The sequence below is a fragment of the Rhipicephalus sanguineus genome, chromosome 1, assembly GCF_013339695.2.
Source record: "Rhipicephalus sanguineus isolate Rsan-2018 chromosome 1, BIME_Rsan_1.4, whole genome shotgun sequence".
Lineage (NCBI taxonomy): Eukaryota > Metazoa > Arthropoda > Arachnida > Ixodida > Ixodidae > Rhipicephalus > Rhipicephalus sanguineus.
In genome coordinates this window covers 270115267-270182906 of record NC_051176.1, presented here as the reverse complement: position 1 = coordinate 270182906, position 67640 = coordinate 270115267, and the positions used below count along the sequence as shown (strand labels likewise).

The window sequence follows — 67640 nt, the reverse complement described above, 5'->3', positions numbered from 1 at the left end:
ATATTCGTTCCGTGCGTCCTTTCTGCTTGAGGAGCGCGTTGCAAGTTTCGAGCTGCTGGCCGTTCTACGCTTGAAATTACAATCTGTTGCTGGAGCATTCATTCCTTCGCGCTTGGGGCGAAAGAATGCACAACAAACGCTCAACTACGTCTGTGAAGACACGTTTCACTTCAGCGTTATACCGATTGCTATGACAGAGGGATCACTCATGTATTTTTTTTTTTCGTTTTTCCCGCTCGTCAGTCATTTGTGCAGTTCTATTCAGCACGAGGTCACTGGGTCGATCCTCGCTAGAGAAGCCCAAGTTTGACGGACGAGAAATGCAAAAACACTTGCGCGTCTGCATTGATATGCGCACGTTAAGGTGCCCGTCGTGCTGATCAATATTATTCAAGATCCCTCAAATGCGGCATAATCAACAAAAATTAGAATTCAATTTTAATTTCTTTTCTCTCTTTCTTTTCTTTTCCGTCAGAATGGCGGCCCCGATTGAAATGAACAATGATACAACGAAAAGAGAGAAACGGTGGATCGGACGCTGTTGGCGTGGCGCCGATTGAGTAAAGATGCTCGCATCACCATTTTACAGAACCCGGGTTCGCTTCCTCGATTGAAAAAAAAAAAGAATAATCTTCTTAGGCGAAATGGCTCGTCCGAGGTCAGACAGACAGACAGCTGGTAGAAATAGCCCAGAAATGCTCTTCACTGAAACGAAGCGGAAAAGAAACAAAGTGCTGTCAGTATAATCTAATGCATAGCGAAGCACGGCGCCTCCCATCCTCTCGATCCTGAAACCCGTATTCTCTTGTTCTGCAGCACTTCGTGTGTGCGCACTGCGAGAAGCCGTTCCTTGGCCGCAAGCACTACGAGAAGACGGTCATGCCTACTGCGAGACTCACTTCGAGCAGCTCTTTGGATTCGTCTGTTTCGTGTGCAACCTGCCATCGGCACAAGGTATGCGCGCACCAAGCACGACTCGATGTCAACGCCCCGTGTATGCCTGTCTGGATGGGCGTCGCTCGACAGCGCTGGATACTCAGCCTATGCCGCCGCGTGTTTGTGTAAAATGAGATTCATTTCTCTTTTCTTTTGACATGTGTGTACCAAACTATACGAATCGTTCCAATTAACTTTTTAAAAAATGTTATATTGCGAGTATAAGGGGTGCTATAAGCATGAAGGGTGCCGATGGGGGAGGTTCGTCGCTATAGGCAACTGTGAACTTTGATCAAAAGGGCGAGGTCACGCGCGCTATCTCGACTGCGATCAGTAACGGCTCATACCTTTGTACGCGTTGTGCTCTCTCCGCTTTCTTCGCATTGAGGCGAACAGACAGCTCGAAAACCGCTTCGCTCTCTGAGTAGAGTAGCGGTATTCTCGTATAGGGCTGTCTTTGGTGGCTACATTGCGCCAAATTGGCTATATTACGACCGCCTGGCGGCGAAATTTTCAGGCTGGCGCCATGGCTATTTCTCTGGCTACCTTGAACTTCTATTTTGGCGCATTTAGTAGCCGTTTTTCTTATTATTTGCACATAAAAATACAGAGAAATCCTAACTACTTCCCTTTGTTTCCAAGCTTTTCTGTCGTTATAGTGTACGCTTGTAGTACACTGTACTGTCTTGTCAGCCGATGCATGCGCATGACCGCCAGTAGTCTGGTGCTCATCGAGGCACCTCAACGCGACGCGCGGCGCGCCTGCCAACACGGAGTGGCGAAGTTCTCGTTAGCCTATTGTCAGTGTGACTCACACCCACTCTAATGGGACTGACAAGAATTTGGTGGTTTTCATTAACTTCATACAAAAATTAGAATGGGGAGTTATATAGATTATAACTTGCAAATTAAAGATGAACTTTAATTGCGCCTTTTTGCTAGGATCAAACCGACGAAGCTTCGCGCATGTTGGTAAACGCGTGCCTAGCACGTTGTTCACAGTGCCAGCCATCGATACTGACGCTACAAGCCAGTTTCTAATGCTGATGTACAGCGCGTGTTCTCGTGTGAACTTGACAAAAACAGAGATCCAAAAATGAAGCTGCAGGACTGGTCATCTTCAACCAGATCCACTACTTGAAGCGGGGCTGGCATTATACGGTAACAACTAATAATCCTCGGTCCGCGACTTCAAGCACTGCCTGCTTCTAAGATTAATATTCGTATACTGACTGATTGGCTGGTGTGTTTCCAATCTTACTCCTTCTCTGGCAATTACTCTCTATTCTACATAGACCATAATGTGCAGGTGCACGGAACTTATAATTTGTTCATTTATGTGAAACTTGCTTATGGCTTGAAGACCAAGCGTGGGGAGAAAGAAACTGTGCTCTTATTTCTATTTCATTGGTGATTCTAAATGAAGTTACATATTGTTAAAGAATAAAAAAAACTCTTTTCATAATACTGCTTTTCTACGATTTGGCTATAACTTTGGCAATAAGATTATAACTTATACGGCTTGGCTACTTTGGATAGTTTTAGCTTGAATTCTGGCTCCTTTTCGAATCTACCCAACGGCAACCCTGTTGTAAAGTTATGCTATTGTATTGTAAAGTTACGCTAGATCGGACCCTAATGGAGTTATATTCTAGCCAGGCCTTACTTTGTATAACATTCCAATTTGTTGCTAACGCATCCATTGCTTCGCCCTTGCGTCGAAACTGTTGCTTTTTAAAAAATAATCACGATTAAAAAAAGAAGTATTGCTGGTACTTTCTTTCGGAAATAGTGAACCATTGCGACTAAAGACATAGCGGTAGCAATGCAGAGAACGCTATTGGACAATAAGAAGAACACGGCGCATGCGTATATACATGCATGAGTAACGAAACAAACAGACTTCAAGCGCGAGTTAAACACTGACCATGTCTTTTGTCCTCTGTCCAGTTACAAGTCTCTGAACAAATGTGGTGCCCGCCACATTTTTGCTGTTCCTATTGTGACCGGCCTCTCGCTACGAAGTAAGTTGCGCAGCATAATTCCATTCTCATTCACTCGCGCTGTTGCTCCTCTTCAGTTCAGTCCCGAATTTGTTCCCCTTAGTTTCTTGATGGCACTGATATTTACACAGTGCTTTATTCTAGCTTGCTTTTAGTGTATAATCGGATCGCTGAACGCTGCAGGCGTTACCATGAAGGAGCTTTGGTGAGCAAAAACAAACAAACAAACAAAAAGAGCGGTAAGGAAACAAACGGGTGCTGACGATTTCCCACAATACCGTATTGAGAGTCATGTCGTGGATATTGAGATCCATCTATACTCGGACCCATTTATTTGTTAATCGATAAGAGTCGTGTGCATTCAAAATGAGTTAAGACATTATAAAATGCAAGTAAATATTTCTGGCGCCAAAATGCCCATACTTAGAAAGTGTACTTTCATATCCGGGACATCCCCGCGTTCACAGAGTAAAACGCCACTGTAACGTGAGTTCTCTCTTTTTTTTTTTTTTTTTTTAGCTTTCAACGAGTGTGGATTATCGTTGTGTGTTTGAGCGGCTTTTCTACATTTGTCAGTCCGAGGAATTGAAGAAAAAAGAGGGAGGCTTCCACCGGAAAGCCACTTAGAGGGCCCTTAAACCACCTCCAATAGTTCGAGTGCCATTTTGTGTTCTGTATCCCATGGCAGAAAAAGATTTTCGGGTTGGGAGGAGGGCACGTGCCCGGCGTGCCACCCCCTGGCTACGCCGCTGGTCACGATCAACAATGCCAAACGCGCAGCCAAGCCACGCGGCCAACAATTCCAACAGATACCAGAGTCTTTTACCAAGTTAAGGAAATAGTACGCAAATAGCCGTTGAATACGGACAGTACGGTACCGCTCCTCCTTTCCGGTCGTTGATGCCAAAGCACAACCAGCGGGAAGGAGGAACGCTACCACTGCCTTACATTTGCGTACCGTATTTCCGACTTGCTAAAAGACCTCCTCCTGAAATCGAGAGTTCGACGGAAACCCGTCTGGTCGGGAAGAAACATGATGAAGGGAACGAAGTACACCGACCAAATAAAAACTTAAAATAATACGGCGTTTCGGCTTCCATACGGGAGCCTTGTTCACAATCAAGGCTTCCGTATGTGAAGAAGGCTTCCGTATGGAAGCCGAAACGTCGTTTTCTTTTAAGCGTTTACTTGGTCAGTGTACTTCGTTCCCTTCATCAGATACCTTCTCCTCTCCGGGATTTTCGATAACCCCCAGCGGTGGTGGCCGTGACGTCGACATTTGCGTCTCATCCACAAAAAAAGAGCCTGTCCTCTCGCAGGTACGCTCGCTCGCCGCTCTTCCTCCTCGCATGGTGAGGAGGAGCACTCAGCCAGGAGGAGAGACGAGCCGATGAACGGAGCGTAGCGTTGGAAAGAGCGAAACGAGCGAGGGCCTCTCCTGGAGCGTCAAACGCGTGTAACTCCGCTACTACGACACCGTTTCGAAAAAAAATTCTCGCGGCTACGTGTTTGCTGAAGATTCGTGCACAACTTCAACGCCACAACTAAATTTCGACCTCTGGGTGGTTTAGGGGCCCTTTAAGAAAGAGTAAAATTATGAAGATTTTTTTTTCTCTATAGTTAAATCTAACGGATGACATCATCGTTCGCTTTACGCAGGTCCAGGTTTCTCGACGTCGACCTAAGGCCCGTGTGCAAGAAATGCTTCGAGAAGCTTCCCAGCGAGCTCAGAAAGCGGCTTCTCAAGACGACGGAGAAAAGCCACTTTTCCAACAAGTAGACACACGCGTCGAGAAAAAGAAAACGGGTGTATTTTTTAGTTAGGAGAACAAAAGAGACTGTGAGGTGTCACGCTGGTATACAAGTGAGATTGAAAAAAGAACGGGCAGTTTCGTTCTCAAAAGCACCAGTAAAACGTCACAAATATACTGAAGACTATTGGTTAGGGCAGGGACTGTTATTAGTGCAATATAACTGAATATTCAGTTAGAAGTAATGAGCACTAAACGAACTGAACGCATTGTAAAGGTGATGCTGTTGGATCAGCAATAAAGATGAATACGTATGAGTCAGTCAAATCCTACGGCCGTAGCTACTTGTATCAAAGAAGAAAAAAACGGACGGATGTTACAAACAACTTTTGCTCTTGGTTAAGCCATACATCTCGCGAGTTTATCCAGTCCTATCAATACACTCGGTATTCAATGCGATTTCAACTAATCACTTGTCACTGTCACCATCAATGCGTCACTTTCAGTTATGTCAGCGCTGCATAATGACGAGTCTGTATAAGCGGCAGTCCAAGTGGCATTGAATATTCTCTCATCTGAAAATAAGGCCACGGTGCGTTAGTGCACAAAGGCTTTGCCACTAAAATTGATAATTTCGCTGCCGTCTCAACAAAGAACCAAAACCACTGTGGCCAAGGAGGAGGAAAAACATTTATTAACAGAAAGGGGTTTGTGATGCTTGGTCCGCAAGTACCATCTAGCAGTGCTGGCTGCCCTCAGTCCAGGACGCCACAGGCAGTTGCCGCCCTGCGTGCCCTGTCGATCAAACTGATCTGATCATCAAGGTTATCGCTGGCCAGCAACTCCTCCCGCCGCTCCACACTAGCTTGGTCAATGGGGGGCAGGCCGGGGATGGCCCGGCAAGTCCATGTAGTGTGTATTAATGTGAGTTTCTCAGAGCACCATGGGCAGCGCGCAGGGTATTCTGTTGGGTGCATTTTATTGAGAAAATGTAAGTTCGGATACGTTCCGGTCTGGATTAAGCGCCAGCTGGTAGCTTCCTCCTTTGTGAGCTTCTTATGGGGGAGGGAGTAGATACGTCTGAGTCCCTTGTAGTGATTTAGGATGGCCATCATCATACTTTATATGCTGAAAGTTGAGAGACCGCTAAGTTTGGGAAAACATAGAATTTCCCGGCAATTCGTGACTGTATTCCGTCGAAATGCACAGTACATGTTGTTAGCGCGTTTAAGAACATGCCGGAAACGTTAATTCAAGACTGACTGCGGAAGCAGCGGGAATATTCAGTTTTTTTCTTTTGTGTCGTGGTTCATAAACTTTTGACACTGACTGTACGCCCATGAGGCGCGAGGAATGCCAGAACACCGAGACTGCAGCACCCATATTCTCAAGAAACATCTCCTACGCAATAATTGTTCGTAAAATATAACTTGCGCCAATCCTGATGTTGAACATATCATTAGTGAATACAATTGGCCACCGACAAAGAAGAATCGCGAAAGCTTTTGTGAATTCGGCCCTTGGTTTCCCAAGAATTAACACCGCGACCACAGGCACCTTGTATATATGAGATCCGCTTTGTAGGCTTCCGAACGCGTTTATTGCTGACGTCAGCTGCCCTTAGATGCGACGCCGGTATTACGCGTTCGCTCTCTTGTCCCGATTCTGTCTGGAAATGGGAGCACATAATGAGGTCACGAACACGAGCGATAAAGCCCGTATGCGCGCGCGCGAAATGCAGAGGCATCAGAAAACAGACGCATATTACCACCTACCACTGCCCTTGGCAGAACCCTTGGCACAGTGTATACATCCTTGACGCATGCCATGTACCCTTGACACTGGCCGTGTTCCGGCAGCCCACATCGACGTTAGCATGGTTCACTTGTTGACGTAGAGCGGAATCGCGAGTTCATCGTGGAACGTTGACGTGGTCGGTATAAGCATAGTCCACTTTGAACACGACACATAAACGCGGAGGGGGGGGGGGGTGGAGGGACAGCGGCCACACAAATAAAGAAAGTAAATTAGTACTTATGCAGCTACATTTAGTAAGATAAGAAAATACAATCCAGAAACAACTTATTTTATGAGAAAATATAGCGACATTAAAAAATTACCGCAACTTGCGTCAAGTCACCCAAGGCTGGGTCACAGCAGAGCTGGTGGGCAGTTAGCTGGTCCTGGCTTAGCTATAGGCTTTTACCCTTTCCCCTCTCCCTTTCCCACTCGTTGCTCTTCAATACTATACATTGATATGCGTGCTGTCATTTCTTTCTATCTTTTTTGTATCTGTTTCTTTCTCTCTTTCTCTGTCTTTCTATCTTTTCTATCTTTCTTCCCTTTATTTCTATTTCTCGCTTTCTCTGTACTCGTTCTCCCCTCCTCCTTTCCCTCCTGACCCTCACTTCCCTTTTCCACCCCCTTGCTTTACTATACTATACTATGCTATACTATACTATACTATACTATACTACACTATACTATACTATGCTATGCTATACTATACAGGGGTATGCTATGCTCTGCTAGCGCGGTTTTGAATAGCTGGTCGGCTTAAACAGCTCCGCTGTTAAAATCGTAATACAGGAAACATGCGATCATATGTCAAAAGGAGCATGGAGCACCTATCAGCGTAAATGGCTTGACAGTTTAGAAACTGGCGGAATGCATTGCAAATTGGCCTGTGGCTGCGGTCAAGCTTCACAGCTTATCATTAATAACAGAGAACATAACTCATGCAGATAACCCCTTCACTGTGCATATATCTGATCATCTACATCATATCTACATTTCTTCACAGACGAGCATACACGATAAATCTCCTCAGCGCAATCATTGACTGCATGGGCACCGATGTCTGTGGAATTTTTTATTTCGTTTGGAGCACCTGGCAACGCAGCGAGTGTCCGGCTCCTTCCATACTCCAGCGTAAGGCACTAAATCGCGTCGAGGACAGGGCTCACTCTGAATGACTGCTAGTAAAGACTGCCGCCACACAGAAGAAACAGCCCTATGCCGTGCTAGGATGGAGGGGCTGATGCACCTCCTCTACAAACGGCGGGTTGGACGAAAAGACGCGGAAGAGCTACCAAAAGGAGCATCCCTTCGTCGGGTTCATCTCTGACCCTACGGGGCACTTGAATACCGTCGAAAACGGTTGAAACCGCGACAGGGCAACGTTCAGCCGAGTCCTGGGCGGCACCGATATCTTGAAATGAACGCGGTCTCTCGCCACGCCTTGCGGCTGCTCCGGCTCGCAGAACGTGGACGCCCAGTTGATGAAGAACAGCTTGTTGGGACTGAGGCCCTTGGCTTGACCAGGAATGGGACCGGTTGGGCCACTGTTCTTGGTCAACCACCGATGGACGTTGTACAAAGGGCGCAGCACAGCTCCGTCCTGAACGTTCTCTTCCATGAAGACGAACTTGTCACGCAGTTCCTCCTGGATGTACCGCCTCGTTTCGTCGGCGAAGCTGTCCTGGAGGCACTTCGCTCTCTCGACGAAACGGTCCTCCGTCGTGGAAGTCCACCAGTGGCGGAGGTCACCGTCAGCGTCGATGGTCGAGCCGCGAATGCTCATCGCCGAGAACATGCCGCGCAGCACCTCGCCCAGAAAGAACGGCACGGACACCGCGTCTGGGTGTCGCGATATTCCCACGATGAAGTCGACCGTCACCGGAGACACGGACAGTTCGTTTCGGTCCGGCTCGTAGACGAATCCGGGAACGAAGGCGCTGTCCGTCGCTGTCACCGGTTCGTGGAAGAGGCTGAGGTCGTCGCTGCGCCAGTACTTCTGGCGCAGGCTGCGTTGCGTGTTGTAGACAGCTTCGATGAAGCTCACGTTGTCAGAAGTTTGCAAGGCGACGTGAACTTGACGGAGGGCGTCGTCTTGGTTCCTTGGTGCCAGCACTAGCTTCATGCGTTCTATCTTTTGAACAGCCACAGACGCCTCTTCCTGCGTCAACCAGGAAGTGTGAGTGGCAGCCTGTTTCATTTCGTTGCGCGCCAGGTGCTCCATGTTTTGTAACTCATCGGCGAGTTCGCCGGATAAGAGAGAAGGGGCTTTCTTCAGAAGATGAGACCACACCAGAGCTCTGGTGGGGATGGGGTAGAGTCGCTCCAGGAGGAACATGCATGCCTCCAGTCGCTTCGAGACGCCAGTGGCAAGATGATGATGGTAGCTGAGAGGGACCATGAAGTCAGCTTTGTTGGAAGGAAGAAGTGGAGAGAGGAACACGACCAGTTTGTAACCCACGTAGTTTAGCAGGGTGCGAGCCGTCGCATGAGCTAGGATGCTAGACAGGTGGTTGAAATACACTGGATCGAGAAGGGCAATTTTGCTACTTGAATGCTGGCCCATGTTTCCGTCAAGGAAGTGTTGAAAGTATGATTGCCAGTTCCAGTGAGGGTATGATCTTATCGTGTCTATCGAGAGCGTCACGTGCAACACTGGAACACTACGAGCGGAGTGGGAGGCCGCAATGCTGATTCTTTCTTCCAAGTCCATGATTTCCAACACGCTTGGCAAAATGTCATGTCCGCCAGGGTTCCACAATGACAACACTTCGAAAACGAATTCGCCGTAAGCTTTAATGTCCTTGCCAGGAAAAGCATCTTTGTAAATTCTGAGCAGTATAGGTGGCGAGTTCACATGTAGCATGATTTCGTGAGTTGTTGGCCGCTCTCTGAGAGACATGCTCACCAAGGTTGAAAAACCAAGCATCTTCTCAGCTTTGGCTGCTAACTTGTGCGCCGCGGAATCCGGGAGGGGGTCACCGTAAGGCCACTCGGCTATTCCAACGTCGGACAGTATCCTACGAAATACCTTCCAGTCGGTGTCTTTCTTAGAACCGGGAACACAACGCTGCATGAACTGCGATGCGTCGCTTAAGAAAGATGTTTTTCTGGAGTGTGCCGGTTGCTGCTTCAACATATCCCACAGGCCAAGCATGGTAGAGGTGGAGGCCGAGTAACCGTATGGCTGCAAGCTGACGTCAGCATTCTGAAACCACTCGTTCGAGCAGACATGCGAGTAGAAATCATCACAGGGTGGGATGGAGTCGTTCAGTTTGTGATGCAGGTACCGGCTCTGCCATTGGCACGACTCAGAGTTGCACTCCGTGCCCGGCGACGAGACCGGCTGAGGACGGAGAGTGGGCTTTGTGGGAGTAGGTACACCGCGGCGGTTGACGATGGCTCCTCCTGGGGGAAACTCTTCGGATATGACCTTGAACAGCCTGCCCGCGGATCCGAAAATGACGACGATCACCAGGACTACTAGGACCGCCAAAGGAAGAAGGGAGCAGCTCTTCGGTGTTCGCTTGGCCGGGGGTGCCTCCTCGTAGGGCTCGCTGCTCTGTGACTCAACAGCCCACCGCGTCGACTGAGAGCTGTGACGGGCATTCTGGGATCTTTTGGGGCCGGAAGAAGCGGCGTTGCTGCTGCTTCCTTCGTCGTCCTGCGAAGCTTGTATAAGCTGCCCGGCTGATTCGCTCCTCTGGTTTCGGTTTCGGCGGCGTTTTTTTTGCTTGGAGTCAGGTTGCGGAGGCGAGGGAAGCTGCTCCACTGTGTGTAGAGTGTTCATGGGCCACTGCTCCGGGATGGCTTGATGTACGGGATGATCCTGAAAGAAGCGCGCCGAGGGTGCGCCGTATACTTGCTGGTTAGGGAAAGGCGGAGGCGTGAACGCCAAGTGGACGGGGTAGTGCGAGTAGGCATCCGGCATACCCTGCATATGGATGTGGGGTGAGGAGGGCGCACGAAACCAGGCTGTGCTGTGCGGCGAATACGGCGCCACCGGTGAAGCCGAGAGCGAAGAGAACGGTGCCATCGAGAACCCTCGCCGAGGACCCCCGAACTGCCGTCTGCGCTTGGGACGTGGCGAAGGATTCATAAAGGCTGTCTGACCGAAAGGATCCATGGTACAAGGCTTACGTGCAGGATATTTTGGGACGCGAAGCGCAGGCCACGGTTGGGCACGAGGGCAAGTCGGTCTTTATCCTCTTTGCCTCAAGCCTTGAGTCCTGAGCACGTGGGCCGATGTGGACACTTGCATCTACTGGCACAAACCCACTTTGTGGTGTTGGTCAGTAGGCCTATTAAAATGAAATAATTAACATAAAAACAAAGACACCTTATAGATTACTCTGGTTAGGGTAAACTCATAGATTATAAAGAAAGAAAGTCACAGTTTCACCGCAAGGGCGAAGCAATGAATGCGATAGCAACAAATTGTAGTGTTATACGAAGTGAGGCTGGCAGCTAACTGTTTTGTATCCGATCTCGCGTAGCTACAAAACGCTGGTGTAAGAGAATACGGCCGCTCCAGGGAGAGATGCTCTCCGAATAGTCACTTCGCGTTGAGAGCGCAGCACGTAAAAGGGTATACGAGCCGCCCACTGTGATGCACAGCGCCCGCGACCGCGCCCTTAGATTCAAAGTCCGAAGTTGCTGCTCGGGCGACCCCCCCCCCTCGCTTGTTTTCAAGCTCGTTAAAGACGGGCGGGGCGTTTCCTGTCTGCTTCGACGGCAGGCCTCCCGAGCGGGGTGATGTTATCGCATGCAACCTCCGAGCGACGGAAATGGGCCGGCTCCTTTGATCGTTGCTTCGGCCGCGTTCGTCGCCCCCGCTCGCGCGCTTTTACCTGCGGTAGAACATATGATGCGCGGGGGGGATCTTATCAATTCGGACTTCATACGGGGGAACATGACGGCGACGGCGGCGGCAAAACCCCGTCGAGACTGCCCATATAATTGCTATCGCAATAAAAAAGTGTCTTTCCACACTGCGCGAGTAATTGGTTATTGAATCGGACGTACTTCCGGTTCAACAAAAAATGCTGTTATCTTTATAGGTTACAACAGCAATCGTAACCAGAAATCGCAAAGAGCCACATTCGTTCAGCTAAACTTAAGACCTTGGAGCAGTTTCATCATTGACGCAACCACCGTTTATGGCAGCAGGATATTGAGCCAAGTTGTATGATGATGAACCTTGTTTTATTTTTTGTTTTTCATGGCGTGTAACGCAGCGTGCGATGGAAGGGAAAATGACAGACGTGACATTAAGAGATAAGAAGAAGACAGCATAATGGGTCAGGGAACAAACAGCGGTAGCCCATATCGTAGTTGAGAAAAAGCGAATAAACACTTAAACACTTGGAGAATGCTTGGACTTCGCTTTCTAGAGCGGAACGCGATAGCGTAATCGTGCTCCATTCGTTGGCCAGACATCGCTTCTTGGTGGGCACCTCAACCATGCCGCGAGGAAAGGAACCTCTGTGCGCGTAAGTGGCCGTTTTAAACTATCCTAGAGTGCCTACTGCAAGTAAAGTTGCGGAGCGCCCACTACGCCATAATTCATCATTCTGTGAATCAGCGAAATGCCCACTACGCGTCTGTAAGGCAATGCACGACCCTATGCAGCTACACGCCTTGTTGATGCTGTTGCTGCTGATGATGATAATAAATTGTGTTTTAGCGCTGTGTAATTGGTAGGCCTTTAAACCATCCACTCGTGGCGCAATTAACATGGTGTGACGCCTGGTGCAATTCTAAGCTTCTGTCACGCCTCCCAGTCCTTCCGGGTGGGGTGTAGTTTTGGGGCGAGGTTCGGGGTTGACTGGCATGCCCACACAATGTGGAAGACGTCCTAAGACTTTTCCGCACGGGACGGGCATTTTCCTGTACAGGCCGGATCAAAATGTTTTAAAACTGCAGGGCACAGCAGTGTTTTGTGTGCATTCCTCCACCTTTGCAAGGCCCTTACAGGGTTTAGGATAAACTGCGTGGCCGAATTGATAGAACTGAGCAATTTCTCGATACGTTAAGGCCGGATTAGGTTCGGGATCCATTTCGGAAGGCTCTGAAGGCGTTGCCCGGAGAGTGAGCGCGCGGGCAGCGGCGTCTGCCGTTTCGTTGCCTTCGAGGCCCATATGAGCTGGAGCCAGGCCCGTAGCCAGGGGGGGTCGGGGGGCCCGGGCCTTTCCCCACCCTCCCCCCGAAATTTTCATTATACATGGTGTTTTATCGAAAATAAATAATGAAACTAGGCGTTTTTCTCAAATAGTCAAGGCTTTCAGCAAGTGCCCCCCCCCCCCCCCCCCCCGAAAAAAATTCCTGGCTACGGGCCTGGCTGGAGCCCATATGATCATCCGGGACGCGGGGGCCCCGACGTAATTGCTATCTTGCAGAATGCGATACGCAAGGTGAGGAGCGTACCCCTGTTCAATATTTCTGCAGGCCCCTCTCGAGTCGGTAATGATGACGCGGGAGTCCTGGTCTGCGGCAGCCAGCGCGATGGCGACCTCCTCCGCATGTGTTATATTTTGTGCCCTGAATGTTAGGCCGTTCACCGCGACTTTTTGGTGGACGACTGCAGCCGTGTACCAACCCCCATGGTGAGGGCCGGAGGCGTCCACATAAAAGATACCATGTTTGTTCCCATAGTGGTGAGCCAGTGCCTCCGCCCGCGCAAGGCGCCTGCCACTGTGGTCGCCACGTGTCATGTTGGATACGTGCAGGGCGTATCTTCAGACTTCTGGGATGCGTACGCGCTCTTCCGTCAATGTTGGGTGGTGGATGTGTAGTCGGGCTAATATAATAGGCGGCGTCCCGACGTCGTTTTTGAAAGTCTTGTATATTGGTTGGTCAAGTGTGCCTCCCGGAGCTCTGCGAAAGTGTTTACCACTCCTAGGCCCATAAGGCGCTGGTTGGACGTGGTTATCGAGAGATCGAGGGCACGCTTGAAATCTTCCTGAGAATCGCCTCAAGGGCATTCTCGTTAAACTCGCCCGCGAGAGACAGCGCCGACGCAGGCAGCGTCTGCTAGCGAGTTTCTTGACAAAACCGACCGCTCGCGCTGCACAACCATTCACCGGCCACCCCGTATATATAGGCACTGGATCTTGACCTGCAATGTAGTGCCGATGGGAGATTTCTCTTATGTGTAGTTGAACAATAAATATTCGCAGCGCGCACGTTAAGTAAAAGCGGACTGCGGGTCTCTGTGTCTAATCTTTCTTCTGTCTCTCATTGCCATTAGCAGTGATTTTGCTGTGGGAAACACCGGCGCACACTGCATGCTTCGCCCCTCCACAGGTTTCACGTTAGTGGAGCTGTTTCATTATAGAGCCAACGGTCCGGAATGATTTTTTAAAGGTTTTTTCAAGACTCGTAAAGTAATGTATGCGCCCTTGTGTGACTTGCTGGCGTTTCTTCTTTAGTTCTTCCTCTTCCTCGCTCTTTTTATCTTTATTTCTCTTTCTTCCTTTTCTTTATCTCTCTTTCTCTTTATTTCTCCCTTTCTTTCTCTTTCTGTCTCGCCCTGTTTTTTCTACCTCTTTTTTCGTGTCTGTTTCTGTCTTTTTCTCTCTCCTTCCATGTCTCTGTCTCTCTGCTTCTCGCTCTATTTTCTCTTTCTTTCTCTCTCTCTCTCTCTATTTAACGTGTTTCACGTGCTCCACTTCGCCAAGCAGAGTTTTCGTTCAACGCTCGCACCTGCTGTACTCGGTACAATTCCTGCGGGGCACACCCGCCTGTAGAGTTTTGCACGACGGAGCACAAGTTAGCGATAGCTTAAAGAGCTTCGCGGTTAAAAAAAGACGTGGCTATGTGGTAGAACACCAGCTCGCCACGCAGAAGGACTGGGTTCGATTCTAGCTCGAAACCACGCTTTTTATTATTTGCATCCATGGCGATTTTTCGCTCACGGACAACGCCGATGTTTCGCTCACAACCAACGCGCCGACGCCGACGCCGGGATTTCTGCGAAACGAGCTCTTTGATGCCCTCGCGTTATAATATTCATCAAGTGCGTCGTGACACATTCACGAACTAAGGGACGAAATAAACAAGCTAAGACCAGGCGTAATGAATATAAATATAAAGGTTTACATACTTGACATTCTTGACAACTCCATAAGAGCAATTTGACGTGGAATCTTTGGTGACCTATTTACTGGTAAAAGTTAAAAAAAAACGAGATGGAGCCAATGTAAAACGGCAACTGAAAGTTAGCGTATGGAGGCCCTCAAGGACAGCGCATATGCAACGTTCTCAATTAAAAGCAAGACTGTGCTGACTGTGCCTTTGTTGCTAGCCTCGTGTGTCTGCTTCCCGAGTTCACTCGCACCCAGGCCGCGCTTTCGCTGTCGTGCCATTCTTTGAGCGAAAGCGGAAGGAAGCCGGTCCGCTTCAGTTGACGAAACAGGAACTCCTGTCACAAAGCTCTTCCTACTGCGCCAGTTTCACAGACTTCTACTTTACTAACTCCGAGCCCCTCGATCGCGTCACCCGTCTGGCGGCAACCTCCACAACGTGGGCAAAAATAGACGAAAATATATCCTATTCTTCGGAGTGAACACAGCGTTGCCGTTGTACATACAGTAGTACACACATAATTCCCATTTTTACAGGCTTACGTATGCTTGTGTGCCCAACGGTTTGGGAAAGGAGGATATAGCGTAAGAAACCATGTAGCTAAAGCCAACGTTTCGACATTTGTCACCTTGTCGAAACATTGGCTCCAGTGACACTCCTTGTTCTAAGACTTCTCTTAATCGTGTGTTGTAACCTATAGGCGCCCTGTGAAAAACAGGAACGAGATTAGGAGACTCATTTAAGAACATGTTCATTATTCAGCAATTAGTATTCATGGTTAACCGACTCAACCGCAGTTAGTCATGGCGCCGTGAAATCACAAGGTGCTTTTGTAACAGAGAGTCATCAATTAGGTTACAAGACAAGGACACTGAAATGGGGAAATGTTTCCAACTTCTTTATTGTAAAAGGTGCGCAAAGAGCGAAAGATGATGGAGAGCTTGAGGGAAATGAGAAAGAGAGGGGGCTCATTTGGGGTCATAGTAAGGGCATTGGGCTCACAGGCCGCGGCAAAGAAGGAAGGTTCGCTGGTCGACTGGAAGTTTTTGTTACGCCGATCCTGCCCATGAAATCGTCGAGTCCCATAGGCAGCCGCATAGGATTAGGCATGTACGGCAGGTTTGGATACCGTGACGAAGGCCTCTGAGTTGGGAATGATGTAGGCGTCTGAGTTGAGGGTAACGGAGGACTCTGAGTTGTTGGTGTACTGGGTCGCTGAGTTGGCGGTGTCGTGGGGCTCTGGGTCGTTAGTGTAGGGGGACTTTGGGTCGGTGGTATCGTGGGGCTCGTAGTAGGTGGCGTCGTGGTGAGTGCAGGTGGTGGTGTCGTGGGTACTTGAACTGGCGGTGTCGTGGGGACCTGAACCGGTGGTGTCGTGAGTACTAGAACTGGCGGTGTCGTGGGGACCTGAACCGGTGGTGTCGTGGGGACTGGAACTGGTGGAGTCGTGGAAACCTCGACCGGTGGCGTCGTGGAGACCTGAACTGGAGGCGTTGTGGGGACTTGAATTGGTGGCGTGGTGGGGACCATAACCGGTGGCGTTGTGGGAACCTGAACAGGCGTCGTCGTGGGGACTTCAGTCGGTGGTGTAGTGGGGACCTCAGTAAGCGGAGATGATGAACTGACAGGCAATCCTGGAGTAGTGTCCGCGTGGGTAGTCTGAGTAACCGTCTCAGTCATGAATGGAGTTTTAGTTTCTGGCTTTGCTGTTGTCGGCATACTGGTTGTGAAATTAGCTCCCTGCACTATCGTCGGTGTGGGCGTACCTCCCGGAGTTTCTGCCGCTTGCGTTGTCGAATTCTCGTCGATCGACGTGACTGCCGGAGGCGCCTCTGTGGTTACTATCGTTGGTCCTGACGTTTCTGGGGCCTCGGAAGGCATTTCTGAAGTACTCGATGACATTTGTGGGACGCCCGTCGCACCTGGGGGTGTTTGCGTTCCTTCTGGTCCCGTGCTTCCGATCGGTGTCGTGTCCTGCTCTTCCGATGAATTTGTGTTACCGTCCGTAGGACTCATGCTTGCAGATGTATCTGCTTCCGCCGTCACCATTACCGGGGATTCTTCCGCGTCCATTTGTGCCTCTGTTGCAGGTGTGATGGATACGTTTGACGCGGATGGCAACGGTACAGCTCGTTTCCTAACGTTGTGCCCAAATGGAGAGCTCACCGAAGGTCCGCCAGCAGCCAAGTTGTTACCTACGTAAACAAACAGCAGTGCAATTGAAGCAAATGCAAACGTCTTCGCACCTAAAAATTTTGTGTGCGCTGACCGCTAAATATCATGTTTTCAGGCATCCTGTGTCACGACTAAGAACTAAATTGATTGTATATATACGTACCTATGCAGTGCACAGTGTTGCGTATTAATTCAACTTGTGAACTGGGACATTAACCTAGGGTCTACGAGGCCACCCTTGATACCTTCATCAGTGTAAGCCAAACTTTCGGATGACATTGTTGGTGATCCTCTAGGATAGATAATTAAAGTGCCCCCAATTCCAACGTCCGTGAAGGGCGGTAGGCTCGGCGTGCTGCCTCCACGAGAAATCAGTTGGCCACCTATGCCTTCGTCAGTAAAAGGAATATTTCCCGAGGTTGGCGTTGATGTCAGGTTGCTCTCTGGGCCAACTGTAGTGGACGTCGTTCCGCTTGTTTCTTGACCTCCAGTAACCATTGTGCTGAAACTTTGTTCGTGCGTGGTAGTGCTCAACTCGTTCTGCGGTGTAGTGGGCGTATCCGCCCTGGCGGTTTTTGTTTCGGTATATTTTTCTGTCACATCATTTGTTCCAGTGAAATTACTTTCTGTTTGTCCTTCATGATTGGTGGTGGCTGTGAAATGCGAAAATGTTGTAAGATTTAAGGAATTTTCTGTTGACGACGACTCAGTCGCTGGAATTTCACTTGCGACGCTGGAAGTAAGGGTGGATGATTCGAAGGTTGTCGATGAGACGCTCGTGCTTTCATATCGTTCATTTTCTGTCGTGCTCTGCGTGTCGGCGCTTGTCAACGTAGACGAGTAAGGCGATGAAGATACTTGTGACCATGAATCTGTAACCTCGCTAACTGTGAGTGTGTTGCTGGTGCTTTCATCTCCCGTTGGCGAGCTCTCTTGTGTTGTGATCGCAGCGTCGCTCGTCATCCCACCGTCAGTGGCGTTCCATGTAACATGCCTCTCAGATGTAGGCCACGCACTAGACTGCGTGGATTCCATCGTACTTTCGTGTTGCTTGGAAGTTTCAGTCATATCCGTGTTAATGACGCTCACGGAGTAATCTGTCGTGACCTCTGATGACTCGGTTGAAACTTCTGATTTTGTCCAAGACGTTTCCGCGTTTGTGAAACTGGCGGTACTGGTCTCCGTCGGCTCTCCTTCGGTGGGTGTGGACTCCGTTATGAACGTTGTGAAATCTATGGTCATGCTGTACTGTCTCGTATAGGGTGGCGTGTATTCTGTGCTGGAACCTTCAGTAGTATATGTGGCAGTGTGACTTTCCGTAGTTATGTCGTAAGCATCTGTTTCACTATCATCGGTTGTCGAACCAGCTGTGACCTCTACGTTTAATTCGGTAGTTGCCTCGGTGACTGTAAAATCCGTCGTATATTCTGATCCCGTCTTTTCAGTCATAGAAGTAGTACCTGTTGTTCCCAGATGTGCTGTAGGGTCGGTGTCTGTATAGTCAGATACTTCAAGCGTGGACATAGTAGTTGACTCGGTATAATCAACGGTAGTGATCGATTCCAAAGTACTTACGTCACCAAGCGTCGTGCTGCTGTCAGTTGTATACGGTTCGTTCGAAAAAGTGTGCATCGTGGATTCCGTAGTCGGATATGTGTTGTCTGTGGTTACTGGCATCGTTTCCGTTGGGAAATCTGTACTGGAATCCGTAGTGGGCGTTTCATCGGGGTAACTTGTACTTGTCACTGTCTCATACGCTTCCGTTGTCGACTGAACCGTTTCTGTAAGCGGGTCGTCCGTATCGGTATCGGCAGTGGGAACGGTGACCGATGATGACGTTGTATCTGGCTCATTCGTACCAGTCGTGCTAAACAAATACTCTGTTGTGGTTTGTACTGATGTTTCTGTAAGTGGGCTGTCCGTGTCGGACTGTGTAGAAACAGTAGACAACGCGGACGTCGTCTCAGAGTCAGCCGTGCTCGCTAACTGTTCTGTGGTGGACTGCATCGCTTCTGTACGCGGGTCGTCCGAATTAGAATCTGTAGAAGGAATGGTGATCAACGCAGATGTTGTATCTGGTTCATTCGTACTAAACATGCTCCACGAATGTTCCGTTGTCGATTGAACCGATGTTTCCGTAAGTGGGGTTTCCGTATCGAACTCGGTAAAAGCGGCAGGCGACGACGGCGCTGCCGTCTGAGACTCAGTCGTGGTCCCCAACTGTTCTGCGGTTGACTGAGTCATCGTGTCAGTTTCAGTTGGCGTTACATCCGTCAACTGACTTGTTGCCGAGTAAATCGTCGACTCAGTAAGTGGGTCATCTGTCGGGGCCTCCGAAGTTGTGTCCGTATTTCCTGTTTCTGTGACCTCAGTCGTCTCCTCCGTATTTTGTGCTGTGTTCGAGGGTGACGTCTGGCCCGTGTCGGTAGTTATTTCGTTCCACGAAACTAATTCTGTCGTAATTGTGGATTGCGGTTCAGCAGAGTTTTCACGCGTGCTCATGGTGGTTGACTCGGTAATAAACACTTCTGAAGTGCTCTCAGTGAAAACCGTGCTTATATCTCTACTGGTTAGCGTTGTTCCTGCGCTAGGGTCTACTGTACGGGTCCATTCTAGGTCTGACTCGGTAGTGCGTGTTGACTCAGTTGCTAAGCTTTCCGTAACCGCAGGGTGAGTGCCTTCTCCAGCCGGTGTGGTCGACATAGACCAGTCTGCAGTCTCTTCGCTGGTAGACGTTTCCCTTCCGTTCGTTACAAAAGTAGTTCTCTCCGGGATTTCTGTTGAAGTGGCCATTACTGAAATATATGTGCTCGTCGCCTGCGATGCTGCGGGTGTCTGAGTTGTGGTCAACACAGCTGTTTCAGTGGTTGCGACAGTTGCTCCGGATTCCAGTGGCGTCGATTCCATTTCGCGAGTAGTAGTGGACGTACTAGAGCTGCCAACGACTTCGGACGAGCCCTCCGTTTCCGTTGACGCCGTTCCAGTCTCCTGTGACGCGTTCGTAATCATAGAAGGGGTCGTTGTCAACCTAGCGGTAGCTGTCGTCAGCGACGACGTTGGTGACGTTCTCGTTGTCGGTGTCATCATTGTCGATGTCGTCGCAGGCTTCGTGGGAGTTGTTGGCTGTTGCTGAAACACTGGTATGGACATGAGTGCGTACAGGCGCGCCACCTCCTGCACTGAGTTGGCACTTCCGTACACGAAGTTGTACACTTTCTCTGGGTTGCCCTGGGTATCGCTCACGACGCCGCCGAGGAAGCCAAACGGGTTGCCGGGGCCACGGCCATTGGTGGCGGTGCTGGCGGTGCCGCTCTGGCCGTCTTGGCGACCTACACAAGCGGACGGTGGGCAAGGCGCTGTTTAAACTCCTCGAAACGAAACTGACCATTTTCCAAGCGCAAGTGCGTGTGCAGGCGTAGCCGTGTAGGTGCGGGTTTTGCGTGAACTACAGGAGCAATGTTGCGGCGTCGTAATATGTCGCGGCGTGAGGTAGCGTTCCAGCATTGCGTGGTGCCATGTGTTGAAGCGTGCAGACGCTAAACAGGCCGCAAAGGTGTACCGAGGTTGCTTTTATTTTGTGCAGATCATCATATATAGGTTTTCATATTTCTAGTTCCATGAATCTTTCAGGGAAAAGAAGGGCGTTATACATGACAGGTTTCTTGAAAATAAAAATGCGAAAGAAGATTCGCAATCACCAGAGCATGCAGAAACGGCATATGAAGTATCCCGTGCGTAAAATGCTCCTTTTCTCGCGGGATCAGCTGATGAATCTGTCAGACAGTCAAGAAATCCTACAGCTTACATAATATATATCTGCCGAAGTGATGCTGCTCAAACACTTCGGTTGCATGCAAACATTCTAAGTCCTTTCTTTTTTCTTTTTCGTGTGATTCGTGTCAAAGGCGATGTCTGTCAGTCGCGCAGCCAGGGGTGGGGGGGGGGGGGCACACCGCCCCCCCCTCGAAATATTTTTCTTCCGTGTGTTACAGAGCACGAAATGACACTCGACCACACTTACCTGCCCGGACCCCCCCTCCCCCTCCCCCCCCCCCCGGAAAAAATGTCTGCCTACGCCACTGATGTCCGTAGGAAAAGTGAGCGTCCTCTCGCTCTTCAATTAACTGTCATTAAGTGATGATAGTAAAGAATGACTATATACGATTTATGCGTCATTATCTCAATGTTTTGCGGTCGTATTGACATCTTGAACTTGATAAGATAATGTGTTAACATTCGGCACTAAAGCAATACACCGCTGCACTTCCCTATACAGTTCTTGAGATCGGTGCATATATAAAGGTATAACTTTATGCGGTGCCTGCATACTTATAAAGCGTCAGGAACACTTAGGATATCACATTCCACTCAGTTCAGTAACGACTACTGCCTGAGGTATAATACACGTTGCAGCTCGTGAAGCACTGTTTATATGTCTGTTCAAAAACAATACTCAATGGAAGCCTTTGATGTGAAACGTGCAATGCGATAAAATAAGGCAGGTGCGCTGACACGGACACAAGAGAAGCACAGAACGACAGAAGGTTGAGCTAGTTGGTACGGATTCATGTAGGCGCGCAGACACGGATACTAGAGAAGAGGTCAAGACAACACAAACGCCGAATACGAATGCAACGCGAATATTTCGACTGCGAGAACATATTTGTGCAGACTTTAGTAAACAAGCAGTCAATAATAAACTGGTTTTGCATGACAGTTCAACTAACGTGTTCATTCGCAAGTATTCACACCATGAATTTGTTATTTCGAGCCCATGCTCCAAATAATAAAGTGTGCAGTAACCATGACAGTGGCTACGCACTTTTTATTATTTCGTATAGTGATTTTGTTTGACAGTTGAAGGCAAAATAAAAATAAAAATAGAGATAAAAACTTCAGATGGGTGAGATTAATCAGGTGCAACGTGTTAAATTCACAATAAAGCATACTTAAAGTGACACAGAAGAAAAACAATATTATAATGAGTTAAATCTATAGGTTATTTGTCTAGAACTCCGTCACTGTTTTCCACGTTCCGATACATGACTTTATTGCGTGCAAAGCGGTGCCTGTGCTGCTCATTAATTTGAACGACCCACCGCAAGACGGACGAGTTAACGCAATCCTGCGTCACGTGACTTTCCTCTGTGCCGATATCTGTGTGTAGGCCAGTTGTGACGTCACATGAGACACCACAGTGCGATATAATGTCGTCACTACGATTTGCCATTTGAGACATTTTTCGGCTTACGAAAGCTCTGTTCACGTTACGAATGAAAATTCGTGATATTCGTCAATTACGCTTCTGTGCAACAAACCATCACTCATCGTGAGAGGCGGCTTGGTAAAGAACTAAAGGGAAAATGCATGAAGTCGATGTTCGCGCACCATCCCGCATCGACGTCACGAAATTTTGACTGCTCGGGTCTAGATAATCATTTATCGGTAAAGAAAGCATACGTCGAATTCCAATCAGATTAGAGGCTCGACCTAGCGAGAGTCGGCTAATTCTTTCGGCGACAAAGCGTCTTAAATATGAGCAATTACTTCCAAGTCTGCAGTACCACACTTTACGTACGGGTGCTGCAATGTAGGCGCGAAATGCACTGCCGTAGGAAGGTTGGCCATCATTTTCAAGTTCACCATAAAAAAGCATTTTACGGTAAATTTAATGAACGTGAAGTTCTGAAACAGTAATTTATCAACCTACACTGGTTAATCGTTGTTCCCCTTTAAGTGAAGAAAAATGACGAAGAAAGAAAATGCTTAAGGGAGAGATGAAAAGGACAAATGTATGATCAATGTACAGTACACTGTACTGTGTAACTGATTGATTGAATAAACTTTGACATTAAACATAAAAAAATGAAAAAGGAGGTTAACCAAGTCTGAGCCCATTCTTACTATGCACGGATTAGAGTGGATTACACTGCTACAGGTCAGGATTGCGGATATTAAATATCAACGAGGAGCACATTGTGCATCCCGATACCGGTAACACCTCCAAGGTTATTATTCGGAGCAGTTCCTGTCATCAGAGAAGTTAGCTCATGGCTATAACTATATGGGATAACTTGCAGGATTTTGATTGATTGATTGATTGGTTGATTGATTGATTGATTGATTGATTGATTGATTGATTGATTGATTGATTGATTGATTGATTGATTGATTGATTGATTGATTGATTGATTGATCTGAAACATTTTATTTGGCATAAATATCTTGCTGGTCAAATAGGAGGGCAGTCTGGTCCGACTATCCTTTGGCCTCCTCCACTACCAGGGCCCGACATATGGAGGATCGATACACGGAATAAACATTTACTTTTACATAAAGGACCATACCCTTAACATAAAACACATTACACAGCGAGCTTATGTGACCCAGTGCATGAGTACTATTGCGTTTGAACAACAGACCACAAGGAATGGTTCCATCGTAGCTTTGCCTCTCATTATGATATAAAAATAAAGTGGACAGGCATAAGCGTCACTTTGCGACTGCCACGCGAAGGAAGTCAATGTAAATTACTCAATACTTTCGCATGAGTTCGAGGCATGAAGAGCCGCAGCGGCACAGCGATGAAGATCTGGAGCTTCGGTATAGAGTCTGAAATTCAATACAGCGTATAGAAAGATATTCATAACCAGTCATCCACTATGCATCCTATAGCCCAAGAGCGGGTACTCAGTAGGATTCCCACAGCGTCGACTCGGATTAAGAATCGTCACGAAATAAAGTTCATGCACCTCTCGCGCTATAGTGCACCTTTCACAAGACTGGCTCTTCATAATCCTTGCGCAAGTGTGTGGCAGTTAAGTTGCCAAATACTTTTATTTTTCTTGATTTTAGAAGGTTGGAGACCTGACGATATTTCAGCACAGCATGCTGCAAGCAAGAAAGAACAGCAAAGTGCGATGTCGTGCCAGTTGGTACATTGCTTTAAGATGTGGTTTTCGCGCAAGGTAACAAATAAGAAACAAATAAGTAAACCATGGAAAGGATTGAAGCCATTTCCATAAGAACTGCCGCATTCTCTCCGTCCCTCCTTCATTTACGCCTTATCTATACCTTTCACCAGAACCACATCCTTAAAGAAAGAACAGCATATAGCGGTACGAATAGGCAAATGCGAGGAACGAATGGAATATGCGAAGGGTGCAGAGATCAGAACTTGACGGCGAAAGGAAAAGAGCATATCTCAAAAAAAAAAAAGAAAAGGAAAATTAAATACTGCCTCGTGAGCTTTTCCCTTGGACATGCAACTGCGTTCCAAAGAGGTAACCGTGCTTAAGCACGATCAATGTCATATCAATGTCACTGTCATTACATATACCCACCTTGTTCATCCGGCATAGCAGCAGCTTCTGCGTAACTCCTCATTCCAGAAGCGACCAGGACCGTCAGAGCAATGGTCAGGTGTTCGAGAGAGCCCATGCTCGACGTCTGGCTCTCTGTTGTCAGCTCTGAGCCGACACTGGGTCGCAGTAACGCGTCAGTCCGGCCGAGGTCTCTGGGATCCTGTGAGAACGAAGCGCGCAAAACCAGCCTCTATAGCTAACTTTAACCAATTGCCTTTGTTGCAACCGGCGCCGGGCGACGCTTGCGGCAAGGGCTCCTCCGGGCTTGGAAAGCACGTGTTGCGGGGTGAGCGTGGCCTGCGTCGTACACACACGCGCGCACCAGTTTCCGGAGCAGTCAGTTGAAGCGTGAATCCGGGTAGTCACAGCGCGCTGATCGAGGCTCTATCGTTGTGTGCAACGCAGCAGAAGCGAGGACGGCTAATTCCGTGACTGCTGCGCGCAGCGCCAGCAGGAAGCCAAAAAAACAACTCTACCAGTACGCAAACGTTGCCCCCCTCGTTCGTGTAAGCGCCTCTAACAATTATGAACACTCACGCCATTAACCTCATCATCCACTTGAAACAGAATCAAATTCAGGTGGTGCCGCAGGACCCTGAGGCTTCACAGCCCGACAACAGGAACTTCCTATTTGCCCTTATCGAAAGTCCCAGTATACGTGCGCGATGAACGCAGCTTTTCGTGACACTGCGCGGTACTCCCAGCGCAAACGCCGATTAACGGGCATGCCGTTTTCACTGGGGAAAGCGCAGCCGCGTCGCTCAATGCGGGGACGGCTTTGTTTCCAGGAGATGGGAAACGCGCCTGCATGCCGTGTGACCCACGAGAGATGCGTGATAGATAAATCAAAGTCACGATCGAACCTTCCGCGTCGAATGCGTTGCGGGCGAACGTCATTCGGCGGTTAGGCAGTGGTCGCTGAAGTGACGAGGCATATCCTCTCCTCGTCCAGTTTTTGAACCGTTCCGCTTCTACACGGATGGGCGCGCACGGTACTGTGGCACTAACCTCCTTTTTTCGAGCCAGCCATTGTGGCGGGCGGTTAAAATGGATGTTTTGTCATCTGCCGGAAGGGTTGGAATTCCGCGGTCTAATAATGACGACTTCCAGTCGAGAGCGAAAAGAAAAAGTAATAAATGAACAAAACCTCAGAAAAGCGTCTATTGAATTGAGTGTTGCGTATAGTGCACAAAATGATAAATCGTAAATGCATAGCGATAAGGGACAAAGAATGGATGAGAAGATTCAGCCACTTTGGCCGATGCATAAAGAGAACCGCAGGTGGTCATACTGAAAGCATAGCGTTTTCATTACTGGAGTATAAGTCCGCAGCTTGTGCGACACAGTACGTCATTAGCAGTTAATCATCCTGGACAGCAGGATCGGCGAATGAGGGCTGTGTGACATAGCCAGGCCTTTGACCAAGAGAATGTTTCCTTGGCTTATTTTCCGCTGGGCTCGACAGGTTAGAAATTACTTTAGCGTCATATGAAAACTCATTAACATGCGTTCCGGAGTTTAATTATGGTCGAAACAGGGCCACTTATATACCCACTAAATATTGATAGGTAAAGTTATGGTTTTCGTTTCTATAAAATGACGCAGTATCGCATGAGTCATTGCTTTTTCTCTCTCTCATATTAAACACGAGTTTACATATTCCACCAAAAGATTTGTATGCGTTGTTTTGTCGATTTTTTTACAGCGGAAGCTGTTGTGAGGTCACAACAAGGGCCGTTTTTGGCGCCGTAGTTGTCCGCCGCCGCCGCCGCCGGTGTCCGTAACCACTATCGCTCGAAATAAGCAAAAAAAAAAACCGAAATAAGAAAACATTTCTATATGATGAAACGAGGTTCGAACCTGGGCCCTCTGCGTGGGAGCCCAGTCTCCTACCTCAGAGCCATGCCGGTTTTTTTTTTCTTTATTACCGGTTTCACAACACGGCACAGGAATAACAGCAGACAATACAACAATAGACACAACTGAAGCAATGTCAAAGCAGTGCACACCTATGATTAGTTACATTCCTAAAATTCCTTTAGGTAAGCCAGGGGCTGAACCCTGGAAAGCCAGTCAGGAACAAAGTCTTGTTGTTTGAGTACATCAACATATTGACAAATGCTTTCGCGAAAAAGCACGCGTGCAGGTCTCCTGTCAGGGTCGCAGTGGAAACCGGCCATTCTAGCCCGCCATAGACAATGGAGGCCAAGCCATGCCGGTGCTTGAAACTGCTTTGCAAATAGACCCTATACAGGCTTCATGTCGGGAAGGACCCACATTAACATATGTAATGTAGCGTGGTAGAAGAGTAAAATAACAACCAAGCGCCACACAACGCGAATTCTGTAACCAGGCGTCACACAATGCAAATTGCGCAACGAGTGGGTTGTTGAATGCTTCACACCCATCACAATGGGCTCTGCCATAATTCTTCATCGTCATCAGCCACAGCATCAACAAAGTGCACATAATGCCTTTCAGGTGTTTAGCAGGCACCACGGTTCTCCGCAGAATGACAAAAAATTGCATAGTGGCTGCTTCTCTACTTCACAAAAATTATGATGATTTATAGAGTAGTGGGTTCCTCGCAAGTGCACTTCTATTGGTTGCCAAGGAAACCCATAAGATTCCCATGATCCATTTGCTCAGGGTCTCAATAATGTTAACTCCCTCTCTCTATCTCTTTCTCATGTTAGCGTATGTTATAAACAGTGGTGGGAGAGTGACATAACGACCGGGCGTCACACAATGCGAATTAAGTAACTAGTGGGTGCTTTAAAGCTTCCAACCCATTACAAAAGGCTCAGTCATAATTCTTCATCGTCATCAGCCGTCGCACCAACAAAAGTGCACATAATGCCTTACAGAGATGGTACCTCGCTGCTCCGCAGAATGACGAGTAATGTCGTGGTGGGTGCTTCCCAACTTCACAAAAATTATGATTTGTGGCGTAGTGGGCATGTTGCTAGTGTACTTGTATTAGTAGCCACAAGAGAGCTTATAACGGGATCTAGAAATGCCGCTCTTCGAGCTTTCGCTGTGACTGTGCTGCGCTTTCCGCGCAGGCCTGGCTGTTTTTTTCTTTTTCATGGCTCACGACTAACCTTCCGGATCACTGTCAAAGCGAACGGGAGTTGGAAATGTCGCACTGCCTCGGATGGCGGGCGCCGATTTTCTGTCTGATCCGAGTGGATAAGCGCCAATTAACCGCCACGGCCGTATGAGAGTGAGCGCAAGCTTTTGCGCGGCATACTAATGTGCGGGTGCATCAATAAGCCCTCAGGGCCGCGAATGTTTCGTCGGCATCTGTACGGGGCATCAACGTTCCGGCTCCATATTAAAAATCAGTTCTGCAGAACCCATTTGCAATACTCGATGTCCATGGACTTGGAGTTGTCGATTAATTCGCCTTCGCGCTGTAAATTTCTAGCCTCCTGGTTAACTCACTTGGTAGAGTGACCGCCCGGAAAGGTTTTGGTCCCGGGTTCGATCCCGAGACCAGGACGAATTTTTCGTCAACTAAGAAGCATTGTTTTCGGGAAATCCGGATGGATCTCTCGAAAAGCCTCGTGCCACAAACGGGTGGTTGTCAACTTTACCTTAGATAATGTTCTACCTCCGCAACCTGTCACTGAGATCAATGACAGGCTAAACCAACAACCAGGGACGAAATAGCTGCGGGATGTCAACCGCGCTTCCGAATGTCACGGCGGCAAGTAAGAAAGGGCAGCACGCGGGTACATGCAATCCAAGACAATTTCTTGTCCATTGATGTCATCATTATCATCAACACGGTCACCACATTATCATTACCAATATCACCAAATAAGCGCTCTACGCGAGTGCATTCGGTGCTCGCATAGCAGACCCTTAGGATACCGAGCGTTACTGCGGCCACCATTATATTTTTACAATTGGTATTTTTTTTTACTAAACTTGCCCTTTGAATATCTTTCAAACCGCTGTTCCAAGAGAGCAGCCAGACATTGTTTTAGGGAAAGGGGGCGGGGGGGGGGGTCCCACCCCCTTTATGTATGTTCGAGCGTGTGTTTGCATGTGTGCGCGTATAATGCCCATGCAAGACGCAAAAATTTCGTGTGGGGAGGGGGGGGGGGGAGGGAGAACCCACAGACGATCCCCCTGGCTACGCCACTGCCCTGGTCATTTATTTTACATTGGCTGACGCTCCTTATTTGGCATCTAGTTGGAGAGGGCTTGCCCCCACTTCTACTTAATTTTATTTCTAACAAACACAATGCTGCGGAGAGTATTCCAGAGGGGACGAAACGCGGAAACAGCCGTTTTACTTAGATTTGGGTGCACGTTGAAGAACCCCGGCATTTCCAAAGATTATTATGGAGTCCCCATGCTGCGGCACTCATAACTCACGTTCATATCCTGGTTTCGGCACGTAAAAACCCAGAATTAAGTATAATTAAAACGGCCGACGCTGTCAGGTCACCGCATTTTCATTCTGAGCATCACCCTCGCCGTACGGCGAAGAAAAAGTGGCCCGTCCATTGCATTTCTATAGCTCATACCACCACCACCACCGTGTGTGTGCGTATATATATATATATATATATATATATACGCACACACACACACACACACACCACTACCGCCATCTCATGATCATCATCATCATGATAATGATTTCTATAGTATCGACACCGAGCGGCGACTTATCTAATACGGCATTTTCAATTCACAAGGCAGTGCAAGCGAGCGCGTCTCTGTCCCACTTCATCAATGAATGAACAACACCAAAAAGTCGGCAGATCGCACGTACCGTGGGAATTTTTGTAATGCGAAGCATGCGGCGGAAACGTGACTGGGGCGTAATTTCTTTACATTAAGCGAAACGTTACGCAATGAAGCTAAAGATATGTGCAAATGGTATACGCACACACATATGTTAAAGACATATTTGTAAAAGCGCGAAAAAGACACAACACAGAGAAACGAAGGGAACAGGACAGTGGCGTAGACGGGGGGGGGGGGGGGGGGGCACACCGGGCCCGTACCCCCTCGAAATTTTTTTCTCATGGGATACATAGCACAAAATGACACTATAGACCACACTTCCCTGCCCAATTTGTAATTGAAGAACCTTCGCAAGTTTGGTCCATTTTCTCTGACTCCAAGGCAGCTTTTCAATGTCTTATGCCGCCATTTCGTTATGTACCTAATGAGCAGTTAGTTGCTGCTATAAGGCTCCTTCACCACCATGCAGTCGAGAAACAACACAACATAGCGTATTAGTGGATACCGGGTCATTGTGGTATATACGGTAACGACCGTGCGGATGAGGCCGCCCGATCTGCACATGACAGTGACCACTACGCAGATATACCGTTCTTCAGAACCGACGCAGCTACAAGACTTCGTTCGCTGGCACGTGAACTCACGTTGCCAGTGGAACTCGGCTGAATTCACCAACGCCCGTCTACACAGCTTGGATCCCAACCTCCAGCTCCGTCTTCCGTCAGGAATATCGCGAGCTGAGGAGACGCTTCTGTGCTGCCTGTGGCTTGACGTGGCATTCACGAATGCCTACTCCTGTCTGATTGGAATGGCCAACAACTATACGTGCAATAACTGCAGCTGCGAAGAAACGATCTCCCATCTTCTGTGTGAGTGTCCCCGTTTCAGTGCGCCAAGACAAGAACTTTGTAATGCGCTAGATAAACTTGACAATCGCCCTTTGTCGGAACAAAGGGTTTTGGGACCTTGGCCGAGTCCGTCGTCAGCACAGAAGGCTTTAAAAGCATCATTGCGCTTCTTGCGGACAACAGGTCTTAGAGACAGATTCTAAGTAGTGTCATATTCTCGTTTCCTTTTTTTCCCCCTCTTTTTTTTCCTTTTCTTGCTCTCCTTTTTTTTGTAACATTTCTCTTCTATCATCTTTTACCCCCCTTACCCCTTCCCCCAGCACAGGGTAGCCAGCCGGTCTAAGAACTGGCTAACCTCCCTGTCTTTCCGCTTGTTTCTTCCTTCCTTCCCTGCCCGGCCCCCATTCAGATCAAGGAGGTACCGCCCCCCACCCCCCCCCCCCCCCCCCCGAAAAAAATCTCTGCCTACGCCCCTGGAACAGGACAACGCGCGTTGTGGTTTTTATTCGCGCTTTTTACAAATATGAATTTGCACCAACTCAACCGACTGTCCCTGCTAGTTCAGCATACGTTGAAGAGTCGCACATGTGTTATATAACCAGTTGTTTACAGTTGCGTAACGATGCCAACAGCAACATAGGTATTACCAACACCAGACGCAGTAAGCCGATATGTAGTGCTTATACTTGTCCATTATGATGGACATAGGAATGCGCACGGGGAGCCCACACCCCCCCCCCATTATTCACCTAAGAGGGGGGGGGGCTCGTCTGCCCCATACATTGACCTAAGAGGGTGGGGGGGGGGCGCTGCGATGAACCTTCGCCCCCCCCTCCCCCCTGACGATGAACTCTGCGCATGCCTATGATGATCGAGAACGCACGCACGTTTCACGCCCGTGTGCATGTGTGGAAGGGGTTCTTGACAGTTCTCACGCAGATGGCGGCGAGCACAATGTCTTTGTTATTGTGACTGATGTGCGCAACGTAGACCTCGCCGATTCCGCTGCTTGTCTGCGTGTGTACGGCGTCTGGCGGCCGGTGAATTGGGGTGCGGCCTGCGTTGACGTTGCGCATTGCAGTGCTCTTATATGTGCCTACGCCGCACCTGCAATGAAGGCGCTTGACGTGGACGACACATTGGAATCCTGTGATTGCAGTGGGCTCATCGCTCCAGATTTCAGAAAGTGCTAACACGCCATTTTCTGTCGCGTGTACGTGCGCGTGCACAGACTGTACGTTGAGAGAGGCGAGCGTGGGGTGATATGTTTGTGGCACCAAATGAAGGTGGTAGCCCTGTCCAAGACAATGTCTAGAGGCTGGCCCACCCCCATTGGCGCCGGCGCGGGATATTTTTTAAGAGCTCGGCTTGGGTCCCCATCTATTGACAACGGACTGTTGGCCGTCCTGTCCGGCAGCTATTTCACAGGGGGCAGTTTATGGCCACTTCTTTTTCCTTTTAGGCTTTTAAAGTTTGCATCAGGGCCAAGCATTCAGTGGAAAATGGCCCTCAAGCGGATTTGTAGGTGCAGAATATGTTGTGTTAGCTATGGCAAGTTAAAAGAAACCTTGAACCTGGTAGCGACTGGTTTTCAGAAAAGAAAAATGCTTCTGAGAATACAGCATCTCCGACACAGTCAGTTAGTGAATGCATTCGTACAGACTTGCTCGTCAATAAAAAAGTGTAATTTCTTGGTTGTATCAAATGGGTTCCTTTCGACATGCCTGCCTATAAAAGTGCCAAGAAAAGATGGTACGCGTTCTTTACTTATCAATACTGGGTTTTGCTACCAGTTCGGTCACCGAGGAGCAACTCAATTACTCGTCTAGAAAACAATATTTGGCGGAAAAATTTGTAACCGCAGCTTCGCACAAGGTGTAGTGGTAGCAAATGGTATTTGCTACGATCTGAGAATTATTTTTCGTCATCTTAAGTTGAATTCACTGGCATAATTAAAACTTCCTGTGGCAGCATTAGCCCACTCTCCTGTCTGGAGCACGTTTTAACAAAGTAAGCAAAGCATGATAATAAGAAAATTCGGCCGATCTCACGCGTTGTGAGAATCGATTTTATGCGAAGCAGTCATCGAGTAGCAGCCTATGCGGCATTTCTTGCTTTGAGCCAAGCGTTAAGAGTTACTCGACGTTTTTGTGCAAACTAAAAAAATATCTGGAGTCTCCCACTAGAAATCTTCATAATGATACTCCGGGAAAAATGAAAACTCTCCGCCTATGCATACCCGCATAACATGAACTGTAGTATGCGGGTATGTGCCACACGTGACTGAGGGAAAGGATTTTATGACGTACGCGACAGGCGTTTGGCGTTATCATGTCATGATCAGCGAATCGAGTTCGTTATACACTGATCCCCTGCTATGCCAATTTTGCTATATTACAAGTTATGGAGAGGACCAGGAGAGCGCTCAGACGTAGGCGGCTGTCTACGTATCTACAGATAGATACGTAGACATAAACGGCAAAGTGCCTGAGGCTCGCTAAGAAATGCTTCGCATTTAAAATGCCTTCGTATACAGAGTCGACCCTTTGGGTACCTCGAAAGCACACAGACTATGGCTATACTACATGTTGCGACAGCTGTTACGTACGAACGCATAGGCAAAACGCTACTTGTACGCAAATGGGCGCTTGTGTGCATCTCGGTTTCCTCACGCTCGCCAATATGTTCCGACCAAACGACCTTGCGGCAGTATGTAATTGGGAGCCGGATGCTCGAACCACGGAGTCATGATCGCATAACATTCGGTAATCTGTGCAACGTTCTCGGCGCCACACGGACGCTACAGCGTCGTTGTGCATGTTCATATATTTCGAATCCCGCAACAGGCAAGGCTGTTTGCGAAGGGATACAATGGCGTCCATAGGCGTGCGCAAGGGTTCTCCATTAGGGGGATAAAGTTTCACCGCAGTGTCGCCTCCCCCCCCCCCCCCCGCCGGTCCATTCCCAAAGCATACAAGCTTGGCTGCAAAAATGAAAGTTAAGCAATGACGTGCGTCTTACAACGGCCTGCCTTGGTGCTCGGTTTTCTAAGGGTAAAGATGGAAAGTAACTGTTCTTGGAATACAAAATCAGCGGACCTCGGCCGCCATTATCGCCAAAAACCAGCGTGGCCATAAACCTGCATTTTAAACAGTGACGGTACAGCTCTGAACAAGTGACGGTATGGAGTCGAAATTTCCTGAGCCCTCCACTTCGGTGTCCCTCATAATCATATCGAGGTTTTGGGACGTTAAACCACAGATATTATTATTATTATTATTATTATTATTATCATTCCCATTCGAAGCAACCGGCTTTCCCCTCGACTAACACGAAATAGGATTTCTATTTGCTTTTCTTGTTAGTATATTCACTTTCTTTTGCCTTAGTTTTGCAGACCTTTTTGTTTTACCACGCGTAGCATCAGAAATCGCACCTGACGACACTACACATGTGATCCTCGGGGCCATATATAACACGCTGTCGGAATACCCGTCTCGCCACTCCTTCACCTGCGCCCCCGTTTCTTTCTTTCTTTCTTTTGTAAAATTTAAATAGCAGTATACACAACGTAATAATTTTGCAACCACTCGCAATTTCTTGTGGCCTGTTTAGTTGTGTTATTTCTTAAAGGGCCCCTCACCAGGTTTGACAATTTTGAGTTGACGAGCGCAACGCATGCACTGGGTGATCACGATTATGTCTGCCGAAATTTGCAACGCTACGCGCCGCCTAAATGGGTCAAGTTTCAAGCTGAATGCTGCTTAAGCCCTTCTCGCGGCCGCGCGCCCAGAGAATGAGGGGATGACGTACATGGTGGAATGGCCCTACGTAGATGGTAGTGCCGTGACGTCGCTTCTCTACGTAGACGACTGTGCTCTGACGTCGCCAACAGTAGCACATGACACTGCGGTAATTATTTGACACGACGTGTAGTTTCTGTAATTTGTTGCTTGAATGGGTGACTAAAACTTCAGAGCAATAATAAAACACACAAACGGAGTGTGTGCGTTTTCTTTTTTAATTTTTACGGCGAATTGCACCGAGATTCGAGACTAATCTATCTCCGTTTCGCATGCGTTCGTGTTCTCGCGCTTTGCGCATCGTGCAGACGCCACCCTTTACAACAAAACTTATTTTCTAACGCGTTCCAGCGCTCATTAGGCTCATTTATCCTCCCGCGTTTAACTAGATAGATGTTCATGCGGCACACCGCTAGTCTCGCTTCCGTGTTCAGTAATAGGTTGAATGCGAAGTGATTGGCGAGGGCGCATTTGCCATAACTTGCAGAAATGACGCGCAAAGAACGCCGCCACAGCACCGCTCGCGTCTCGGGGGCTCGGGCTGGTTCAGGCACGTCATGCGCTCGCGACATTGTGTGCGCATGACGTGTTCATGCGTATGCTTTATGTGATCCTCCTGCTCGCGTGTCCAAGAGGGCAGGAAAGGGATTTGGCTTGCGAAGGCTACACGGGGCGAACGGCAAGGGTTCGCAGCTCGCGTCCTCGCATCATGGTTTCGCGCTGCTACAAATTATTGTTTATCTCAGCTTCTAACGGACCGATTAGAAAAATTCTTGTGGCATAATGCTCGTTATTGGGCTCGCAACAACTGCCAATGTCTAACTAAAATTCGTTATGTCATCTGGTGACGGGCCCTTTAAGCATTTTATTTTCTATACTATGTATGCGACTTATTGCCCTTGTATTTCGTATGTGTACTATTTGTATGCCGTTACTGCTAAAATACACCTTGATGACCTCGATGACCTAAATACACACCTCTTTTCTGTGGCATAGCCAGGGGGTGGCACACCGGGCCCGTGCAACGCTCCCCCCCCCCCCCCCCCCCCCCGATTTTTTTTTTTTGCCATGGCATACAGAGCACAAATGACACTCGACCACATCTGCCTGCCCGGCCCCCCTTCGGATCAAGGAGGTGCCCCCCCCCCCCCCCCGAAAAAAACCTTGCCTCGTTTATACTTCGTAAAAATACTGGGTAGGTTACGATGGTTAGGTAGGTTAGGTACTAAACGAGTGAGCTATTGCTGCCTTCGCAACTTGTCACTTATGCAAGCACTCCAGGGAGGAGCCTTATAATTAAGACGCGTTTTACGAACGGCCCAAGTACGGTTGCCCCCTGTCCGGTTTTACATTAGCCCGGCCCGTTTTTGAGACTGTGGGCTGGTTGCCGGTCCGCACCTAAGACCGGCCATCATAGGCCGTTTTTTTTTTTTGCCATTGTATCGCGATTTTTTTTTATTTTGCAAGCGTAAATTGAGCAACTTCGAAGATACTAAATATTTTTCGTCAGTCACCAAAACTTTAACGCAATCGTCAACCAATTTCTATCTCGTGCCCATAAAAACTCGAAGTAATTGATCCATCCAGTTGTACTGGTAATTTAAATAGAGCGAAAAATCAACAAAAGTGGTTACGTTTGCACCATGAGCGTAAACTTCTCCGCCTTCGAAGCAGCGAAAATTACGTCCATTCTGTTCCTAAAAAAATCACGCCATATCCACGAAGTGAATGATGATTGAGGAGCTGGCTCGGAGATAATCGGGTAAACCGTGAATGCTCCATACAATTCCTCTACTGTCATATAAGGACGTCACACGTTGGTATAGTAACGATTGTAGTCAGGTTGTTGTCGAACCACAAGCGGTCGCAGACCTTGCAGCTGTGGCCGAACTTGTGGTCGAGGAAATCACGCTTGAAGCGCACGTCGGCGCCACCAACTTCAGGTAGCGACCGCTTTCGGCGCTTGGCCGCTGCATCCGGCGCCCGTACATCTTCGAGGTTCTCTTGCCGCCGCTTCCGCGCTGTTTCGGCTTCGCGGGCTTGTATCTCTGGGTCCGCACGACGCTGACGTCTCTCTGCGGCCTCGCGAGCTCTCACCGCATGCAGGGTCTTGGCGGCGAGCCCGCGAGCTGCTGCCTTGCGAGCCCTCCGCTCCGCCTTGTCTTCTTCGTTCATGTTATTAGCATCGAAGCGCACTGACTGACGACTGTCGAAAGAGAGAGGAAGCGTGCAGTTGTGGCCCTCTAGCGGTCTCCTGTGAAATTAGAGCACGCGCCGGCGTGGAGCGAGCGCCACATGTATAGTGAACAGGAATATTCTAGTTCACTATAGCCACATGCTACAGTTGGTTATGCTATATGTGGTTTTGCCTGCGTTAATATCATCATCAAGACGCTCGAAGGACAAGAGGAAGAAGACTTTTCTTTTGCACGAACTGTGCGCGAGCGTGCGCATGCTACAGTTGGCTATGCTATATGTGGTTTTGCCTGCGTTAATATCATCATCAAGGCGCTCGAAGGACAAGAGGAAGAAGACTTCTCTTTCGCGCGAGCTGCGCGTGTAGCGGTCGCCTCTTGAACTAAGGTTACGCGTACGGCGCGGGACTTCGCCCCAGTTTAAAGGGGTGGTGCCATCAAATTTCGAGGCTATAACAAGCCTGTTGTGGGTTTCCTCTGTATGCAAGGACACTCCACACGAAGGGTCGGACACAGCAAACGTTTAGAATATATTTTAATTCACTTCCAAAGTGTACCTAAATGCCCATCCTCCCGATCAAAAGCCATCGCTAGCGCGCCAACACTGACGTAGATCTGTAGGATGGGCAACGAAAGTTGTAGTGACGTCACACCAGACCTGCTGTAGTGACGTGAGTGACCTCCGGACCTCCGCAACGTACGTACCGGCTGTAGTGAACTAGAATATATTCTAGTTCACTATAGTACCGGTAAAGCATCGGTTGCTACATCACTCGCCGAGTTTCGATCGCTTTCTGGCTAAGTGCGTCACCAGCCTTGTGTGGTCACGTGACCAAGCCCCCTACACTTCTACGTCACTGCCCAACCTCGGCGCCCAGAAACCGAAACCGAAAGTTGTTCCCATCAAAAGGCGAATTATTTAGCGAGAATACACGAATCTTGGTGTGCGCATCATGCTTCCTGGAGATATAGGAAATGCTTACAGCAAAGAACGCGCAAGCCACAAATTTGGTGGCATCACCCCTTTAAGAACCTTGCGAGCCAGCTCCTAAAAACAGAGATCTCAACACGGAGAACGAGAGCTGGCTCCTGACCGTGGACAACATATGTATTAATAATTGCTGGGGCTTTACGCATATTGCCACCTGTAGTAGTGGGTGATATGCACAGACCACGAAAGAAAGAAGTGCACGCGATATCCCCTTTTGACAGCAAGCCCAACCTACAGGAGCGTTTTCAACGCTGTATCTAATTTTTTACGAGAATCTAAAAGAACTGAATGTTAAGTGTAACTGAATTCAATTGTCTTAGTTACAACTGTACATATTTGTTTTTATTATTATTGTTGTTGTTATTTCCCTATAGGTTTCCTTTTTTCAAATCCTGCGAGTATATATTAGTAATCTGTAATGGCCAAACATTTCATTTTCAACTTTTTCCTTCAGTAAGTGAATTAGTTTCCTAAGCAAGGCACCGTCCGATTCATGGCCTATCCCCCAAGGTGGGTTGCGCCAAGGTACTGAGGAACCAACCAGCCAACGCAACCTACGCGTTTGGTAAGAGCCCTGTTGCTCTACGATGAATAAACCCTGCCTGGACCTCTGCATCGACCAGTGTTGTGGAATCGGCGCCTCCATTCCATTCCAATTCCACTCCGGGAAATTAGAACTTGCCGCAATTCCATTCCTTTCAATTCCACTCCGGGGAATGGCGGGGCAGTTCAATTCCATTCCGGTAATTCCTCAACGTAGGAAAGGCACCTTGATAGTTTTATCGAGTTAAGAATGAACGCCCCATAAAGCTGATGTCATCAGATGCAAAGAACTGCAACCGAGTTGCAGTTCTAAGATTCTAATTAGACACGCCCAAGTAATTAAACACAGAGTCGAAAATACTTCCAAGGACTACGCACAAGGCACATACCTCTACACCCAACTTGGTTTTGGGAGATGACCAACAAATATTTGCGATGTGAGTGAAATGTATTACGTTACACATGTGGAGCGTCTTTCCATTATTAGGAAACGTCAATGAATAAGGCAACGATAAAAGTCAGTTTCACCGAAAAGGTGAAGCAATGAACGCGATAGCAACAAATTAGAATGTTATACGAAGTACGGCTAGAAGCTCACTCTTTTAGCAGGCGACCAGGCGTAAACGAACAAAATGGATGCATTACCAACCGCAACGCCACCGAGGCAAAAAAAAAATCACGAGGCGTGAGCATAGGTCGGCAAACTCACTCATGTGTAGAGGCCGGATTTTTAGGCACTAAAAAGTGCGTTTTAGGCGCCAAAAATAGGCAGGCAAAACACCGTTTTAGGCCTCCAAAATCGTAAATATAGGCACAATAAACTTTTACATAAATTCATATAATTTCAAACAAAGATGTGCCCGACCTGTGTGTACGACAGGAAAGCCAGAAATGTTGTTGTTTATGATGGCACAAAGGCGCCAACGGTTCAGCATGGCCATGCAATTGTCCCTTTACCCGCACGGCTCGCAGAACACGGTGTCTCCTTTTATTGCCTAGCATGGTGAGTCAAGTGCCCACCGCCGAATCACCGCACTCCTGGGTCTCTTTCCTTTCGGCGTGGCTGAGAAGGGCAGCACAGGAGTAGATACCCAGACCGCTAAAAGACCAGAAGGAAGGGATGCCTCGTAATGGCCGGGGCTAGTCGCGTAGGGTCAATTTCTCCCCAGCTGGTGTACACCCCAAAGGGCCCCTCCCTGTGACCTCCCTGTGAACCTCCGAACCTCCCTGTGACCTCATGCTCTCGTTCCGGGCACAACATCATCGTCCGCTTTGAGGGCAGCAAGCCACCCACGGAGGTTGCCCTCTACAAGCAGCGCCGTACCGTCAAACCACGACGCCCGCGGCCTGTCCAGTGTGGCCGCTGCCTACGGTACGGCCACGTAGAAGCGGCTTGCACTTTCGACCAGCGCTGCCTCCGCTGTGGGGGTGCCCACGAGCCCGCCGAATGCACGGCCGCAACACCGAAGTGCATATTCTGCGGCGACAAACACCCCGCCACAGAACCACGCTGCCCTCGCTGGCAGAGGGAGCGCCAACTGGCAGAAGCCCGCACCCAAGCCAGGAGAGAGCCGGGACACCATGAGGCACATCCACAACAGGGCGCCAAGAAGGCCTCAGCCCCGAGCTCCTTCAGGCAGACGCATGCCTCCCAGCCAGTCAGGCAGGGCGCGCTCTTCGCTGACATCGCCGGCGGTCACTCTGGGAGTGACTCATCGGCAACACACACAGCTCCCAATGATCATTCCACCAGTGATCGGCGCGAGTCGGCGATTGCCGTGCTAGCGGCAGCAGTGCGTACAGCGCTGGAGTTCCTCCCACCCAGCTCCCCAGCCTACTCGCTGTGCGCGGCGGCTCTCGCCACACACCAGGCTCTGAACCAGCATGGCGAGTAGTCCACACCACCGCCCCAGGCCGCGCATCCTGCAATGGAATTGCCGTTCGCTGCGCCGCCGTCATGCTGAGCTAGCGGAGCACCGGTCTCTGCGCGACTTTGACATTCTTGCTCTGCAGGAGACGCGCGCCCGCGCGGAGGACCTCTCGCTTCGTGGCTTCATCGGCTACAGCGGCCCGGCAGTATGCGCGGAGAACAGCTGTTCGGATGTGCCTTGCACGGATACCGATCACGCCCCCGGCGCCCCCCGAACTGCTCTGTATGTGCGCGCGTCCATCGCACACGCGTGCATCTCCTGCGAGCGGTTCTGTGACGACGACGTGGAGTGCGTGGCTGTGACGGTTCGCATGGGTGGTGTCGATACCTCGGTGGCATGTGTGTACGTCCGTCCGAACGTCAGCTGTGACTTTGCTTTCGTGCCACACCTTGCCGCGGCGCTATCAACTGACTGTGTCGTGTGTGGAGACTTCAACGCGCACCACAACAGCTGGGGCTCCGCGAAGGTAGACCTACGCGGCCGGTGCCTGTCGGACGCGATTGCCACTGCAGGCCTCGTTATCCTAAACACCGGCGAGCCAACTTTCGTCCGCCGCGGAAGCCGCCCTTCCTGCATCGACCAGGCACTGGTGTCGCAGTGCTGCTCCTACACGTGGACACGAGCCCATGACACCGCCGGGTCGGATGATTCGGATCACTCCCCCATCCTCCTCTCCCCCACTCATCCGAGTCGCGGGGCGACGCGAGTGTACGATGTGGTGAGGTGGGGTGTCTTCCGTGAGCTGTGTTCTTCCCGACAGCCCGCGAGTGACTACTTCTCGCACGTAGCTGAGTGCGCCCGCATGGCCACTACGCGTTGTGTAGTTCCAGCCGGCTCCCCATGCCCTGACATTAAGCTTCTGAACCTTCGTGCTGCTCGTCGCCGCGCACAACGCCGTGCCATTCGCACCGATCGTGCAGAACACTGGACAGAACAAAACCGTATTGACGCTGTGTGCAGACGACAAGCGCGGCGCCTCAGGCGCAACAGCTGGACGGGTGTCTGCTCGTCTCTGAGTGACCCCCGCCGCCGCAACCGCGGCTGGCCCATCATGAGGTCTCTCCTAAACCCTAGGGCCCCTCGCTGCCCCGTCCTTGCGATCGCGGTGGCGCGCGGCATCACCGAGCTCGCACTATCTGAACTACTGGCAGACGCCTTTTTCCCCCAGCCCCCGATCCTACGCGCGTAAGCGCCGAGAATCTCAGAAGCCGCCGTCCAGTTCTGTCGCTTCCTGCGCCGTCTGACGCTGCCCTTTCGGAGCACCTAGCCTGCCTGAGCGACGCAGACTTTACAGAACACGAGCTTGCTCGTGTTTTGAACCGCAGACGTCACCGCAGCGCCCCGGGACCGGACGGCATCACGCACAACATGCTGCAGAACCTCGATGACAGCCAGCGCCACCTCCTGCTCGCTGCATTCAACGAGGTATTTCGCAGCGGCTCCCTCCCGGATTGCTGGCGTACAGCGATGGTTGTCCCGGTGCTGAAGCGCGGTAAACCGCCGCGAGACCTGAAGTCATACCGGCCGATCTCTCTTACCTCAGTGCCGGGAAAGACCATGGAGGGGATGGCGCTTCATCGCCTCCAATGGATAGCCACTGCGCGCGCCACTTTCCCACCACAACAGTGCGGCTTTCGTGCCCTGCGCGCCACAGCCGACTGCATAGCCGCGGTCGTCGGCACGCTTGAGCAGGCACTGCACGACGGTGAGACAGCCCTGCTTCTTCTCCTCGACGTGCAGTCGGCCTTTGACTGCCTACCACACGCTGCTATCATCGACGCGGTTTGTGCGCTAGGAGTACAGGGCAAACTCCTCCGGTACATCAAGGCCTTCCTCACCGAACGCTCACTGACTGTCCGTGTGGGGAGGGTGTCCAGTACTCCACGCCCTGTCACCACCGGTGTGCCTCAGGGGAGTGTGCTGAGCCCCTTCCTATTTAACCTGGTCCTCGCACCTCTCATTGAATGCCTCCCGAAAGGTGATACGTTTGCTGTGCGCGCGGTGATATACGCGGACGACATCGCCCTGTATGTGCGCGGTCCCACCCGCTACACCAATACCGTCCGCCGGTGTCCTCCAGAGTGCTCTCGTGGCCGTGGCCGGGTTCTTGGACGGCATTGGCCTGCGCATCTCGGCTGCGAAAACTGAGGCACTCCTTGTGCATCCGCGCGCCAGTGCTCGCCGCACCACTGCCCCCATCACACTGCACGGTGTCCCACTGCCGTGGAAAACACACGTGCGCTACCTTGGCCTCACCATCGACCACAGACTCCAGTGGAACAACGAGGTAGGCCGTGTACGCCGTGAAATGCGCCGTGTTGAGTGCTGTGTGCGTCGCATACTCGCGCGAGGTGACGGATGCCCCGCCTCCTTCGCGATGACCATTTACGAGGCCATTGGGATGGCCAAGGTGCACTACGCGCTGCCCCTGTGCCCCCTGCGCCCCATCCAGTGGCATGCGATCGACGCCGACCACCGCCGAGTGCTCCGAATGTGCCACGGACTTCCGCGCAATTCGCGCATTGCGGACACACTCGCGGAGACCCGCGCCTGGCCGGCGTCACTCACAGGCGAAATGCGCGCGCTCTACCACCTGGAACGCCTCAACCGTGCACCGGATGGAGCAGCCATCATGTCTCAGTTGCGCGCACTGCCCGACTCCCGTGTTGGCTTGCTACTCAGCACATTCGACGCCATCGTCGCGGACAGCGCTCCAAAGATTCCCCCGTGGCCTCCCCCTCATCGGCGAGTGCCTCTCTCCATCGGGTTCGAGCTCCCGGGGGTCCGCTCCAAGCGGAACACACCCGCCTGTGCCATCGCACAAGAAGCCGCTGCAAGAATGGAACATGACCTGGAAGGAAGAGTGCAGTTTTTCACTGACGGCTCCGTGCTCCAGGACCATTCTGCGGCCGCTGCCTGCACGGCACCGCAGCTGGCATTGAAGCGCCAATGCCGGCTCGCCTACCTTGCGTCCTCCACCACGGCGGAGCTGGTAGGAATTCACCTCGCTGCTGACCTCATCCGTGAATCGGCGCACATCGATCGCGCCGCGATCTACACGGACTCGCGGTCGGCACTCCGCCAGCTCGCCAAAGAGGAGCGCGCCCCACCACTCGCACAGCGTGTGGCCCTTCAACTGCACGCACTGCGAGAACACGGTTGCGACGTGGCTCTTCAATGGATACCGTCACACGTTGGAATCGCGGGGAACGAAGCTGCTGACGACCTGGCGAGGACTGCACACGACCCCGCGGTTCCGCTGACAACGTACGCGGACTCCGCAGATTCAGCACGCCAGAACATCCGGCGAGAGCTCGCTCGCAACCACCCTGATGCGCGCGTAGCCTCCGGCTGCCCCCCGCGTTATCTACCGGAGGGAATGCTAAACCGAAAGGAGCGTTCCCTTCTGCTCGCACTGCGGACCGGCTCTGTCTGGCCCGCCGAGCACCGGCACCGCCTTCGCGGTGCTCCCTCACCCCTATGCGGCGACTGCGGTGAGGAAGAAACACTCCAGCATCTCCTCATCTCCTGCACCGCTCTGGCTCCGCAACGGGAGCACCTCGCGCGCGCCTTCAGGAGGCAAGGGTTACCCTGCGCGACCATGAACGATGTGCTGCACCCGGCCGGAGCCATGGACCGTGTTCGCGGTGCCCTACGCGCGGTGCTCGAGTACATTGATGCCGCGCAACTCGCAGACCGCCTCTAGGCCGTGCTTAGCGCCTGACCAGCAACGACAACGACGGATCTCCCCGCTTCCTCTGCCCCCAGCCCTCTACCTGTTGTGACCTTCCCTTTCCTACCACCATCTTCTCCTCCTTCCCTTTTACCCCCCTTCCCCTAAAGTGACGCGGTTGTGGTGTCCTCGACTGAGAGACAGTTACTGTGTCACTCCCTCACCTTTCTATTTTCCATTTTCTATCAAGAACCTCTTCTCTTGCTTCGGTTTCACTCCTCTGAAATGCGGGCTCGACATGCCGAAATTATCTCCTGCGCAACGCTGCGATGAGCGGCAGCGCATACGCGTCCCCTCCCCCTCTCTCTCCTCTCCTGCGCTGCTTCTCTCTCGCGCGCCTGTAGACCGCGTTCCCCGCTCGCCCTGTGAGAATTAACGGCCAGGCTAGAGGGAAGACACGACGCGCGTAGTGTTTCTCTTCGCGTTCCACGACGCGAGGTCGGTAGCATGCCCGAGGTCGGTAGCGTGCCCAACGAACGCCAACGGAACGCGATCATGCAAATGCTCCGGCTTCGCATCGCCCTCATGGTCCCCTTTAGCGGGAGATGGTGTAATTTTTTTATCTTTGTCGGCATGACGTAATGTAGGTTGGTGTGTTTCAGGGGTACCGGCTACTTCTTGCCGTTTAGCATACAAAACAAAACAAAAAAGCATTCCAACGAAATATGGCACAGCTGCCTTGGCGGCGGCGCAGTGCTTGTCTGCTGACCCGAAAGACGCGGGTTCAATCCCTACCGCGGCACTCGCATTTCGACGGGAGTGACATGCAAGAGGCCCGTGTACTGTGCGATGTCAGCGCATGTTATTGAACCCCAGGTAGTCAAAATTATACGGAGCCCTCCACTACAGCGTGCCTCATAATTATATCGTGGTTCTGGAATGTAAAACCCCAGAAATTAAAAATATGGCTCAGCAAAATATGTCACAAGTTCTCTGAAGGCGGCATTACACCTTCAACGGGACTCGTGCTGAGAGAGAGAGAGAGAACTCTCTTGCTTAGAACTGCGGCATATTCTGGGCCCATGACAAAGCACCACCTGTGCGTTGCGCGCCACGAAAGCGCTGTTGTCTTTCTTGCGGGTCACGGGGCTTAAAGAAACTTTGTAAACAGTGTAATTTATGTGTGTGTGTATGAGGGGGCTGGTATGTGCGTTTATCAGTGTATGTATTATATCATCACCCAGCACCTGGAGTAGCATGTCAGGTGAATAGCCAGGCTAACTTCTCCAACTAAAGCACAGTGTTGGTGGTAACGCGTTACAAGTAACGGCGTTACCGGTAACGCGTTATATTTTTCAGTAACTTAGTAACGAACTCGTTACTACTTCGGAACTGTAACGGTAACGTACTTACGTTACCATGTTTCGGTAACGTGAAGCGTCGCGTTACTCGTTACTTTTTATTTCAATTATCCCAGGAGTTTTAACACAAAATTCATTCGTCTTGTGGGAGCCACTTTTCCAGAGCTTGCCCCGACGTTATTGTGTCACAGCGGCGGACTGCTGTCGGCCCGCCAAACGTTGACAAAGCAACCCCGCGCGGGGTATTCTGAGTTGCGGGGAAAATTGCAATAGGGAGCGAAGTGCCGAAATTTCTTGAATGGATCTGCTATAGTTTCGGCTACCTTGCTATCGAGGTTCAAGTTGTCGTTGATTGTCGGTGAAGTGGAGCCAAATGCAGTCCCCGTAACCGTCAAAAACGAGCTGCCGAGATTTGCTTGACTTGTGGACAGCAAGACTCGGTGTGAGCTCCGGCGTAACGGAGGATGACTTCTTCGGAAAAGCCTTCTCGACATTTCGCCAAGTGAAGATGAGCGACTGTCTCGGTACCTTTGCTGCCGTATGACATCGCGATGAGCGGGCTCAAGGAAAACTTTCTGCACGTTCACCAGCTCTTCCTGGAAGTGAATACACGGGTACCACACAGTACATCTGTCGAGCTCTTATTTACCACGCGGACGTTATCGCTATAGGAAGCGAGTCAAGCTGTCCGATCAGGGCTTTGAAATGCAGCTCTTGCTTACATTCAGCAATTTGTAATTACATTAGCAAGTTGTCCCTGCAATACTCTAGCACTGTTTATAAACTTAGTATACAAAATTTGTTTTGCTTCTTGCTACCTGCAACTCGTATTTCGTTACTTTTTTTCGCTAACGCATACAACACTGCTAAAACATTTCTCTCTCTCTCTCTACGTCTGTGATGATTGAATTCCTGAGCGAGCGAGGCTAACCCCGAGCACCTTCACACACACAGTCGCAATATTTGCGGTAATTATAGAGGTTAAATTGAAAAAATGGTCCATGTGCTCAAATACTGTTTCCCCAGATTTATGCCAGTTAAGCATTTTTGATTGCTGCAAAATTTGCGGATTTATTTTGTAAGTAGAAGCACGCCGTCATAATTACTGCAAATTTGTTCTGTGCGGAGAGCGTTGATGATGAAATCGATTACATTTTGTTTAATGTCCCACTGCGAAAAATTGCTTCCCCATGTGCCACAGAGTCAAAGGTCATCACCTGTAACTAGACGGATACCTTTAGGCCACTATAGTACTGTCATGGTACAGCGCATTTGTGCAAATTATTTTCGTAAAATCAGTACTTCGGGTAAAATTGTTGTTTGGGCTAGAACTTTTTTGTGAAACATAAATATTACCTTTATAATGTTGCTATTCTAGCTTCCTGCTGCGAAGATGCAGTGATTAAGATTTCTGACCATGGAGTAACGGCAGAAGTAACGTCCGTTACTTTTTTTCGGTAACGGTAATGGTAACACGTTAACTTTTTTTTATTGGTAACGTAGGGAAGTAACCCTTTCCTTTTTCTTTAGCGTAACGAGTAACGCATTTAGTTACTTTTTTTCGCTAACGCATACAACAGTGCTAAAGCATTCCCCTCTCTCTCTCGTTGGTGGGATTTGTTCGTGTGCGCCGACAGGAACCTTGTGAGAAATAAATGAATAAAAAAGAATAAAGTTTGCTGGTGGGACCGGATTTGAAGACTGTACAGGGGGTCAAAAAGGAAAGAGCAAGAGGCATGAGGACGGGAAGAAATGACACGAATATACCGTAACCACGTAACTCAGTGGTTCCCTACAGTTCAGTGTCCAGTACAGTACTCTTCAGAAAATCTTTAACTCAGCAATCATTATGGAAATTCACGTGTCAGAGTCCCAGAATCGAGATAAGTCGGATTTCATCCGAAATCGAAAGGTCACCCATACGAATCTATGCGGATTCCAAGCGCTTCTTTAGCAGCGAGTGCGCACCGCATGCTTCGGCCGTCCGCTGAACGCGCGTGTCACGCGAACCGAACATCTGTTGTGTTCGCATCGAAAGGCGGACGCGTAGAACTATAGAGTGAGTGAACGAGGAAGGAAGGTAGTGGGAGCGTTCACTTCTCTTTGATGACGTTTCATATTTTCTCCTCCTTGTTTTGTTTCATCGAGTATAGGCAGGCAGGCCCTCCTGGAGTCATAAATAATAACCAACTGGTGCGTTCCAGTTTGCTTAGTAAAACGGGAATAGCTTGCCCGCGCTGAAAGAGGTTTGGACGAAGAGTGAGGAATGGGAAATCTTTTCTTTCCGCGTGAGAAAATGTTTCCCCCACAGACGGCGTTTTCTTCAAGCCATGAACTCACTGAGCTCTTTCCCTTGCTGAGCCCCGGCTCTGATATGCGGACAAAAATAAAATGAGAGAAAGATCTATATGTAGAACATCATGAAGGCGCTGTTAAAAAAAAAAAACACGCACACACACACACACACTGCGTGAACCGGCAAGCCTGCTTATGTCGTATAAATAAGTTAGGAGCGAACGCCGCCACTTGGTGACATATAGGCCTCTCGATGCTTTAGGATCCGCCGCAGAATAAAGAATAATCTTGTTTTTGCGCAAGCAGAGCCGTCATGCTGCAAATCACACACACGCTCACGCCAAATAGGATATATATACGTACTATATGCGCGGAGCTGTCCTTTGGTTCTTACGAATGCATGAAAGAGGCGAGAACGCATGCTATGTATCATTGTTACCGCAGTTTCCTTTGCTTAATTTAGAGCGACGGAAAGGTGAACTAGTTACAACGCATGTGTGTGTGTGTGTGTGCTTCCCTCCCTCCCTCCCTATCCCATTCCTATCTTTCTTACTTTTCTGTCTCCCCTTACCCTTTCCCCAGTGCAGGGTAGCAAACCAGTTATGTTTTCTGGTTAACCTCCCTGCCTTTCCGCATTACATTTCTCTCTCTCTCATAAGTCGTAGTTCACAGTTTCTGAAAGTGCTGCAATGGGCGGGTACGTTCTGGAACGACGCCGACGCGTCTCCTAACGACCGTTCATGTTCCTTGGCGCGCTGGTTGATGCAGCGCCCAGTTTGACCAACGTAAACTTTGCCACATGAAAGGGGGTTCTCGTAAACCACACCCGTGGTACACCGCACATACGGCTTCGTGTGTTTCGTTCCACAGCCGGGAATCACCTAGCCGCTACTGCAGACCTAGGGGCACATCTTGGTTAATTTATGTGGGGCAGAGAAGACGATCGGGACAACTTACTTGTTGCCAACCCTTTTTAGATTATGGGTATCCTTATGCATGTAGGGTATCATCATTGGTTTGGCGTCGCTATTCTTGACAGTTTTTGACTGGGCTGAATCAAAAGGTAAAAAAAAGAATATTCGTTAGCTTTAGGGCGATCGTACCAACAAACATAATGTTCTTCGAACTTGATGTATAGGTTCAAAAATTGAAGACTATTCTCTTTAGGAAGCTGATACGTGAACGTGAACCCTTTGCCATTTTGTCCAAACTTCTGTAAAGTGTCCATCGCTATTTAGTCGTACCGGACAGAAATGCATTAGTTACAAAAAAATTGTTTTAAAAAGTTGTTGAAATTACTAACAAATCATCGACATATCTAAAGATTTTGGGACTGTTCTGTCGTCAGTTAGTTTGCTAGAGTATTGTCAAATGATGCTAAAAAAATGTTACATAAAACAGGTGCGACACATGATCCTATACAAATGCCCTGGCGCTGTATGAACTTAATTAAAGTGTCGAGTTGGGCTTGTTGGTACATTATTCTGACACACCGCAGCGCAAAAAAAAGAAACACACACACACACACACACACACACACACACACACACACACACACACACACACACACACACACACACACACACACACACACACACACACACACACACACACACACACACACACACACACACACACACACACACACACACACACACACACACACACACACACACACACACACACACACACACACACACACACACACACACACACACACACACACACACACACACACACACACACACACACACACAATGGACGGAACACGAGCATATTACTGTATGAACTGTCGGTTGTTAAGTTCGATAAAAGTTGCATTGAGATAACATTCTAAATGAGACACAAAATTACCGACATTCAAGCCAGTGGCATTCTGAAAAGTAATTGTGCCGTACGGCAATAAACATATCCTTATGGGGTACTGAACAGAATAGGTCCTACGTCTCTCGAGAAAGCATAATTAAACAATCTGTCGCTCTCCTTCTAATATGTTCACAACAGCCACAGAACTTTCTGCCGAAGAAGGGTACAAAATTTCTCATTTCTTTAAGTGCTTAAGCAAAAAAGAAAAAAAAAACGGCTGATATGCTGCTGCCAGGCCCCTTTTTCGCTAACTATTGTCCTGACAGGTGCATCGGGTTTGTGGGTTTTGACAGCAAAAAATACCGACAAGGTATTCACTCTGGAATCCATGCACAATAACTCTATAGACATGCACTTCTCTGTCTTGTCCTCGTCAAAAGTAGCACTGCAATAATATTTTAACTAAGAATGTACCACCAACTATAGCCCCGCAACGTGTTTTGTTAAGCGAACAGCATATACTGCTATATTGGCAGTACCTGACACAAACCAAGAGCGCTGTTTGGGTTAGATGCGCTTCTTGCCACGGGGTGCCACCACGTGCCGGCGCCGTGCTCTAAAGTGTTCTGAAATTACACAATAAGAACACTAGCGCGCACCAGGATACAACCGGGAGAGAGCGACAGCGCTTTATGACTCGCGCTACCGTAGCTTCTTTTCCCCGTGTCATCCCTCCCTGTGTGGCTTACAGCGCGCTCGTCTGGACGACAGGAGAGAAAAAGCGCTTAAAGCGTGCGACAAATTTCTGTAACTCCGCTTGTTTTTGACGGATTCGAAAATTTTTTGCGGTAATCAAATCGTGAGGCAATAAGCCCCGACACTAACGCCATTCTATGGTTACTTGGAAAAGTGGTTCAGGACCCCTTTTAAGCTCGAGACATTTAAGCTGCACACGGATTTACTTACAATCACCTAGAGGCGTCGGGATAGGAGACTGGACAAGGTATTAAAAGAAAATGGGGCCACCTCCACTTCGCGAACACTGTCGAGACAGCGAAGCTGACGCCCCCCTTCTTGAGGCTCACCCTCGGCCATACTTGTGCGCCTCTCATTGGCTCACCCTTTCCACCGAGCCTCGCCCTCGCCCGTCTTGGCGCGGCTGAGCCCTTCCTCTCCTACCGAGTTCCACTCTCGCCACGCCGCAAGATCCCGTGACCAGCGCTACGCCAACGGACGGGGGACGGGGGAAATTGGAAACATTAAGTTCATCGAACCAGCAGTGTTTGACGAACAGGATCCGTGAACCACTTTCGACCCTTCCACGGGTTATCGCCCACTTAGGTTCCAAGCGCTTCGTGCTTCTCACATATAATTCCAAAGTGGTGCTGTTCATTAACAAAGCAGCATCACATTATATTATTCCTCTGTTCCTTCATAAAAACGCAATATTCAAGTTGTTCCTTGGAAGTTGTATGTATTTCACGGTATTTAGCTTTAAACATAATATATCATCCATTTAAAAACATATACAGTTTGTATATAAAAGCAACAAATGCAACTCGTTGAATCATGCCAGCACATAAAGACATTGCGGCGAGCTTTCTGCTTATATTATATGCAATATGTGTAAGGATGTCTCAAAATTTAGCGTTGCTTAGTTACATATTTCGCTCATAGCTCACACGCACTTAAGTATTCCCTCTATGGTATAGCCCAGTTGCACGCTATGCCGTATATGGCAAAGTGCGCTGCACGTTCCTAGATGCCTGATTTCATAACGCAAACAGCGACTCATCGCTGTTGAATATCAAGTAAACGGCTGGTCTCCAACATCACACCTGTCGTAACTTATCGTCTACGGAACAACTAAAGAAAAATAATTCAGCGAGCGCTATGAATATACCTGTGCGCATTCCTTGACATTATTAAGCCGGCAAGTTAGAGAGCATGCAAGATCTTAGTGGGTTTTTTTACAGCGAAAGCTGTTATGAGATCATTTCACCGGCCGTTTTTGGCGCCGTAGTTGTCCGCCGCCGCCGCCGGTGTCCGTAACCAGTATCGCTCGAAATAAGAAAAAAAAAACTAAATAAGAAAAAATTCCAGGATGCAACGAGGTTCGAACCTGGGCCTTCTGGGTGGGAGCCCAGTATTCAACCTCTGAGCCATGCCGGTGCTTGAAACAGCTTTGCAAAAAGGTCCTATACCGGCTTCATGTCGGGAAGGAACCACATTAGCATATGAAATATAGCGTGGTAGAAGAGTAAAATAAGCACGAAGCGTCGAACAACGCGAATTCTGTAGCCAGGCGTCACACAATGCGAATTGCGCAACGAGTAGGTTGTTCAATGCTTCCAACCCATTACAAAGGGATCTGCCATAATTCTTCGTCGTCATCAGGCACAGCATCAACAAAGTGCGCATAATGCCTTACATGCGTTTAGCAGGTGCTCTCCGTAGAATGACGAAAAATGGCACAGTGCCTGCTGCCCTACTTCTCAAAAATTACAATGATTTATAGCGTGGGTTCCTCGCAAGTGCACTTGTATCGGTTGCCAAGGAAGCCCATAAGCGCATGATCCATTTACTCGGGGTCTCAGTAAAATTACAGTGACTTAGAGCGTAGTGGGTTCCTCGCAAGTGCACTTGTATTGGTTGCCAAGGAAGCCCATAGGCGCATGATCCAATTACTCGGGGTCTCAGTAAAATTACAGTGACTTAGAGCGTAGTGGGTTCCTCGCAATTGCACTTGTATTGGTTGCCAAGGAAGCCCACAGGCGCATGATACATTTCCTCGGGGTCTCAGTAAAATTACAATGATTTATAGCGTAGTGGGTTCCTCGCAAGTGTACTTGTATTTGTTGCCAAGGAAGCCCATAAGCGCATGATCCATTTCCTCGGGGTCTCAGTAATGTTCTTCGCTCCCCCCCCCCCGTCTCTCTTCCACGTCAACGTATGTTATACAGCATGAAGGGAGAGGGAAATAGCGACCGGGCGTCACCCAATGCAAATTACATAACTGGTGGGCCGTTTCAAACTTCCAACCCATTACAAAGGGTTGATGCATAATTCTTCATCGTCATCAGTCGTCGCGTCAGCAAAGTGCACATAATGCCTTACAGACGTGTAGCTGGTGCCTCGCTTCTCCGCAGAATGACGAATAATGGCTTAGTAGGTGCTTCCCAACTTCATAAAAATTGTGATTTATGGCGCAGTGGGTACCTTTATAGTGCACTTGTATTGTAGCCCCAAGAGAGCTTACAATGGGCTCTAGAAACGCCGCTCTTCCAGCTTTCGCTGTGACCGTGCTGCGGTTTCAGCGCAGGCCTGGCGTTTTTTTTAAATGCGAAGCATTTCTTAGCGAACTTCTGCGACTTTGAGCGTATCTATCTATCTATCTATCTATCTATCTATCTATCTATCTATCTATCTATCTATCTATCTATCTATCTATCTATCTATCTATCTATCTATCTATCTATCTATCTATCTATCTATCTATCTATCTATCTATCTATCTATCTATCTATCTATCTATCTATCTATCTATCTATCTATCTATCTATCTATCTATCTATCTATCTATCTATCTATCTATCTATCTATCTATCTATCTATCTATCTATCTATCTATCTATCTATCTATCTAGCCGCCTACGACTTTTTGCTCTCCTGGTCGCTTGGTTCATCGAATGTGCACCAAAATTGGTATGGCGTCACATGACTGTATGACGAACATAAATGACAAGTCATAACATGAAAATCATGACATGCATGTCATGTACAGCATGATTTACATGCTACGCTCATGGTGCGCTGGCGGCCGTTTCGCTAGTTTGATATTGACACAAGATGATTTCAAACTACGCGCGCTGGCCGATCCCTACGCTCTCCGAAGTGTTTGCGGCTACGTGCGAGCCAAAGCAAAAGTGTGGCGGAGAGCACGTGCCTGCGACCCAGGAAATAGCCGCTGCGCGCGACCCACGCGGACCACAAGAAAAGGAGTAGAAGAAGAGGACTGTTCTTGGGACTGCTAAGAGACTCCCTTTTTGTTTATTCCTTCTCGGGCACAAGTTCGCCCCAACTAGTTTGGTTTATTAAAAGTGTATTCCTGAACTGTGCGTTACAAATCTGGTGGAGCTGCTGGGTATGATGCCAAGTCCTTCTCGAGTGACAGAACGCAGTCCAGAACCACAGCGACTCGGACCCAACGAGCTGACTCCCGTTCATCAGCGCTGCAGTCGACGCCTACGTGGTGAGGGTCCTGAATTTGCACCTTTGCCGAATTCTCTTAGAACCTCAACGGCTGTGAACGGAGACGCGACCGACATGGCAGCTCAGGTTTCGCCAGCTAACATTGTAGTTAATCAGCCAATGGTGCCAAAGCATTTCCACGGCGACAGCTTTGAGGACTCAGAAGATTGGCTTGAACACTTTGAACGAGTCGCAAAGGCTAACGGATATGAGGCAGATCGGAAACTTGGAAGCGTTTACTTCGCATTGGAAGATAGCGCTCGAACGTGGTACGAAAACCACGAAGCTGCTTTCCTGTCATGGGATGACTTTCGACGGGAGCTGCTCGCTGCTTTCCCGAATACAGACCGAAGAGAGAGAGCTGAAGCTGCCCTCCAAACAAGAAGCCAGCGCAACAACGAAAGCGTGGCGATGTATGTGGAAGACATGTCTCGCCTATTTCGCCGAGCAGATCCAAATATGAGCGAAGACAAGAAACTGCGTCATCTGATGCGAGGCGTAAAGCAGGAACTCTTTGCCGGGCTGGTTCGGAGCCCGCCTCGCACCGTCGCTGAGTTCCGTTCCGAGGCGATTACAATGGAAAGGACGCTACAACAACGAGCAAGGATATACAACCGAGACATGAACATCACGTCTCTGGACGTAATGCCACCAGTCTATGGAAACAGCATGGAAGTACTACGGGAGCTAGTGCGGTCTGTTGTACGAGAAGAGCTTCAGAAGCAGCGGCTTGACCAGAACGCTCCGATGATTTCGTCCCTGGCTGACGTGATCCGCGAGGAGGTTAGGCAGGCGGTACGGGAACCTCAGCTGAACACACAGCCAGAATTGCCACTACAACAGCAACCGAGAATGTCCTATGCCGATGCGCTACTGCGAGGACCTCCCGGACGTGTCGACGTCGCAGCCGCTACCCCTATGCAGCACCTGATGTCGCCAAGCACACTGCAGCCACCACCCGAGAGGAGAGCAAGGAAGAGCGATGTGTGGCGTACTCCCGACAGAATACCACTTTGTTACCACTGCGGGGAGGCTGGCCATTTCTACCGAATGTGCCAATATCGCCAGGCAGGACTTCGTGGTTTTCCCGTAAATGCACCTCGACCACGAAATGGTGAGCGCCCCTTCGAAATCGAGGAATACCTGTCCAGTCGTCAAAGCTCACGTGGCTTTCAACAACACCAACCTCGAGCAACGACGACGGAAAGGTACCGGTCGCCGAGCCCCCGCTTTTCAGCAAGCTCTCCAAGGCGTCGTTCACCAAGCCCATGTCGGGAAAACTAGAGTCAGCGACCTGTGGAGGCAAGGCCGCTGTCGACGCTGATGCAGAAGAACATCCATCGCTGACTCTGAACGACGACGACCGACTCAGAAATCGGTGTTTTGATGGTGACGTTGCTTCGGATTTACGTGTGTTCGTTGATGGCTACGAAGTCATCGCGCTGGTGGATACAGGTGCAGATTATTCAGTAATAAGTAGCGAGCTTTCTAAAATACTGAAGAAAGTGCTGACTCCTTGGAAGGGACCACAAGTTCGTACAGCAGGAGGGCACCTCATCGACCCGACAGGAATATGCACCGCAAGAATCGGAATGCGGGGTTTCACGTACGTCGCCAGCTTTATTGTGCTGACCGAATGCTCAAGAGACTTGATTATCGGCATGGATTTCTTACGAGCTAACGGCGCTGTGATCAACTTGCGAGAATATTGTGTCTCATTCTCGACGAGGAACGCTATCGCTACCTTCGACACTGAAGAAAACGTATATGACCTTTGTATTGTGGATGACGACGTCATGGTACCGCCGAGATCGAGCATGTCTGTCGCAGTAACCAACAAAGCATTCAGTGACTTCGAAGGATTTGCTGATAGCAACACCGCACTGACACTTCAAAAAGGGATCTGCATGGCACGAGGCCTTGTTCAGCTACGTGAGGGATGTACCAATGTTCTCCTTACCAATTTTGGAAATGAGGTGCAACACATTGCAAAGGGAACCGTCATCGCCAGTCTGAATGATTTCATCCAGGTCACGGAGCTGCAGACTTCTAAAACCACGGAATCTGATTTACAAGACGTGGACTCTATACTTGCTGCCATCGACATCGAACCGGGACTACTACCTAGTCAAAAAGAGCTAATAGAAAGCCTTGTAAGGGAATTCGCCGAGTGTTTCTCGACGTCATCTAAAGTCCGACGAACACCTATCGCCAAACATCGCATCACTGTCGACGAGTCCGTGAGGCCTATATACCAGCATCCCTACCGAGTGTCACCACAAGAACGAGAAGTTATCGGTAATCAGGTTAAAGAAATGCTCAAGGACGACGTGATCCAGCCGTCAGCAAGTCCCTGGGCGTCGCCTGTTGTCCTTGTGAAGAAAAAAGACCAGACTTTACGTTTCTGCATTGATTACCGAAAACTGAACTCCGTCACAAAACGGGACGTTTATCCGCTTCCAAGAATCGATGACACTTTGGATAGGCTACGAGATGCCAAGTACTTTTCCTCACTGGACCTTAAAGTGGATATTGGCAGATAGAAGTTGACGAAAGAGATCGCGAAAAGACGGCGTTTGTGACCCCGGACGGTTTATACGAGTTCAAGGTACTTCCCTTTGGTCTTTGTTCAGCTCCCGCCACATTCCAGCGAATGATGGACACAGTGCTCTCCGGTCTGAAATGGCAGTCTTGCCTGGTTTATCTTGACGACGTTGTAGTCTTCTCTGCCACCTTCGAGCAACACATGGAAAGACTGCGGGCTGTGCTCACCGCTATCAAGTCAGCAGATTTGACGATAAACCACAGAAGTGTCATTTCGGCTTCCGTGAGCTCCTTTTTCTCGGCCATGTCATCAGTGCGGAAGGCGTCCGCCCAGACCCTGGGAAAACTGAGGCCGTGGCAAAATTTCCGAAGCCAACGGATAAAAAGGCTGTTAGGCGATTTTTGGGTCTCTGCGCCTATTACAGAAGATTCGTCAAAAATTTTTCACGAATTGCGGAACCGCTAACGCGACTGACGAAAGAAGACACGCCTTTCGTATGGCTTGGCGAACAGGAGGATGCCTTCAACGAACTACGGAAGTGCCTTCAGAGCCATCCAGTTCTTGCGCATTTTGACGAGGAAGCAGAAACAGACATCCACACAGACGCAAGCAATTTAGGTCTCGGAGCCGTACCCATCCAATGGCAAAACGGACAAGAACGCGTCATTGCCTACGCCAGTCGCACTCTTTCGAAAGCTGAGATGAACTACTCAGCGACAGAAAAAGAATGCCTCGCCGTGATATGGGCCATCACCAAGTTTCGGCCATATTTATACGGTAGGCCTTTTCGTGCTATAAGCGACCATCATTCATTATGCTGGCTGGCTAATCTCACGGACCCATGTGGACGGCTTGCAAGATGGAGCCTGCGATTGCAGGAATACGATGTCACGGTTGTGTATAAGTCCGGTCGCAAGCACAGTGATGCTGATTGCTTGTCACGTGTCCGATTCAACCCGCTGCCTCTACTTCCACCGAGGACGGACAGGATTTTGCATTCTTGGGAGCTGTGACAACATCAGAGATGGCACATCATCAGAAATCCGACCCGGAACTACTACTACTGATCAAGTACCTGCAGGGGCAGTCTGTCGATGTTCCACGAGCTTTTGCCCGCGGCTTGTCGGCGTTCGTCCTCCGAAACAACGTCCTGTACAAAAGGAACTTTGAAAACAATACAGCGACATTCCTGCTTGTCGTGCCTTCACTTCTACGACCAGAGATTTTGGAGGCTTGCCACGACGATCCGTCCGCAGGGCACTTAGGAGTAAGCAGGACGCTGGCACGCATCCGCACTAAATATTACTGGCCGAAGTTGCTCAGCTCTGTACAACACTATGTTAGAACTTGCCGGGACTGCCAGAGACGTAAAACCCCACCGCTGAAACCAGCAGGTCTTCTTCAACCGATAGAACCACCAGAGGCCCCATTCGCACAAGTGGGAATGGACTTACTTGACCCATTTCCTACGTCGTCGTCGGGGAAGCGGTGGATCATAGTCGCGACTGACTATCTAACACGATATGCCGAGACAGCGTCTCTTTGTTAGGGGAACGGCCGTTGAAGTCGCCGAATTCTTCGTCACCAACATCGTACTGCGGCATGGAGCTCCTACGGTACTGATCACGGACCGAGGAACCGCATTTACGGCCGATCTGACGAAGTCTATTATGAGATTGACGCACACCAGTCATAGGAAGACGACGGCATATCATCCACAAGCGAATGGACTTACTGAACGACTGAACAGAACGTTGGCTGATATGTTGTCGATGTACGTGGACATAGAGCACCGTACATAGGATAAAATATTACCCTATACAACATTCGCCTATAACACCGCACTGCAAGAGACAACTCGAATGACGCCATTCCAACTTGTGTTTGGCCGGACGGTCACCACACCTTTAGATGCAATGTTACCTATTGACGAGACGTCCGAGAATGACTATGATGTCAGCGATTATATACAAAGACCAGAAGAAGCAAGACAGCTGGCGTGACATCGTATTCACCAACAACAGAAAGCCGACACGCATCGATATAATCTGCGACGAAGAGACGTCCAGTACGCACCGGGAGACAGAGTATGGGTGTGGATTCCAGTACGGATACGTGGCCTATCGGAAAAGCTGCTTCGCCGCTATTTCGGCCCATACAGAGTGCTCCGCCGCTTTGGCTCGTTGAACTACGAAGTTATTCCAGAGGGACAAGAGAGCTCATCACGACAGCGGCATCGCACAGAAATTGTGCATGTCGTCAGGATGAAACCCTATTACGACAGACAATGAACCATCGAGGACACAACGCTGCTGAACGATAACTGCATCCACGAAGAGGTGTTAGGATTGACAGCCTGGCAACCAGTTTGTCGCGAGCATCGGGACGATGCATTCTGGAAAGGGGGGCAATGACACAAGATGATTTCAAACTACGCGCGCTGGCCGATCCCTACGCTCTTCGAAGTGTTTGCGGCTACGTGCGAGCCAAAGCAAGTGTGGCGGAGAGCACGTGCCTGCGACCCAGGAAATAGCCGCTGCGCGCGACCCACGCGGACCACAAGAAAAGAAGGAGTAGAAGAAGAGGACTGTTCTTGGGACTGCTAAGAGACTCCCTTTTTGTTTATTCCTTCTCGGGCACAAGTTCGCCCCAACTAGTTTGGTTTATTAAAAGTGTATTCCTGAACTGTGCGTTACAATATACACCAAAATTGGTATCTTGCGACGTGACTGTGTGACGAACATAAATAACACGAGTTAACATGTAAATCATGACACGCATGTCATGTACAGCATGACTTACGTGCCACGCTCATGGGACGCTAGCGGCGGTTTCGCTAGCATGATCTACCCCGAAATTGGTATTGCGTGACGTGACCGTGTAACGAACACAAATAACACGAGTTAACATGAAAATCATGACACGCATGTCATGTACAGCTTGACTTACGTGGCACGCTCATGGGGCGCTGGCGGCAGTTTCGCTAGTTTGATCTACCCCGAAATTGGTATTGCGCGACGTGACTGTATGACGAACATAAAAACTCGAGTTAACATGAAAATCATGAGACGCATGTCATGTACAGCACGACTTTTGTGCCACGCTCATGGAGCGCTGGCGGCAGTTTCGCTAGCTTGATATACACCAAAATTGGTATCTTGTGGCGTGACTGTGTAATGAACATAAATAACACGAGTTAACATGAAAATCATGACACGCATGTCATGTACAGCATGACTTACGTGCCACGCTCATGGAGCGCTGGCGGCAGTTTCGCTAGCTTGATCTACCCCGAAATTGGTATTGCGCGACGTGACTGTGTGACGAACATAAAAACTCGAGTTAACATGACAATCATGACACACATGTCATGTACAGCATGACTTACGTGCCACGCTCATGGGGCGCTGGCGGCGGTTTCGCTAGATTTATATACACCAAAATTGGTATCTTGTGATGTGACTGTGTAACGAACATAAATAACACGAGTTAACATGAAAATAATGACACGCATGTCATGTACAGCATGACTTACGTGCCACGCTCATGGGGCGCTGGCGGCGGTTTCGCTAGCTTGATCTACCCCGAAATTGGTATTGCGCGACGTGACTGTGTAACGAACATAAAGAACACGAGTTAACATGAAAATCATGACACGCATGTCGTGTACAGCATGACTTACGTGCCACGCTCATGCGGTGCTGGCGGCGGTTTCGCTAGATTTATATACACCAAAATTGGCATCTTGTGACGTGACTGTGTAACGAACATACATAACACGAGTTAACATGAAAATAATGACACGCATGTCATGTACAGCATGACTTACGCGCCACGATCATGGCGCGCTGGCGGCCGTTTCGCTAGCTTGATCTACCCCGGAATTGGTTTTGCGCGACGTGACTGTGTGACGAACATAAAAACTCGAGTTAACATGAAAATCATGACACGCATGCCATGTACAGCATGACTTCCGTGCCACGCTCATGGGGTGCTGGCGGCCGTTTCGCTAGCTTGATATACACCAAAATTGGTATCTTGCGACGTGACCGTGTGAGGAACATAAATAACACGAGTTAACATGAAAGTCATGACACGTATGTCATGTACAGCATGACTTGCGTTCCACGCTCATGGGGCGCTGGCGGCCGTTTCGCTAGCTTGATATACACCAAAATTGGTATCTTGCGACGTGACCGTGTGAGGAACATAAATCACACGAGTTAACATGAAAGTCATGACACGTATGTCATGTACAGCATGACTTGCGTGCCACGCTCATGGGGCGCTGGCGGCCGTTTCTCTAGCTTGATCGACCACGAAGTTGGTACTGCGCGACGTTACTGTGTGACGAAACATAAATAATAGGAGTCAACATGAAAACCATGACACGCATTTTCCTCAATGACATACAAGACGATGTATGCAGCTCTTTGCTGGCTGCTTCGCATTACATCGATTCCCAGAATGCGTGGGATCTGCCGGCTTTTTTCAACTATTTTCTACTCGATAATAGCCGCGCAACAGGTAAGGTCGCTACTTTGTGCACATAACCTAAGCGATTTCAGTGCTTTGGGCTAACTACTGTGCGTTAGTGAACTGGGTCGCTCCCCTTGGGGCTCCCAAAGGTTAACTTTTTTGTGATCTCACCCTTCGCGAGACTTCGACGCCAAGCCAATCCTTTCAGAGTAGCCTTCAGCCAAGCAGATCCGTCACCTGTGTCAAAATGCGCAAAATCAAAAGTGAGTTATGGAGCTGTACAGAGAGGAAAGTTTGGGAGGTTGACCAGGGATATCTCCATGCGGCTACCCTACACGTGTTAGAAGGGGCAAACGTGTAGAGGACAGAGGCAACTATATACACAGGCAGATCATGCATGGTGTACAAGGTGCAGCATGTACAGATAGACGACTAAGGAAGACTGTTGGCTTAAGTGTCTCAAAAATTCTGTCGTAAATTTCTACGCCGATGAAAGGTGGCTCCATGCTTCGAAGGCCTTTGCTTCCACAGTCGTCTGGTGTTCCATCAGATTATCGCATTCCAGAAGGCAGATAGTATTCAGTGTCTTGGCCGGTGTGGAGGAGGCACTGAATAGTCGGGAAACATCGTTACATATTCCCGCGTTAAGAAAACGGGACGATGGCAGCTTGAATTTCCTGTGACGCAGCGTGATGTAGAACTTAAAGCGGCGATTACAGGGCTTGTATGATTGCTCCCCTTGCCATAGTTCCCTTGATGGAGTGGCATTGCTTGAAAGAGGCGCATTTCTTAGTATGGTGCTGCTCAGCGCTTAAAGTCTGGGGGGGGGGGGGCTAGGAGCCCCCCCCCCCCACCCTTCGGCAGGCAAAGGGTAACACTACGGCACCCATTTGATAAGCGCTGGTGAAAATTTGTTTGGCAGTAGCGCTTTTTTCTGCGGAAAAATTATAACTCCAATTGTTCGATTAGTGATTTAATCACGATTATTCGGCCGATGGGAGGTCAGCAAAACAGAAAAGAAAACGGGTATCGTCGTACTGCTGAATGCATTTCCTCGAGACATTGCACATGACAGGTCACCACCCTGTTCGACTAAGCTTGGGCAGCATATGTTTCACGAGGCACCTGAGCGTGAAGCTACCTACACGTGAATCACTAAAGCTTCACCTTGGTCTCTTTAAATCACCAGTAAATTTTCATTCATTTAGTTGTGTATTACAAATCTGGTGTAATGTCAGACACATTATTTTGCCTACTTATTTTAGGCAAGTAGGTGTGAAAATAAAATATAACACCATTGTGCCTGACGCTCTCACTGCAGTGAATCAACTAATATTATTTGCTGTGAGCTTACATATCTTTAACCATTTACATCTCGGGTTATTTCTGTAAAATCGTTTCCAAAATGCCAATTGCTTTTAGTGCTTAATTGGAGTGGCACAATGAATAGATGCCCGAAATGCACTCGGAATAATACTGGTTGCACTATACTGTGATCGTCCCAAACACATCTGATTTGGACAATTACAGTGTGTGTGTGCGTGTGCGTGTGCGTGCGTGTGTGCGTGTGTGTGTGTGTGTGTGTGTGTGTGTGTGTGTGTGTGTGTGTGTGTGTGTGTGTGTGTGTGTGTGTGTGTATGTGTGTGTGTGTTAAAGGTGTTTATTGACGGCAATAGGCGACAGTCACGACGGAGCGCAGACTCTCCGCACGAGGGGCGTGGTCTCAGAGAAGAGCCGAAGAGGACGACCCATTACCGCTTCTCTACAATTACCCCTGGTACGAAAAGGGAGCCGCCTGGCGACGTCACTATGAGCGGGTCATGGGCTTGAGGCGCTCCACGTTGACAATGTCACGGCCTCGACGGCGCATGTCCGAAGACGGTTCAATGGGTTCGATCAGGTAGTTGACCGGGGATGTGCGTTCGACGACATGGCAGGTGCCCTCGTATTTGGGCAGTAGTTTGGAAGAGAGGCCAGTTGCAGTGGTAGGAAATGAGAGCCATACGAGCGCTCCAGGGAGGAACGTGGGCGCAGAAGTGGTGGTGCCACCGCGAATGCTCTTGTGCCGCTCTTGGTCATGCGTAGTAAAGGTCTTGGCCAGCTCGCGACACTTCTCAGCAAGTCTGGCTGTGGCAGTAATAGGCACAGTAATCGATCCGGCTTGTATGGAAGGATTGTGTCGATCGTGTGCGACGGGTGCCTGCCGTGCAATAAAAAAAAGTCACAGTTTCGCCGCAAGGGCGAAACAATGGATGCGATAGCAAGAAATTAGAATGTCACACGATGAATGAGAGAAAGCTCGATACTTCCAGCGACAGTCACAGTTGTTACGTCTTTGTGCTTGAGCAACGTACTGCAAGTGTCGACAATGGAGAATCAGATGCTCTTAGATATTTCTTTTTCTTTTAAACTTCGTCGCGTGGAGCGACCTCCTGCGTTTCTTGCCACACGGGGGCGTCTGACGCAAGGTGTGCCCGGTGTTCTTTGTTTTTTTTCTTCTTCTACATCATGAGTGGGTAGAGAAAAGGGCCACTTTGTCGTGCGTGTCTCAGGGGCAATTTTCAAATTGAAAGAAAATTAGGAGCGTTGCGTGAAAGAAAACACGCTCAAGCTCCTCCGAGATTTGCTTACCTCCAGCTGTAAATGGCGTACATAAATAGCTAGCTAAACGATGCACATAAATCTCAAATCTTTGTAGGATTTTAGCTTTCTTGTTAGGTCGGCTAGCCATCTTTTAGTATTTATTTACGGTGCAGGAGTGTGTTTGAGCTGCGGGGGGGGGGGGGGGGTCGCACTGAGTCGTGTTTTTAATTTGAGTGCTAACCCAGGGCTGCACGGCTTTAAGAACTGAGTCAGAGACCTGGGCCACAATTTCAGGAAGTGCTTGCGTTAAGGCTGCCATGAACATGTCCTGGAAGGACGCGCGGACTGCCGACATGATTTGATTGGGGAGGGCTCCCACGCGCTCCTCTAACTGCTCGGTCTTACGCTTCAGGGTCTCGAGGTGACCGATGGCGCCAGTAAAGGAAACTGATCCAACTACCGTATCCGCGTCCCGCCGCGAGACGCTAGTGAGTCCGGATGTTACGGAGAATCCGTCATCCCCGTCCTCTACCTCGGCTCCCTGCTCTGGCTCGGATGACCCGACCTGCTTGGCTCCTAATTCCTGAATTTTGCGCGCAAGAAATCGGTTCTGACGTCTGAGCTCCTTTATCTGCTGCTGTAGGGCGGTTTCGGTAGGGGAGGGAGAAGGAGAGGGTCCGGAGACTGCCCCACCCCAACAGTCCACCTGTGCTTGGACGGGTGTCAAGGGCGGAAAGTCCTTGACCATGATGATAGGAGGCTTCGATGGTGTCCGACTTTACATTGGTGGAGGGCACAGTGCGGACCTTCTTTGGTTCTGGCTTATTCGGCTTGGCGGCTGGCGCTTTCTTGGGGCTGGTCTTGGCTATCGGAGCCTGTTTGTGCCCCCCCCCCCCCCCCAGCTGTCTTCGGCTTGAATCCGCGTGGGGATCCCGACTTTATTGGTTTCCGGGACCGTCCGACACAACCGGGAGCTCCAGTCTTGTGGCCACCGCCACAGAGGAGGCAGCTCGGGCAGCATTGGTGTTCTGTTGGGTCGTCAGGAGTAGCAGCAGGTACCTGGACCCCGCAGCTTGTGCAACGGCCAGGCTGCGGTCGCGGACAAGTATCTGCTCGGCGGCCCACTGTGCCACAGAGGGGCCATGCAGCCACTGTCTTCTTATACAGGTGAACAGGGAGCCGCTCGCAGTTGTATAACACCGTCCGTGGCACCTTGGTCCCCGCGAAGGTGATCACTGCAACCGAGGTGTCACCCAGCTTGCGCACAGTCACTACATTTGGTTCAGCACTGAGCTTCGGACGCTCACAGTTTCGGACGTTTTGTCTTGGGAGACATGAACGACGCCCCGACAGAACTAGCCGGAGAGCTGGGGATGTCCCCGAAATGGTAGCTGGCGCCCCCCCCCCCCGGCAGCGTAATGTCCCGGAGTAGTTTCTCGGCGGTGTCCACTCATTTGAGCGTGCACACAAGCACGTTTTAATCCCAGATGGGCCATACCGCAAGGCCCACACTTGCGTCGGCCCCGAGGATGCTGCAGACTGCAGTGCCGGCTTGTCCAGGACCAAAAGTGACCTTGATGTCGAGCATCTCACGTGGTTTCAGCACCACTATGATATCGTCTTTTTCGATGAGCGGCGTGTTCTTCGGCCGCCACTGGAGTTGCTTGGCGCGCTGTGAGGCGACGCTCGGCGCGCTCTTGCCTTGTGCATGCTGAGAGCGAGACGCTGCGTCTCGCTCGGCTGCAAGAGCCCCGGCGTCTCTCGAGGCCACCGCTGAGTTCTTTCCGCGCCAGACGCGGAGCATATCCTGGAGGTATTCTTCTTCGGTTGGCATAGGTGCCTTGATTCGAGCGGTATCCATGCTTACGATCCGTAGAGACTCCGTACAGAGCCCGGAAAGTGGCGTCGTCAGTTTTCGCAGTAATCGGCTGAGTTTTGCGTCCATAACGGATACGGCGGCTCCAGTGTCGATAAGGGCAGATGCGCGAACACCGTCCACAAACACGTCTATCACGTTCGATGGGCTTCGCTGAGGGCTTTCGCAGTTCGATAGCGTCGCAGCCCTTGCCTCGTGGACTGCGACGACTAGTTTTCCTGGTCGCGTACGCGGAACCGGACATGGCCGCATCGGCGACAGCGAGCGACGTCGTGGAGGCAGCGAACGGCGGGTAGATGGTGCGGGGCGGGACGTCGGTGACATTGGCGGCGGTTGGTCATAATAAGGGCGGCTTGAATGGCTGATGAGGGTTGATGCGACCCGAGGCGGCTGCACGCGATTGCAGTAGCGTGCGACGTGACCGGCGCAACCGCACGCAAAGCAGATGGGCCGGTTGTCGGAAGTGCGCCATCGGTTCGCGGGTCTCATTCATGTCGCAGAACGCGATGCACGAGGCGGCTGCTGATGTGACTGCATGGTGGGCTGCAGTCGGGGCCTGTAGATGACGTCGACGTATGTAGGCGGCACAGCCGCGTCGAAGGCATGGGGTCTGGCAAAGGCTTCGGCGTAACTGAGCGGGCCAGCCACAGGAATCGCTGGGGGCGGCCTGGCTACAGCTTGCGCGTAGTTTAGTGGCGCAGGCACTGGAGGCAGCTGGTGGTATTTAGGAATGACCTCCGCGATTTCTTGCTGAATCGCTCGGCGGATGGGAGGCAGAAGTGTAGTTGACGGCTGGTCAACATGTTGCGGTAGAGCGAAAGCCAGTAGAGAGACCTGGCGGGCGATTTCCTCACGCACGAACGACTTGATTTCGGCGAGCAAGGTGGAGTGGTCAGAAATGGCTGACAAGCACGCGAGATCAGCGTCATGTGATGGCGGTCGACGGGTCATCAAGCGCTGCCGGCGCAGCTCGTCGTAGCTTCGTGATGACCTCTGCCACTGTGCGAGGGTTTTTGGCCAGCAGCACGGTGAAGACATCGTCGTCGATGCCTTTCATAACATTCCTGATTCTGTCAGACTCCGACATGCTCGCGTCAGTTTTCTTGCACAAGTCAAGGATGTCATCAATGTAGCTCGTAAAAGATTCACCTGCCTGCTAAGCTCGTTCACGTAAACGCTGTTCGGCTTGCAGCTTACGAACGGCAGGGCGGCCAAACACGTCGACAATGGCGGTCTTGAAATCGGACCCCGTAAGGAAATCGGATGCGTGGTTGTTGTACCACATGCCTGCCACACCCGCGAGGTAGAAAACCAAGTTGCTCAGTTTGCCTGCTTCGCCCCATTTACTGGGGACACTCACGCGTTCGTAAATCGCGAGCCAGTCCTCCACGTTGGTGCCATCCGCGCCGGGGAATACAGGAGGGTCGCGGATACGGGGGACACCGGAACAAGCGGTCGGTGCGGGAGCCGGCGTTTGCTGGGCGGCGTCTTGCGGCATGGTAGATGGCACGGCACGGGATCGAAGCTCCAGTGGCATCGAATGGAGACTGAAGTTGTGACGGCACAGCACTCTCCACCAATTTGTAAACGGGTTTATTGACGGCACTAGGCGACGATGCACAACGGCGACAGTTACGACGGAACGCAGAGGGGCGTGCTCTCAGAGAAGAGCCGAAGAGGACAACCCACTAGAAGGCGCTCGAGAGGACGACCCATTACCGAGTTCCAACGCTTCTCTACAATATCTATATTGTGTCACGTGCTTTGTGACGCCAACAGGCAAAAAAAAAGAGTGTCCCACACTCGCCGCCATGGCTGCGATTGGCGCTTACTAACACTCCTAGGTTTAAATGCACATATACACCGCATAGAGTGGACGGGAGGATGACCGCTGCCGTAGCTCAGTGGTAGAGCATCGGGCGCGTTATTCGAAGGTCGCAGGTTCGCTCCCTGCCGGCGGCAAGTTATCTTTTCGTCCACTGTGCTTTCGTCACATTTATATTCTAAATACTACAGATAACACCCCCTATACTTTCCTTGGCGTTACTGTCTGTTAGTTCTGATTAATAATTTGTTGTGCAATTTAATGCTGCGTTAATCCTTTGGATAGCCGAAGGGGCAATGTAAAAATTCCTAGGCATGCGCAGAAGGGCGCGGCGTGCCTTTACGAAAGGTTGCACCCGCAAAAAAGGTTCAGCAAGGCTACGGTAAGCTCTGAGACAAAGAATGCGCGTGTACCTGCGCTGCGTACCACAAAACATATTTTACAAGTGCAGAAACCTAAGAATAGGCGTCTCTTTGTTAAATGTTACTCGAATAAAGGTCGCCAACTAACTTCTAATTCATAGATGCAGAAAATATAACAATATTGCGCATTATTAAAAACTTCACCGTGTCAATACGATGCATTCTTAATCTCACAATGTTTATTAAACTTCAATTTTTTTTCGATTTTTTGCGTAGTTAAAACACAAAGGCAACATCGCGAACTTTACACGATGTTACTTCCTTGTAATAAGGCTTCACAGCGATTTCTCATGTTTACAAAGCAACCACTGTGGCAGGATTACTCGGAAACACAGCACACAACATCCCTTTCGTTCTGCTTTTATAATTCAGCATACTGCAGAAACTTACACAATGAATGCCTGCGATGCTGTTGTCCGTAAGCACCGAGTCATGTAACACAAGAAAAAAGTATAACGCCGCCTAAAAGGGACACTAAACAATACATATCGTCGATAATAAATAGTGTCTTATGCAAAACGTGTTCTTTGATCTTGGGCCACGAAAAAGTCAAGTTGTGATAGAGTGAAACATGAACCCAGTACGTGAAAGTGAGGCGAAAAACTTACTCACTGTGCAAAACGTGTCAAAATTTATTCACACATCCTCGCAAGAATTACCACATGCATGTTTCACTATGCTTACGGCTTGAGATATAGCCCCGTTCTTGTGAAAATGTGTTAGTGCTCTTAGCTGTGCTCCGTCGCCTTGCATGAAAAAAAAAAAAGATTGTGGAGAGAGACGTGCGGTGGCGTGCATCCTCGTCACTAAACACGTAACTTTTTACATTGAGGTATGGACACAATTTAGCTTTGAGATCCGTTGGGAAGCTTATATTCTTTGCAGGGCAACTTGAACGTGCCCAAAGGCTAAAGAAACAACAAATTATACCAAGAAGCAAAATCGCTTAGGCGATGCAGACAGTAGCCAAAGAACATCATGGCACAGTGAGTGTGTATAAATGACTTGCCCTTTCCCACCAATCGCTTCTTAACGCTCTTGTTACCATGCTTCAACAAGTTTCACTATGCACCACATGTTAAAGTTTGTATGATAACGCGTGCTCATATAATTGATGAGCCAGTTACAATGACGGGAGGAATGCAGAGACGTTCATTTAGTAAAGCTATGAGTGCCACGTTGAAAATTTTAGGTGGTAAAATATCATTCGGAATCCCGCAACCATGGCTCGCTGCGTTATTCGAATTCGCTACTATAAAAGATCATTGCTAGGCGCGCCGAAAATAAGAGTTGGGGTAGATTTTCCTACGAAAAAAAAAATGAAAAGAAAAGCAT

At 49.7% G+C, this 67640-nt stretch overlaps 2 protein-coding genes and 1 long non-coding RNA gene across 5 annotated transcripts; 1 reads left to right on the top strand and 2 right to left on the bottom strand.

Annotated features, from left to right (window-relative positions):
- Window positions 1-2885: 2885 nt before the first annotated feature.
- LOC119388136 (uncharacterized) lies at window positions 2886-5017 on the top strand. The gene is made up of 2 exons (XR_005182628.2): window positions 2886-2960; window positions 4599-5017. It is a non-coding gene; the product is annotated as an uncharacterized LOC119388136 (long non-coding RNA).
- A 2644-nt stretch (window positions 5018-7661) lies between these two features.
- Window positions 7662-10613, bottom strand: LOC119382826 (neprilysin-2-like). Its single transcript, XM_037650696.2, has one exon. The coding sequence runs from the start codon at window positions 10611-10613 to the stop codon at window positions 7779-7781; it is 2835 nt and encodes a 944-aa protein (XP_037506624.1). The 3' UTR covers window positions 7662-7778.
- Window positions 10614-15457: 4844 nt separating this feature from the next.
- LOC119378954 (proteoglycan 4) lies at window positions 15458-24623 on the bottom strand. 3 transcript variants are annotated; one of them, XM_049411829.1, is made up of 3 exons: window positions 24091-24583; window positions 15980-16767; window positions 15458-15931 (listed from the first exon to the last, which is right to left on the bottom strand). In XM_049411829.1, exons 1-3 carry the CDS (start codon window positions 24185-24187, stop codon window positions 15551-15553), a joined length of 1266 nt encoding a protein of 421 aa, XP_049267786.1. In that variant the 5' UTR covers window positions 24188-24583; the 3' UTR covers window positions 15458-15550. The 3 variants fall into 3 exon arrangements, with proteins under 3 accessions (XP_049267786.1, XP_037503990.1, XP_037503989.1); XM_037648062.2 differs by having other exon boundaries at window positions 15458-16767; XM_037648061.2 differs by lacking the exon at window positions 15458-15931 and having other exon boundaries at window positions 16718-20076; window positions 24091-24623.
- Between the last annotated feature and the right edge of the window lie 43017 nt (window positions 24624-67640).

Coding starts and splice junctions, on each gene's coding strand:
- LOC119378954 (XM_037648061.2), bottom strand. CDS start 24,187: ATGGGCTCTCTCGAACACCTGACCATTGCTCTGACGGTCCTGGTCGCT. Junction 20,077..24,090: donor TGCTATGCCGGATGAACAAG/GTGGGTATATGT, acceptor CCGCTTGTGTAG/GTCGCCAAGACGGCCAGAGC.
- LOC119382826 (XM_037650696.2), bottom strand. CDS start 10,613: ATGGATCCTTTCGGTCAGACAGCCTTTATGAATCCTTCGCCACGTCCC.